At 36.2% G+C, this 72,089-nt stretch overlaps 1 protein-coding gene across 2 annotated transcripts; it reads right to left on the bottom strand.

Moving 5' to 3' along the window:
- Positions 1-23,016: 23,016 nt before the first annotated feature.
- On the bottom strand, positions 23,017-62,221 carry LOC149828616 (uncharacterized). Of its 2 annotated transcripts, XM_090016907.1 has the most exons (15): positions 61,975-62,221; positions 61,388-61,471; positions 61,221-61,292; positions 61,055-61,126; positions 60,636-60,938; positions 60,434-60,544; positions 60,234-60,347; positions 60,007-60,126; positions 50,157-50,225; positions 49,900-50,006; positions 47,382-47,465; positions 47,189-47,279; positions 24,368-24,487; positions 23,951-24,132; positions 23,017-23,718 (listed from the first exon to the last, which is right to left on the bottom strand). In XM_090016907.1, the coding sequence occupies exons 1-15, from the start codon at positions 62,098-62,100 to the stop codon at positions 23,409-23,411; spliced, it is 1,965 nt and encodes a 654-aa protein (XP_089873033.1). In that variant the 5' UTR covers positions 62,101-62,221; the 3' UTR covers positions 23,017-23,408. The 2 variants fall into 2 exon arrangements, with proteins under 2 accessions (XP_089873033.1, XP_089873034.1); XM_090016908.1 differs by lacking the exon at positions 61,975-62,221 and having other exon boundaries at positions 61,217-61,292; positions 61,388-61,434.
- Between the last annotated feature and the right edge of the window lie 9,868 nt (positions 62,222-72,089).

The following is a 72,089-nucleotide window of genomic DNA, read 5'->3' as shown; positions in this document are numbered from 1 at the left end:
AGCATGTACTCAAGGACTTCTTCGAGCGACTGCTCTAGGGGAGTAAATTGGCAGTCATAACCCCAGTCATTCTGCTTTAGCTTTTCTTTTTTATGGGATTTCTTGTGAGAACCTGACGGAAAAGGCTTGTTGTCTTGCTTGAAGGCATCTCCCTTTTAGCCTCCATTGCTGCTTCTGTCAGACTTAGAACTTTTTGTGTTGCTGCTCTTGCTAGTGATATTCTTGGAGAAGGAGACAAATGTCTTTTTCTTGATGGGAGCATTTCTAAGACTGTCTTCAGCTTGCTCAGACATCATCTTAATCATCATTTTCTTGAACAACTGATATGCAGTGGGATCGATGTCATCCATGTTAGTCTGACTCTGTCCTCTAGCAGATCTTGAAGAATTCATCTCTTCTTGCTTGCTTCTGAAACCACTGATGCACAAATATAGTGGTGTCTTCTTGCCTAATCTAAACTGGACCACTTGGGAATAACGATGCTCTCTACAGAATGAGATGGATGATTAGAATTTGATGATGACGATTCAAGATAAAAATGAATAGAGGAAAAATATTTGATGAGAATCAGATTAACAATTTGAAGAATATCTCATTACCAGAGATTGGGCCATCACTAGAATCACGACAATTGCGTTGATATTCTTATAAAAGAAATAAACAACTAGGATATGCCTTGTTACCTAAGCGATGTCCTTAAACCATAACAAAAGATTAATTGTTGAAGAAGAATGATTTTATTAATAATAGACTTGACAGAGAGGGGGCGGACTGACAATTTTCCACCACTCCTAAAAAACAGCAGACACTCGAGGACCCGAGAAAAGAGTAAGAGTAACAAAAAAATCCCTGTCATACTGGCAGAATGGTATGCTCTGAACCACTGTGCTGATGCGAGATCAAACTCTGTCATGATTCCTGATAGTAGTCGAGCTTCTACGCGCTTCTGTCTCTGAGAAAACTGTCTGATACATCGCTCTGGATGATAGTAGACACAGAAGAATAGGCCAAATAGCTTGAACCGCTTGCCATATGCATAAGTGTATCTGGGAGGAGATATCTAACGATCAAAATAGTTCCACATGACTTCTTCCTCTTGGTGGTTATCGATCAAGAATCGGTATCGTGCAACTGGAAGAAGCTCTTTGCCACTGTACTTGAATGAACTGGCTCTGGTTGGCACATGTTGGAGGAACCAGGACTGTAGCACATAGGTACACCCTTCTACTAGGATCAATTCTCCGAGTGCGAAACGAGTCAACCCTCGGTACAAGAAAGCGAGCGCGTCTATGGCTATCGAGAGGCGGCTTGTCTGTTGACTTCCCCACCTTCGCAGGAGTTGAACTATCCTGATATCTACAAAATTTTGTCTATCTGAAAAGAAGGCCAGTCCCACAGTGCATAAGACCATTGCATGATGAATTCTCTCTCGAGCTATTTAGGATAATGAGTTGAGTTCTGAGAATATCCCATACTAACGGTAGATCTCGAGCAAATCTACATATTCATTTTCATCTGCTTCGATCAGTGGCCAAGATTTACGTCTTGTCATGTGGGCTAAGGCAATTCGGGGTCCAGAGCCTTGATATTGATCAAGAATTGTTGCTCCAATGGATCTTGAGGCTGACCGGCTGGATCGGGTAATCCCATGATTTCTGAAAACTCATCCATTAGCAGGGTCATCTCCCCACGGGAACTAGAAAGTACAAGTGCGCAAATTTCACTGCTCTGCCAGTGCATGAATCAAATTGTCGTTGATTGTCTGTTTTCCCACTGTTGATGCCAGTTCTAATCTGCAATCGCTCAAATGGTCCGAAAACATACGAGAGAAGATCTTGAGCCAGGAATAATACCACTGGGGAATGAAAGATCCAGTGCTAAGAGTTCGATACTTGGGAAGACCTTGCCGCACCTCGTAGGAGATGTGGCCCTAAAAAAAAATAGAGTCGAGTTGACTGGATGCCATCAGACTGGAAAACAGAGAAGAATTGGAATGAGACTTAGGAAAATACAGGAATTTTGAAAAACTGTAGGCAAGATAAAATGAAGTTGGAAATTTGAGATCCAGAGGAACGAAAGGTTGGAAAATCACCTGGAGTTTTGAGAAAAAGTAGATAATTTGGAAAAATCGTTCAGGGTTTTGAAAGGTACGTGATAGGGGGCGTCAGCTCAAATAAGTGGCTCAGTTGTGAGGCTTTGTCACAAACTATGGTTCTGAAAGAAAGCCCAGCAATGTGAAGACCAAGTAGAAATAGGTGGGGTTGTTTTTGAAATATGAGTACATGCAAGCAAATCAGAAGGCTCTAAAACCTAAAGAAGTAGAATTTTGAAATATTTGAAGAAGCAAACAATGTTTACATACATATCCTAGATTGAGGAGAGTTGTATGAGACCTAAGTCTATGTGAACATGAATAAAGCCCCCTCAATTTGGTCCTACCAAACCATGCCTGGTCTATATGCAATCCATGTCAGCTGGGTTCGAATCTAGGCTCTTGGGTTCACATGATATCAGAAAGTAAAAGCTGACATTTTGTAGAACACGATTTTGATAATTGAGCTAAGTCAAGGCGCATAGTTGATCAGGTGAAGACAGGTCCCATCACGGTCGCCAAACCTGTTAATATCACAAAAATTTTCCCTCCCTGTGAGAGAGAGAAACGATTCTGCGAGTCAAACTCGACCAAAGTTTGAAAATTGTTTTGAAAATAACTCACCTCTATTTTTTTGAAATTTGTAGGAAAAAATCGTAGAATGGGACTCGTCTGTCATTACGAGGTTCAACCGTTTCTAGCGCCTTTACTAGGGATAATTGAACCAAGGATCAAAAGTGTACTTAGCTAGGCTTCAAATATATAAATGAAGCTCTATCTCCTAAACGCACAAAGAATCAGGCATGTGCTATGAAGTTTTTGAAGAATGCACATTTGAAAAGATGTTGTTTGCTTCTGATGTTTTGGAGAATACTTGAAAAAAGAATTCATTGGAAATCATAGATCGCATTGAATATTGCCTTTTGAATGGAAAATTGATTCTCAGGACAATTGAAACTTTGAGAAAATCGATTTCTAAAATAATTTGATCATTCTTTTGAGAAAATCGATTTCTTATTTAAATAAATCAATGAAAGAGGATTTGGCCCTTTGAAATACTTTCATTATGCGAATTAGCCAATATGAATGAATGAATGCAACTTCAAAGAATATTTTCTGAGGAATTTGAGAAAATCATTTGAGAAATGTAGTGGATTTTTGAAGTTAGCTTAAGAGTGTAGACTGAATGTGGCTTATACGAAGATGACAAATTTGGGTCTCGTTCGTATTCTGACTATGGCCATAAATACGAATTACACCAAGTTTGTCAACTCCCTAGAAGCTCGCACACGTGTCATTCATGTCAACCATAGTGAATTTCAAAAATGCATGAATTGTCATTCATCATATGCTAAAATTTACGAAAGCAAATTATATGTAATGCATCCTATTCTATGCAGAAATGTAACTCTTATTCCAATATTACATCTGATATTACATCAAATTGAATAAGAAAAAGAACTAAATAAATGAAGTCTTCCACTTGAATATCTCTGCAAAACTAAAAAATGGGTTAGCACAGATATGTAGGTTTTTCTGGATTTATCTGACAATACCGGGAAATTATCGGATTCTATCCAGATATAAACCCAATTCAGACCTCCTTGACATAAATATGAGAAATAAATGATGCAAATCTATGAAAATATGAAGAAAAAAAAGTTTGCAAATTCAAAATTAAGGTGAAAATGACCAAAATGCCCGTGATAACGAGACTATGGCCTTGAAATCAGGGTTTTCAGAAAGAATTTTTGTAAAAATGAGAGTTTTGAAATTCAAATAAAGATAAGAATAAACATAGGATGATATGATATGATTATATGCAAGCTAAAACTTTAAAATGCAAAAATATCACCAAACTATCGAATTTCGCTTGTATTTCGCGCAAATTACACCTTTCCTTTAACAGTTTAGCTAACACACATGGCAATTGAACTCAAAATCGCACCAAATTTGGCATGGATGATTATATTGATCCTAAAAATAAAATAAAATAATAAACTCAATTTTTTTGGCATTATTTTAATATAAAAATTAATTTAAAAAACCTTAAAATTGCATGCTTTTGTCTATAAACTTGTACCTGCCCTAATAATGACCAAATTTCTGGTACTAACTTACCATATAAATTCACCAAATTTTACAGGGTGACAGTAGACAGTTAGACAATGATTTTTTTATTTTACAAATTTAGGATTCGACCTACGGTCGAAGAATTACAACTCCGGTAATATTGATCAGATTCTGGCGAATCAAAAATTAGTGAGAAACAACAGGTTTTTATCTAAAATTATGGGCAAAATAGTAAACAATAACTAAAAACTCTGAAATTTTAGGAGGATATTGCCGACAAACATAAAATCATATTCTCATTTTATAGTTTTGTCATTGAACCTACGGTTATAGAGGACACATTAGATTATCAGACACCTAAATCTAATGAAATTGTAATAACTGGAAATCAGCAGATCTACTTTAAAAATCTAAAAAAATAAAAATATGAATCCTAAAATCCTAAAAATCTAGAAAATGGCAGAGGACATCATGAGAATCAATTTCTACTTTGACAGATAGAGCATCCGACTTACAGGTCGGAAAGCTGCAATCGATTTAAGTTGATTCAGAACTTCAGCGACATGTAACAGGCTTTACACAGTGGTCTGTAAAACCCAATTTTTGAAAAATAGCAATATTGATCAGAAAAATCCAGTAAAATACTATATCTTTCTGTGAATTCACTATATTTTACAGATTGTGAATCGGATCTCCCATGAGGGAGATCCCAGATTAACAAATTTGTCTCTAGTGTATCCAATGTTTTCACAGGGTTGAAAACCTGGTCCGGTATTGGATTTTTAAAAATGAGATACAGACATCAAATGACTTCGGGTTTTTTGCAGAAAATCAGGGACAGGTCATTTAGCATAAAATTTTCAATATTTGTTGGCTAACATTTTTACATGAAATAACAACTGGACTATACGTCTAGATTAAAACCTGTAAAATAACTATAAAACCTTAATAAAACTAACCTAAGTATATGAAATAAACAAAAAAAGAACAATGCTATAATGGTAAATGTGATGCTTGAAAACATGAAACCTATATAAAAACTATAACACAACGAAAAAAACTTAGGGAGGCTTGATCTACCTCTGATTTGGCTCTCTAAATGAGAGATTCAACCAATAGGATGGATGGATCTCATTGTTAATAGAGCTTCAATACATGAGATGTGAATCTTATTGTATTTATTGATTTAAAACCATGAAGCAGACCTTCACATGACCATAGGTCCAGTCCTTTGAATCGGTGTAATATCATCCTCATGAAAATGAAGCTTGAGAATGTCATACCAAGGGGCGACAAAGGAAAAAATCACATGAAATAAGAAGATATGAGATAATAACAAGCAAAAAAGAAAAAAAGTCTCACCTTGGGATTTTGCTGTAATGGCTTGAAGGAGGGTTGTAGCTGCTACATTGATGTGGGCTGAAGGAAGGGAGAGATATGGGGAGAGTTAACAAAGAGAGAGAAAGAGAGAGAGAGAGAGAGAGGAATGCGTCAATTGGGAGAGGGTTAGAAAGGAGAGGGGATCGGCTTCACGGTTGGAGATGCAGCTATGGTGGCTGCACCAGTTGAAGGAGGTGGTCGAAGTGAATCTTTGGAAGGGATGGCGCCGACTGGAGGAGGAAGGTCTTGCAGTTTGAGGCTGCTAGTCGGCTACTTGGAGGTGGCTGGAGCCACTAGGTGGTTGCTGCCTTGGAGGTCTGCTACACTTGCTGAAGGAAAGCTCAAGGAGGGCAAGAGGGAGAGAGTTAGAAAGAGGTGGAAGAGTTGGATAACAAAGAGAGGAGGAGAGAAAAGATGCTCCAATCGTGTGGTGCTTGGGGATTTGGAAAGAAGAAGGGGAATTTTTAAGGAGAGTGGGTAGCATCAAGGAGGAAGAGGGAAAGAAAAAGGGAAGGGAAAGAAGGAAGGGAAAGAAGAAGGAAAGAAGAGAGGGAAAGAAGAAAGGGAAGAAGGAAAGAAAGGAAAAAGAGAAAAAGAAAGAAAAAAGGGAGGGAAAAGAAGAAGAAAGGAATGAAAGAGGAGAGAGGGTCGACCCCCTTATGAGGTCCACACGGTTTTGCTAGGTGGAATAAAAGAAAAAAAAAGAAGAAAAAAGTAATAAATAAAAAATCAAGAAAAGGAGAGACTTTTTTATATTTTTTTTTTAACTCAAAGTGTGGCGCCACCTTGGAAGTGGGCCCACACATGATTTCAAAATTCATTTTGAAAACCAAAGGAGTAGAATGATTTCTCAGAAATTTTTTTGGATTAAATGAAAGATTTTGGCAATTTTGAAATAAAACTCGAAGTTTGAAATTCTATACCCCCTTGCACAGCAGATCCAGTTTGAAAATTTGAAAATCAAGTTTGGAAGGAATTCAGATTGTTTTCTCAGGAAAATATTTCAAGATTTAGAGTCATGGGGGTAAAAATGTCAATTTTGAAGACTCGGGGTTTTAAATTGAACTTTGACAAAGATTTTAAAATTTGAATCTGGATTGTAAATTTCAAAACTGGAGTTCTAGATCTCGAAAATGATATGAAATGATATGAAATGATGGAAAATGATAAGAAATGATATGGAATGTCATGTGAAATGCAAACCCTGGATAAAAGATTTTAGGTATTGGACCCCGATTGGCAGTTGTACCAGTTTAAAAGGTAATAAAATTGATAAAAATGAACGAAACGGTGTTGAAAAACTATGTTTTGATGATACATGATAAATGATACATGCTAAATACATGATATGCTTTCATGAGATATGATAAATATGATATGCTTTCATATATGAAACTGAATATGTTATATTATGATTGTATATGATGTGTTGTGTATTTAGCGAGTATTTGATGCAAGGTTATTTCACTTAAGAAGAGTGAAGACAACTTGATCAAGTACAACTAGTTGATGCAATCATACTACTCTGAAGAAAAAGCTTGATGGGCCATACATTCATAAAGATTATCTAAGAAGAACGGTTACTTCAAGATGAAGATTTTTTTTTTCTTTAGAGTCATATGTAACAGAATCTTCAAAAGCATGCATATTTCATATTAAACGATATGCCTTGAAATCATACAAGTCATTTATTTACAAAAAGTAACGCTTTCATAAAAGGATACGTTATGTATATTGTAGCATTTCAAAAACACCTTTTTGAAACAAATCATTGTACTTCCTAAAAGCATTTATGAAAAAGACAACTTGAAAAGATATAAAAGCTCATGATTTCAAAAGCATTTATGAAAGAAAAAGACAAAATGCATTGATTCATAATACACAATCATTCAGCTTGAATTGATGATTTGAGAAAACAAATATTATTTTATACACAACTAATTATTGTTTAACAGGACAATTAATTTAGGAAATGACCATTTATTTATTTAATACTAAAATCCACACTCAAAATGTCGACTTATATTTAAAGTCATCATTCTTTTTGTAAACATTAAATTGCGCTTCAAAAAGCATTTACTCAAGAAATGATCATTTATAAAATAAAGTACTTAATAAGCATTTATTGTACTTACATACATTTAAATAAAGAAGTGATGATTTGTAAGAAAACAATTAATGTACTACAAATCATTAAATTGAGTAAAGACAAATTACATTATAAATTATATTTTTAAATACTTCAACGTTTAATATACTACAAAACATTTATTTTGAGAAAAGACTCATTACAAATTAAAAACTCATATTTAATTACAACAACGTATAGTGTACCTCAAATAGTTAATTTAGAAATGACGACTTGAAGAAACTATCATTATTTAAATACACTAAACATTGATTACTTAACAAGTCTTTAAATTATAGAATGACGACTTTTTGAAAAAGCAATATAGTACACATATCATTTCACACATTTTTTCATAGAAAGTTGTTTTGAGATGACCTGACACCTCACATCACAAAAGGACAATTATTTCAAAAAGCAACGACTACTTTTGAAGACCTATATATATATATATATATACAAACAAAATAATATTAGAAGAACACATGTGAGCTTTCAAAGAGAAAAACTCCTACTCGACACACTGAAAAAGAGCTTAGAAAAAGAAAAAGAAAAGAAAGAGAAAAAGACAAGAAAAGCTTTCTAACAAAAGAATCAAGTGTGTGTGAAGAAAAAGAAAAAGAACATTCTGTTCTTCTGAGAGATTATTCTGCCCATTTTTGAAAGAGAACATTCTGAGAATCTTCATACGTGCATTCATACTCTACATATCATTCTGAAGGTTCTTTAGGAAAGTGTTGTAACTTTCTGTTATCTACTGTATCTCTTCTCTGTTGAGAGAAGTAGACCTCTGAGGAAGAGGGTGTTTCCCTTCTCTATTGAGAGAAGTAGACCTCTGAGAAAGAGGGTGTTTCTCTTCTCTGTTGAGAGAAGTAGACCTCTAAGGAAGAGGGTGTTGTACTATTTATCCTGTAACACGGATTTTATAGTGAAAGGCTCAAGTGTTTTACTTGGAAACTGGATGTAGGTCAGTAACTCGACTGAACCAGTATAAATTCTGCGTTTATTGTGTTGTGCCTTATTGTCTTTAATTTTTATATTATCGATCTGCATCGTATTTCACTATTCACCCCCTCCCCCCCACTCTAGTGGAATTTCAAATGGTTCAAGAAATGATTTTTTATCCCTGCAGGGTGAAGAGTGACACTGAAAATTGGGGATTTAACTGGTTTTTGAAAGTGCACTAGGATCGAGGCAACGAGCACTAGAGGGGGGGTGAATAGTGCTTTTAAAACTTTTCTGCGGAATATTGAATGATTTTGCAAATCTCAAAGCAAATACACAAAGAACACAAGATTTTATCCTGGTTCGGTCAAACCCGACCTACATCCAGTCCCCAAGCAAAACCCGCTTGAGATTTTCCACTATCAACCTTGTAAACTACAAGATCACACAGACCATAACCAGTCCCACTTTCAGTAACAACCCAACTAAAAGCAAACAACTCCTTTACACCAAGGAGTCCTTCTTTTTACAGAAAAGAAATAAGAACTTACAATACAACTTATGAGCCTTCCTTTTGAATGCAAATGAGATGCAATTGGCTTTTGAGGTTGTTGAAACACTCTACTCACGAATTCACTATCTCTCAAAGTGATTTGAGTGAAAAACTGAAGTGAAAATATCACGTGAGTGAGAAAACAAATACTTGAATGAATAGGAGTGAAAAGCAAGATTCAAATCGATTGAATTTGATATTTTTGAGTGTAAAATGCACTCATATTTATAGTTAAAAGATTCCATACGTTGAGAGTATGAAAGGGTGTCAAAACGGTCCATTTTGAACGATCAAAACGTTTGAAAAATGAAAAGACACACTTTTTTGAAGTTTCAGGAAAACGGCAAAATTAGTCGACTGAAACATCAGTTAGTCGACTAATAGTTAGTTATTAGTAGACTGACAGTTATCGTCGGTCGACTGATCTGTTAATCGAGCCGTTTGAAAATCTGAACTTTTGAAACTTAGTCGACTTAAGAAAAGTTAGTCGACTGATAATATCATCAGTAGACTGAAAAACCTTTTAGTCGACTGCAGCTAAAAACTTCTGAAAAACAAACATTCTGGTCGGTCGACTGATACAAAGCATTAGTCGACTGCTGCTAAATTTTCAGAAAACACATGTCCTGTTCAGTCGACTGAAAAACCATTAGTCGACTGCTACTAATTTTCCAGAAAACAGACATTATGTCCAGTCGACTGATAAAACCTTCGGTCGACTAATTTGACAAGAATGACTTTTTAGAAAATATGGCGCGAAAGGATTAGTCGACTGATAAGTCTATTGGTCGACTAATAAATATGAAAATTTAAGAAAAGAGTTTTCTAAAAAAAAAATCAAAAGAGTTTCTTTTAGAAAAGTTTTTCTAAAGACTTTTAAGGTGAAATGCAACCTAAATATGCACTCTAAGTAAGACTCTTACAAGAATCTAAGACTTTTAATGAATTAAACATTTGCACACTAGTCTTCAAGGATTCTTCACTGAATTCTTCAATTTCTTCATAGCCTTAGCTGAAATGCAGTTGATTCTACTTGCTCATCATCAAAACCTTGTACTTGAAGTATCATGTATGGCTTCATTGTCGTAACAATCTCCCCCTTTTTGATGATGACAAACTTAATCAAAGATGAAGCATTTAGATGCATAGATGGAGATTTTACTCCCCCTATCAATATGCTGCAAAACATTAAAAGTTAGCACATTTAAAGCACATATATCACATATTGATTGGTTTGCATTTCCATTCATCATGTATTCATGTATTTAGAAATACATTCATTCAAAGCTTTCTTTTTCTCTCAATTTTGCATTTCTCATGCAAGATCTCTTGTAATGTAATTGCTATCATCTTTTTCTCAATATCTCCTGTAATTTCAATGTAATGCTATCTTTATCTTTTTCTCCCCCTTTGTCAGAATCAAAAAGAGTAAGGGCAAAAATAGCATAAGCAGAAATAGAGATAAGTTTAAAATATTACAACCCATAAAGTATGTTTTTCAAAGATCAAAGATCAGAAAAGAGAGTTTAGCAAATCCTTAATGGCAGTTACATCCTTCTGAATTGAAGCAAGTTGTTGAGTCACATCTTCACGAAAGGTGTGTTGATGTAGCTCCAAAGCTTCCAGTCTCTGCATAACTTCATCATGGTCTTGATTTGTCGAAAATTTCTTTCTTTTTGCATGAGATGAAGGTGTCGCGGAAGGTGAAGGTTCAGAAATAGATGGTTTATTAGGATCAGATGGTTCAGTTTGATCAACATTTAAGGGAGACAGATATTTAATTTTCATTCTTTTAAAAATTGTTTGATCAAAGAACTCTTTTTGCTCAATGTACTTTTCATTTGTTAAAGGAACTTTAAAATGTCTAAAAAAATGGGTTAAAAGACAACCATAAGGAAGAAATGGTTTTTGTTTCCACAAGTTTGTAAAATACACATTGGCCCAATTGACAGAAATATTCCCAAATAAAACATAAAGAGCCGTAGATAGATCTGTGGAATAATAATCAAAAGAACCAGTTTTGGGTAGAACATTGTGGGCAAGGATTCGTCCAGCAATGCGTGCACGAGTTTGAAGATTAGTATTTTTGAAAGGAGGGCAGTGAGGTGCTTCTGGAAGAAGAATTTGTTCAAAAACTCTTTCATCATTCATTTCAATAGTGTTGAAAAGAGTGTCTGAAGATTGAATTTCAAGAATTTCTCCAAGTAATTTCGAATCAAACTCGATTTCAACATCACGAATAAGAGAAGATAAAATTCCAGTTTCATGGTTCATTTGTAAATTTGTGTAAAACAAGTGAATGAGAAAAGGATAGTGAAGTGTATCTGCACAAGCATCAAAAAGATGTGAAATACCAGGAAATAATTCTCTTATTTTGTAACAAGAAAATAAGTGAAATAGAACATTTCGGCCTGGTAAAATAGGTAGTGTAGAAATTGATCCAAAAGTGTCATAGAGAAGAGGGTTACAAAGTAATCTTAGTGAAAAACCATGTCTTGAAGTAGGTGTAGGAGGAGGAGAACCTAAACCTTTTGCATATGTAGACTTCGTGCGAGGCATGGTTACCAAAATGTCAGCTTCCAAATGACGTCCGGCAAAGGGAAAAAGCTTTCCGGTGATCAAAAACGAAGGACAATGTGGTGGCTGACGGTGAGGAGAGGTCGGCCAAAAGGGGATTCCGGTAATGCACTGTCACGGCAAGAGAGTTCCGGAGTGTTTTGAAGATGCGCCAGTCGCTGCAAGAGGATTTCGGCGTTTGAAGATCACGGCTAGAAGATTCCGGCGTCTCCCTGTTACGGTAAGAAACTCCCGACGATGATGGAGTCGAACGGTACTCCAAGGGTTTTTCGGAAGAGAGAGAGAGAGACAAAGGAGAAAGAGGGGTTTTCGGTTGAAGGGTTTCGTTAAAAAAAACGAAAAGGTGCGAGAATGAAACGATGCCTTCTTTAAAAAAAATGGGTTTTTTAAAAAACAAATCCAAGGGGTGTCGGGTCCCTTCATTTAAGTTTTTTAAAAAAAAAATTAGTCGACTAAAACTTTATCGGTCGACAAAAAAAAGTGCGACTTATTCTAAAAATATCATCAGTCGACTAGAACTATATCGGTCGACTAATATGATGCGATACATTCCAAAATATAAAAACACCAGTCGACTAGAATTTTATCGGTCGACTAATATAGTGCGATTTTGAGATTTTGTTCAAAAATCAGCATTTTTATAAATCCAAAAACGAGCAAATACCTAGCTCTCTCCTAATTCTCATAAAATCTTCATTTTAAGAGGTTTAGTGAAGATATCAGCATGTTGTTCTTTAGTGGAAATAAAATTTAACGAAATATCTCCTTTTAACACATGATCTCTTAAAAAATGATGTCTAACTTCAATATGCTTAGTTCTTGAGTGCTGAATAGGATTTTTCGAAAGATTTATAGCGCTAGTGTTATCATAATAAATAGTTGTTGTGGAGTAGTTCAAACCAAAATCTTTTAAGGTCTGTTTCATCCAAAGTACTTGTGAACATGCTAAACTAGCCGCTATATATTCAGCTTCAGTTGTTGAGAGTGATACTGAATTTTGCTTTTTACTAAACCAAGAGACTAAGGAATTTCCCAAGAAATGACAAGTTCCACTAGTACTCTTGCGATCAGATTTACTTCCTGCAAAATCTGCATCACTATATAAAATTAAATCAAAGGAAGATGATTTTGGGTAAAACAAACCGAAATCTGAAGTATCTTTCAAATAACGAAGAATTTATTTTACTGCAGTTAAGTGAGATTCCTTTGGATTAGCTTGAAATCTTGCACACATACAAACACTAAACATAATATCAGGTCGACTAGCAGTTAAGTATAATAGAGATCCGATCATACCTCTGTAGAGCTTAGTATCTATACTTTTACCATTTTCATCTTTATCAAGAGAAGTAGTTGTACTCATAGGATTCCTTCTTGATTTCGATGAGTCCATCCCAAATCTCTTGAGAAGTTCTTTTGTATACTTACCCTGATTGATGAAGATTCCTTCTTCAGTTTGCTTTATTTGAAGTCCAAGGAAGTAGTTTAATTCGCCAATCAAGCTCATTTCAAACTCTTCCTGCATAGCCTTAGCAAATTCTTTACAAAGAGAATCATTAGTAGAACCAAATATTATGTCATCAACGTAAATTTGCACAATAAGAATATCTGAATTAAAATGTTTAATAAATAAAGTGGAGTCTACCCGACCAATGGAAAAACCAGATTGTTCTAAAAAATTTCGTAGTCTTTCATACCACGCTCTTGGTGCTTGTTTGAGTCCATACAAAGCTCTTTTCAATTTGAAGACCTTTTCTGGATATTTCTCATTTTCAAAGCCTGGAGGTTGCTCTACATACACTTCTTCATTGATGTGTCCATTTAAAAATGCACTCTTAACATCAATTTGATATAACTTGAAGTTCATGTAACTAGCAAAAGCACGCATCATACGAATTGACTCTAATCGAGCCACTGGTGCATAGGTTTCATCAAAATCTATGCCTTCTTCTTGATTATAGCCTTGTGCCACAAGCCTTGCTTTGTTACGAATGACTTCACCATTTTCATCCAGCTTATTTCGGAAGACTCATCTTGTTCCAATTACTGGATGATCCTTTGGTCTATCAACTAGATCCCAAACATCATTCCTAGTAAATTGGTTAAGTTCTTCAGACATGGCTAAAAGCCAAAATTCATCATCACATGCCTCATTGATATTCTTTGGTTCTAATTTAGATATGAAAGCAACATTTGCAATATATTTTTCTAACTGCCTTCTAGTTTGGACACCACTCTTTATTTTACCAATAACTTGTTCATGTGGATGATTAGGAACTTCTTTCCAAACCGGTTGAAGAGGAATATTTTCTTGAGAAGTACTCTCTATCAAGGGTTCTTCTTGAAGTGTTGCTTCTTCTTCTTCGCTTAGAGGAATAACCTGCTCACAATTCTCATCAAATGCAACATGTAAAGATTCTTCAATACAAGATGTTCTTTTATTGAAAATACGATATGCTTTACTTCTAGAAGAATATCCAAGAAATATTGATTCATCTGATTTTGAATCAAACTTATCAAGATTATCTTTGGTATTTAACAAGAAACATTTACTACCAAAAATTTTGAAATATGAGATCTTGGGTATACGATCATAATACAATTCAAAACATGTTTTATGTAAAATTGGTCGAATAAGAACATGATTTAAGACATAACATGCTGTATTAATTGCTTCAGCCCAAAAATATTTTGGTAAATTTTTATCTTGAAGCATGGTTCTAGCACATTCTTGCAAAGTTCTATTCTTTCTTTCAACAACTCCATTTTGTGGAGCCGCTCTAGGAAAAGCAAAGTTGTGAGATATACCATGTAAATCACAAAACTTTAGAAAAGATTCATTTTCAAATTCACCACAATGATCACTACGAATTTTAATAATAGATGTAGATTTTTCATTTGTAATTCTTCTACAAAGTTTAGAAAATTCTGAAAAAGCATCATTTTTGCTTTTTAGAAAAATCACCCATGTAAATCGAGAATAATCATCTACTATAACAAAAGCATACTTGCTACCATTCAAGCTTTGAATTCTAGATGGTCCAAATAGATCTAAATGTAAAAGTTCAAGAGGAGATTTTGTTGAAACTATATCTTTTGCTTTAAAAGAACTCTTGATTTGTTTACCCCTTTGACAAGCATCACATAAGTGATCCTTTTTATATGGTATTCTAGGTAGGCCTCTTACAAGATCATTCTTGGATAATTTTGAAATAATTTTAAAATTAACATCTCCAAGTCTCTTGTGCCATAACCATTGAATTTCATTTGAAACAATACGACATTTTTCATTAAAAGAGGGTAATTCATCTAGATATTATAGTTTATACACATTGTTTCTTCTTTTACCTTTAAAAATGATCTTTTTAGATTGAAAATCAGAAATTAAGCATAAATCATTTTCAAAAGAAACATGAAAACCTTTATCACATAATTGACTAATAGATATTAAATTATGCTTTAAACCATCCACTAAAAGAATATTTTCTATCAAGAGAAATTTTGGATTACCAATATTACCAATACCTATCACTTTTCCCTTGTTATTGTCACCAAAGGTGACGGTTCCTCCATCCTTATTTTGGAGGGTGGAAAATAACTCCGGCCTTCCAGTCATATGTTTGGAATAGCCGCTGTCCAATATCCATTTGCTCCTTATGTTGTGTACCTATAACAAAATCAGAAAACAGAGCATTTGACCCCTTTCTATTTTCGGGTCCATGAGAGTTAGTCTTAGGAACCCATATCCATTTGGATTTTGGTTTCCTTTGATAATAAGTATTCTTTCTATAAAAGGATTTAGAATAAACATGTCTAGAACAATCATATCTAGATGCATTTCTATTAGAACTAGAAAGTTTAGTTCTATGAACAAAAGATTGAGAATAATGTCTTTGATTTTTCACCACAAGGTTTGGTCTATTTTGAGTATCAAAGAAGCTATATCCCAATCCGGTTTTATTTACCGAGCATCTTTGAGAACCAAGAAGTTTTTCTAGATTCTCTTGACCATTTGTAAATTTGGTCACTATAGAAAGAAGATCATTTGACTTTTCTTTAAGACTAAATATTTCTTTTTGTAAGAGATTGGTTCTAACTCCAATTTCTTTTATCTCAATTGCCTGACAAGAATTTTCCTTCTTGAGATCTTCTATTTCTTGAAGTAACACTTTATTTTGAGAGTCAAGAGTTAAATTTTCAGTTTTTAACTCTTTATTTTTAGAACTAAGACTCTTAAATTTAGTATACAAATCATTAAATGCTTCAAATAACTCATCATAGTCAAATTGACTTACCGATTCTTCTTGTGCTACAAAACACATGTTGGCGACTTCTACATTTGATTCTTCATCGGAAGAGGAGTCACTATCATCCCAATAGGCTTGAAATGCCTTTTTCTTCTTGAATTGATCCTTGGGCTTGAATTTGAGAAACGGACAATCTTTCTTGATATGTCCTGCCTTTTTGCAGTTAAAGCACTTTACTTCATTGGGATTGGAAGAATCTGCTTTCTTTGCCTTTCTTTGAAATTTTCTCTTTTTGATGAATCTTCTGAATTGCCTTGTGATGAGGGCAATATCTTCATCTTCATCTTCATCTTCTTCAGAATCTTCTGAGTCAGAAGTAGCCTTAAAAGCAAGAGACTTCTTTTTAGGCTCTTCTTCTTGTCTGTCTTGAAGTTGGACCTCATATGCCATTAGGTTACCAACTAAGTCTTCAAGAGTGAGAGTATTGAGATCATTTGCTTCTTCAATAGCAGTGGTTTTTCTCTCCCATTCAGGAGTTAAATACCTTAGAATCTTTCTGACTAAATCCACTTGTGAATATTCTTTTCCAAGGGATTTCAAAGTGTTAGTTATATTGGTCATTCTAGTTACCATGTCCGATATAGATTCATTTTGCTTCATTTTGAACAATTCAAATTTATGAACTAAAGAAGCAATTTTAGATTCATTTACCTTTGACGTACCTTCGTGTGTTACGAGAAGAGTATGCCAGATTTCATTAGCTGTAGAGCATTGAGAGATGCGATTGAACTCTACCTTATCAACGCCACAATATAATGCATTCATGGCTTTGGCATTCAGTGAAACAGTCTTCTTTTCTTCATCGATCCATCGGCTGAAATCAGTTGATGGAGTTTGGTACTTTTCTGAAACAACTCTCCAGATATCGAGATCCATGGATTGCAGGAATATTGTCATTCTTACTTTCCAGTATCCATAGTTTGTTCCATCGAAGAGAGGAGGACGAACAGAGGAGCTTCCTTCTTTGTGCTGAGATGTTGTAGTTGTCATGCTAGATGATGGTCAAATCAAAGTAATAGCAAACCTGGCTCTGATACCAAATGAAAGTGCACTAGGATCGAGGCAACGAGCACTAGAGGGGGGGTGAATAGTGTTTTTAAAACTTTTCTGCGGAATATTGAATGATTTTGCAAATCTCAAAGCAAATACACAAAGAACACAAGATTTTATCCTGGTTCGGTCAAACCCGACCTACATCCAGTCCCCACGCAAAACCCGCTTGAGATTTTCCACTATCAACCTTGTAAACTACAAGATCACACAGACCATAACCGGTCCCACTTTCAGTAACAACCCAACTGAAAGCAAACAACTCCTTTACACCAAGGAGTCCTTCTTTTTACATAAAAGAAATAAGAACTTACAATACAACCTATGAGCCTTCCTTTTGAATGCAAATGAGATGCAATTGGCTTTTGAGGTTGTTGAAACACTCTACTCACGAATTCACTATCTCTCAAAGTGATTTGAGTGAAAAACTGAAGTGAAAATATCACGTGAGTGAGAAAACAAATACTTGAATGAATAGGAGTGAAAAGCAAGATTCAAATCGATTGAATTTGATATTTTTGAGTGTAAAATGCACTCATATTTATAGTTAAAAGATTCCATACGTTGAGAGTATGAAAGGGTGTCAAAACGGTCCATTTTGAACGATCAAAACGTTTGAAAAATGAAAAGACACACTTTTTTGAAGTTTCAGGAAAACGGCAAAATTAGTCGACTGAAACATCAGTTAGTCGACTAATAGTTAGTTATTAGTAGACTGACAGTTATCGTCGGTCGACTGATCTGTTAATCGAGCCGTTTGAAAATCTGAACTTTTGAAACTTAGTCGACTTAAGAAAAGTTAGTCGACTGATAATATCATCAGTAGACTGAAAAACCTTTTAGTCGACTGCTGCTAAAAACTTCTGAAAAACAAACATTTTGTTCGGTCGACTGATACAAAGCATTAGTCGACTGCTGCTAAATTTTCAGAAAACACATGTCTTGTTCAGTCGACTGAAAAACCATTAGTCGACTGCTGCTAATTTTCCAGAAAACAGACATTCTGTCCAGTCGACTGATAAAACCTTCGGTCGACTAATTTGACAAGAATGACTTTTTAGAAAATATAGCGCGAAAGGATTAGTCGACTGATAAGTCTATTGGTCGACTAATAAATATGAAAATTTAAGAAAAGAGTTTTCTAAAAAAAAAATCAAAAGAGTTTCTTTTAGAAAAGTTTTTCTAAAGACTTTTAAGGTGAAATGCAACCTAAATATGCACTCTAAGTAAGGCTCTTACAAGAATCTAAGACTTTTAATGAATTAAACATTTGCACACTAGTCTTCAAGGATTCTTCACTGAATTCTTCAATTTCTTCATAGCCTTAGCTGAAATGCAGTTGATTCTACTTGCTCATCATCAAAACCTTGTACTTGAAGTATCATGTATGGCTTCATTGTCGTAACAGTTTTAACAAGAATAAACTAGAATGAGCTGAGTTCTAGGGTTTCAAAACTCAAATAAACTGACAAGACAATGGCTCAACTAAACTCTTAGACTGAATGGTTGATAAATGGTGTCATTTTTAAAGAAATGGTATGAAATGATCACTGGAGTGAAGTGAGTTACAAACAAGAACTAGGTTTGAGCTGGAATAAAGATCAATAATACTGAGATGAACTAAAACTGAAGCTCAAACACTAGCTCAACTTACTGGACTTAGCTCAATTTCAGCTAAAATGAGCTGAAATGGACTAAAATGAACTCCTAGACAATGGAAAATAGATTTGAACTGAAACTGGAGCACTTGAACTCCTGGTGAGCTCACGCTAGACTCAGAGAAATAGGATTGACTAAGAATGACTATCTCAGAGACAACTGGCTTAGATTCGAGTTAGAAATGAGCTCATTTCTAAAGAAATGAACCCATTTTGGCAAGAATGATAAAAAATGAACATGATCTGCTCATCGTGAGCTCAGGTGAGCTAGAAATGACTGACATTCTAATTGTTCTGAGCTTAGAAATGAGCTTGGTCAACTCTGACTGACAGGGGTCTGGGATAACCTAGGGGTAAAATGGTAATTTTTTGGTGAATGGCGTAAAATGGCACCTAAACTGAGACAAACTTGGGGTGAGACTCCTATACTGACCTACCAGGGTTGGCATCTGTAAGTGGGGCAGGGGTGTCTGAGAATGGATGAGGAAAATTTGGGGTGTTTACACCTTCTAAGAAATGACTTCAAGTTGTGAGAACTGGATGATCTTAGTGGTATCTCACCACTTTCGTGCATTATCCTTCAGCCTATATGTGTTGAAGTTAGTTTTTTTCTCTTCTGGTACTCCCAATACCAGGAATGCATGCTCTGTTTTCTCAATTCAACTTTCTGCAAGCTCTAGATCGGCTTTACCGGTGAAAACCTATGGATCAAGCTTGAGAAACTTCTCATAAGTTATTCCTTCAAGGTTCTTGTTTCAAGGAGTGATTGGTTTCGGCCTCGTTTCATGGATGGTTGTTACCAGGTTGTTGAGTGTCTCTAGTAGGAATCCTTGTGTATGAGACTTCTCGCTCGGCATGGTTCTCCTCGTCGTAGGAGTCATTTATCTATTCACACACAAGCATGTGTTTTAGTTTCTCGATGTATATAGAGAAGTAAAACTTTATTTACTTATATACATTTCATTACACAAGCATCGTCATTATATACAAGCGTCATGCCACTCTAGCAGACATAAGTGACAAGAAACTATATACATGATTCTATTGACTCCAAAACACAAGTTTCTAAGAACTGGATTTCTTTTTCTACGTAAACAACCCAAAATATCATCGACTGTCATATTGCCTTGGCTTAGGCACAACTAGAGTTGGCTTGAGTGGCACTTCTGCACTCTCAAGCGAATCTTGTGGATAGATCAGTGATGCTGGTCCACTTTCCCACTCAGTGGCATCATGACTCGAGGAGTCCGAGATCATAATGGGATAATAAAAGTTGTATCCTTCTCTCTGACCATTCAGGCTTGGGGTTTGTGATGTCGCTCTATTCTCCCATACAATAGCACTATGACTCGAAGAATCCAAAAATATAATAGGATTATAGAAGGAGTTTTGTATCCCTCATCCAGGTTGTGCAAGCTAGGTGTATGTGATGCATGTTGATAGCCTTGCAAGCGATTGAATTTCGTAAAGAAGTTCAAGTTAAACTCCACCAGATGTGGTAATTCATCTGAAGTTGATGGGGTACAGCTACTTCCAACACTTGTGTGATGTGAGACCAAGCGACCCTCGCCGACCCATATCGGTGGTATACCTCCTTTGGCATTCGTTGGCGGAATGCCCATCTTCGCCACAATACTGGCAGTCTTGGACTTCCAACGGGCATACCCACTCATCGTGCATGATCTCGCAACGATAGCAGCATTCGCGCAAGTCATGAGTTGCCATCTATATAAATATGCACCCAAATCAGGAAAAGTATAAAATTTATACTTACAGTGCGATACTGCAAACATGACGGATCTTGAACCAGGTTTCTCAGACACAGGTTTTGTTACCAATTTTGTAATGCCTCGGATTTCCAAAACAAAACTAAGTTAAAATTTTCATGAATTTTTTTTTCTTTGCAGCGGAACTTAGAAAAGCTTTTAGCAGCATAATCAGACGATAATGAGTCGTTAGTTTTAGAAAACTTCGGGCACATCACAGGTATGTGGCCAAGCACCCCTTGATCACCAAGGTGTTTCATTTATCAAAACCACTTATTTATTACAAACATCACTGCTTGGAAAAGCAGTATTGATTCAATAAAAGGAAACAGCATAACTCTGTCTAGAGAAACCCTAGAACTCGATGCCGCCTTGCTCCGTATATCGCAATGTAGGTCCAACACCCGAAATCCCTATAAAACGGGGTTAGAACCACTGATGGTCTGGTAAGCAAGCACTCATACATCCATTCAACTCAAGTAAATACATTAACTACTCAAGATCGCAGTTCGCAATAACGACGCTCAAGTCTCCACGACTTAGCGTATATCGCAAGAGCCTCCTTAGGGCTATGAGTTGAACTTTCGCTCAAGTCTTCATGACTTAACACAAGCCGCTTTGGGGCTGTGATTTGAATCTCTCGCTCAAGTCTCCATGACTTAGCATAGGCCTCTTTGGGGTTATGATATGAATCGCTCGCTCAAGTCTCTATGACTTAGCATAAGCCTCTTTCGGGTTGAATATCGTGCTCAAGTCTCCATGACTTAGCGTTGACCTCTTCAGGGTCTCGAAGGGATGTCTAGCTCAAGTCTTTATACTTGGCACATTTGTATCCCACGAGTCTAAGGACAGCTTCTCGAGCTTTGCTTAATCGTGCAAATACAACATGGGTCTTTGCTCAGTCGGTTCAGTAGTATACCGATCATGACACATTCACAAAGGTTATTGAGGACTTGACACAACAATGTTCATTCACTCATATATTCAAGCATCGCTGAACCTAAGTTAATGTTTTGTTTCAATATTTAACCCCTCCCCCTAGGCTTAAGGGAGGTATAGCTAAGCATCAACACGACGATCTGGAGGTTGATTATTCTATATATTTTAGATACCCTAGAGACCTGTTGACCCAATCCTCTTAGTAGGACGGTATATTTTATACCAGAAGAAGTTCCTACTAGGTATTCGGATGTATCATGCTACTGCAGTAGTTGGATTCAATCCTTAGATATTTAAAGATAACCACGACCTCCATACCTTTAAGTGACGGAGGTCATCATGAACTTTATCAGGTTCAAGGGTAATATATGTCACTCAAGTAACATTTAGCACCTACCCATTACTCTCTCTCTCTCTCTCTCTCTCTCTCTCTATATATATATATATATATATATATATATATATATATATATATATATATATTAGGCCCCATTTCTTGTTCTACCCATTTTGCCCTATAGTTTTGAAGTGTTTTACGATAGATCTGTTTAGCAAGCTCAATTTAGTGAGAATCGACTCTTGGATCATGTTTTTTCGACAAAAAAACATTTTGATGAGCCAGAAAAAACTGGTACCTTCATAGACATTGATTTTGAATCTCCTGAAAAACCTATATATATATATATATATATATATATTAGATTCTGGTGATCCAAAAGCCAGCTCCCACTAAACAAAACCTATAGATCACAAACTAAACAAAACCTATAGATCACAGTGTTAGATTTGAGAAAAAATACCAAAAAGATGCAATTTTGAGGGAGCAAAATGAAAAAGTCGGCAGAACCAATGCATTACTCATCTCTCTCTCTCTCTCTCTCTATATATATATATATATATATATATACATATATATATATATATATATAGTGGTATGAGGCAAAATATCCTTGTTAAACATGCTATTAGATTTTTTAGTTTTTTTCAAAACCTATATATATATATATATATATATATTAGATTCTGGTGATCCAAAAGCCAGCTCCCACTAAACAAAACCTATAGATCACAAACTAAACAAAACCTATAGATCACAGTGTTAGATTTGAGAAAAAATACCAAAAAGATGCAATTTTGAGGGAGCAAAATGAAAAAGTCGGCAGAACCAATGCATTACTCATCTCTCTCTCTCTCTCTCTCTCTCTCTCTCTCTCTCTCTCTATATATATATATATATATATATATATATATATATATATAGTGGTATGAGGCAAAATATCCTTGTTAAACATGCTATTAGATTTTTTAGTTTTTTTCAATGCTGACATATTTAAAGGTTTTTTTATTTGAAGCATTTGATTCGGATGCATGGAATGGCTTTTATAAGGTTTCTAAAATCAACCTACAATTTTCAAAGTTTTAAAGGTCCAAATGCCATTTTTCCATACAAAATATATGATTCAAGTGTCAATTTCTAATAAACCAATCATGTTGAACACATCTATGCTGTTGGAATTGTGAAAAAAAAAAACACAAAAAATGTAAATAACATGTTTCATTTAACACTGTGCCCATTTAACACAAAAATATTACCCTATACATATGGAACAAAATTTTGTTATCTTCTTAAACCGGTCATTGAATTTGTTAAATTACAAAACAGGCTCTCAAAAGAAAAACAAAAACTGATTTTTATGAATTTATTGCTACAGTGAAGGGATTTATGCATTTCCTTCACTCCACTCTGCATGGCAGGCGACGTGAAATCATGGTAGAAGATTCTTTCCAAATTGCCCTTTTGCGATAACCCTGCCCTTTCTGATATCATCAAACTCCCAAGAAGCCGATGCAGGTAAAGAATCCAACCATCATTTTCTTTTCTTTTTTTGGTTTAGACAACCAACAAAATTACCAAATTCTCCAACCAACTCATGCAGTATTTACCACTCGGGACTCATTGAAGGTTTGAGCTTGGCTGGCATCGCTACAAGTCTTCCAAATTCTGGTAAAATTGGCGATCCAAGAAATCTGGACAAAGAATCCTTAGGTGTAATCGACATCATGTTCATTGAGTAACCACATTCATCGATGTCAAAATCTGTCAAGCTTTGACCAAGCTTGCCATTTTCTGCATAACCATCTGAATCCACCATATCCAGATCAGCAATGGCACTATCATCATCACCATCTTCTTCCTCTTCATACTTGGCTTCTATCATTGACCAAAATGTGAAATTCGGTCGGATGAACCTGCATGAGATTGCGAAAGAAGGATCAGAGTTCCTGTTACTGAAAAATGGCTGATTTTATGAAGATCGTGTATACCAACAATAGGCAACACCTCTATTACCATGAACATCACCAACATTATGTCAAACATTTACTACAATGCATTGACTAGATACATTTTGCTTTTTGTATCTTTGATTTTTTTTTTGGGTTTCCCCATTATGGACACATGAGATCAAAAAGTTGATCAAACCTGTCAGATTTCTTCAGTAAGTAAGGATCAAATGGAAAAAACATGTCCAGTCTTTCAATGCCACCGAAAGCCTTTGAGATCACAGACTCCAGAAAGCCTTCGGGTAGAGTCTCTTTTAACCTGAGTAGACGGACTCCTGTAGCCTGTTTCAGAAATTCCTCCACTATAGAAGGCAAGCATACCTACCAAAAGTTGAACCAACCTCATCAGATCACCTCTAAATGGTGACAAGGATACACAACAGAAATATGTTCATGATAAATATGACTGGTCCAAATTTAAATTTGCATGTTTTTCTTTCTCTGAAAGGAAATATGTAATGGTTATGAAGGAGATCACCATCATGTCTCGTATCCAAATTATGTTAAAATTTGCAAACAGAAAAGAAAAAATACTTGATGCTTTTGAAGAACATACCGTTAATGGTTCTAAGCTATTCCTCAAAATATCATCTAGGGGCATCTGGAATAGTAGTGATTTCAGCTGAGGAACCTCCATGAACGACCTCATGCGGAAGCAAAGGACATACATGACCGCCTGGAAACAGGACTTTAACACTTTGACCACCACATCAAAAGCAACAAAAGAAAGTGCTTGATAATGGAGAATAATTTGAAAGCAAATAAAGTAAGCCTGAGTCCAACTACAGGCAAAAGGTCAACAGAACATAACAATTTCCTCAAATAACTAAAGGTAAATCAGCAAATCAACTTCCAAGAAAAGACCAATTTTACCATGCCAGATTTGACACAGTAACTGAAGTGCTTGGACCTCACCAGAAATTCTTAGGGTTAAAGTTAAACCAGAGTCGAAGGTTGTTAGATAGCTGGGAAGTGTGCTTCCCAAAGACTTGCTTAAGAAGAATGATACTCTTCACTTTCGAAACTTGATGGGAATCTTGATTCTCTAATGTTTTTATGCTTCCCAAATGCTTCGTCCATGTTTTCCTATGCGCTTCCTACGTGCTTCTCTTGTGTTTATTTTCATGTTTTCCATATGCACACGTTTTTCACTGACTTCCCCATGTATTTTCTGTAAATTGATAATCATCATATTTTAGACCTTGAAAAAATTAAATTTTTATACTAAAAAATCATGATATTTAACAATATTCATTTTTGTTTTAGCTTTTATTGGTTTCCATTCGATTCCCATTTCACTTCCCATTCGATTTCCATATCACTTCTACTTAGCTTCCTGTTTCATTTCCTTTTTGATCCCTTGCTTCTTGCTTTTATAAATTTTAAAAAATCTCGCTTCCACTTCCTGTATTATTTTCCACTTCTCCTAGGCATGTGAACGGGTCGGATTTAGCCATTACCAAGTTCAACCTAATCAGATCTGACATAAACGGGATTCGGATTCGGAGTCTGATGGAATCAGACAAAACAGAATCCAGACTAGCTTAAAATCCGATATTTACACATTCGGATTCGGATTTTGTCAGATTTGGATTTGAACCTGGATGCAAAACTCAATACTGAATCTGGATTCAATTATTAATTTGATCCGAATTTGGCTACCGCATCCAACTAATCGGATTTGGATTGGGATCGAATGTCGTATTACATCCGATCCGATCTGACAACCTTGACTTATAACAACAAAGTTTATTAAAACCAACATGATAATTTCCAACCAGACTAGACACCATAAATGGCTTTTGGGAAAAAGGTTGATTCTAGACTTGCTAAATCAGGTTAGGGCTAAACAGGTTGGAAGGCCTACACTTACCTGGAACAGATCTAGTTTAGAATCACAACACGTATTGGATGTATATATATATATATAATAAGCATTGCCCAATAGGGGCATTTTGGACATTTTACACATATAATAGAGACTGTCCACTAGGGACAGTTTAGTCTTTTTCTTGTATTTATTTTCTGTTTCTTTATTTTTGTTATTTTTTTATGTAAGGGCATTATGGTCAAAATGACTATAGAGTCATTGGAATAGCTCCCAACGACTATAATTATAGCAGTTGAGAGATTCCAACAAAGGTACTGTATCATTACCTGTATCAGTCAAGCCCAAAATAAGATATGTATTGTATCGTAAAAAATCATAACTTTTTAATAAAAAATCAAAAATTCTAAAAACATCATAAAAAACAAAAAACATTAACAAAAAATCTAAAAAAATCATGACACATGAAACAATGATGAATTGCACAAAATACGATCATAAAATCAAATATGAAGCATTTACGTCTCTCTGAGTTGCATAAGACATCATCAAATATTAACTATCTCACTAGAACAATGCAAAATATTAAATATCTTGCAATTAGAAACATGCAACAAGACTCATACTTTCATATTACGTAATTAATATATTATGGCAATAGTTGCATTCGATTTTCAATCGGTTTTCACTCATTATTTGAGTGCCTCATTGTCATGCCAGATCATTTGATGTCATCTTTATCGGCGTGTAGAGCCTGATTTCTACCTTGATATAAATCCCTAATTTTCGCAGATCCAACTTCGCAGTAAGTTGGCGGGGTTGCAGGAGGGCAATGCCCCATGCCCGTAAGGTGGGAGTTTGAAGGCATGAGCCCCAAGGCAAGAAATTTTTAGAAGGTAGTTTTGTAATTTTACTCATAATAGAGATTTTTTACCTTAACTCACTTCCTTTAGTGAAAAAATAGTGAAAATGCATTCTTACTTGAGTATCGTACGATACGGATACGATATACACTTGTATCGTGATATGAGTGTATATCGTATCGCTTTTGCCATAGTAATGTACCGTATCGTACGATATGGTACAATACTTACAACATTGCTCCCAACGACTCTTGGGAGCTCCTCAAGGCCACCTCTTGTATATATAGGGGGTTTCCCTACTCTATTTATATGCTTTTCCTAAGCAATTTATGCTCAATAACAACTATATTTTTTACTTCTTGAATTCCATTTAGGCTCTCTGTAGCCTTTGTATGCACTTGTGTGCTTTTGTATTGTCCCATAGAGGACTTGTATTGTGCATATGCACGTCGTATTTTGCTTTCCGCTTGTTTCATTACGTTAGAACTAAACAAGCAGGTGGGAACTTTGAGTTGTGTTAGACATAACGACCTTGACAATATTAAGTACTTGCATGGCAATGCATGTGTTTTCCCATGTTCAGAATTCTTTCTTTCCTTTCTCAAGATTGCCTAAACTAGATTAATGTGTAAGACTTCAACCAAGGTTGAGCCGCACGGGATTGTTTGTTGTCACATTTTACAAGAACATCAAGCATTCATGTAGGTCTGCAGTCAATTATACTGGTTAAGGAGATAGAAAGTACCTTTTGTTGATATAGTCTATTTTGTTCAACTAAAGATATCAAGACCCTTATCTGTTAGAATGTCATACAGTTAGGGCCTATTTAGTCAGAAGTGTTAGGCAATGCATAGGCACTGGTCTACCTAGTACCTCTGCCTAATCTAAGACCCAAGTGACACTAACTTCTACAATAAATATTAACATATAAAGAAAATTCTGAACATTCCACAGAAAAAAAAATGTAAAGGCAGGCTGGGGTTAGGCAGACCCCTACCAGTTATACAACGATACCATTGGGATTTGAATTTGCAATGTCCCAACACAAGATGTGCACTAGCTGCTCCTACCAGACAAGCCGAAATTTTACCAAATACTGATTATGAATCATTTTCACATTATAAGAGAAAAGATTACATCCTCTAACTACTACTCCCCCCCCCCAAAAGGCAATTGCCTAGCACCCACAGTGTGTAGGTGGCCAGCACCCAGGTCACCTTTCCCAAGGCTATGTAGTTGGAACAAAACCATGAGGCATGAGTTCACTGTCAAAGCACCCTCTCCATCAACTCTTTCCCCCAGAAAAAAAACAATAAATAGCTTGAGCTCAATCAGGTCAATCTTAAGCACAGTAAAAGGTGCTCAACCTCAGCAGATGTACCCTTCTAAGTGTGAGCAGCAGAGAACTGGGTTCCCTAATAGCTGTGCACCATCATCATCTAAATGTTGATCTTGAAAGTGCAGTAGGATCGAGGCAACGAGCACTAGAGGGGGGGTGAATAGTGTAAATCGTCTGCAGAATTTTGACGGATTTTGCAATTCGCAAAGTAATCACACAAAGAACACAATAATTTATCCTGGTTCGGTCTTTCTCGACCTACATCCAGTCCCCAAGCAAAACCCGCTTGAGATTTCCACTATCAACCTTGTGTAACTACAAGATCATACAGATCAAATCTGGTCCCACTTTCAGTAACACACCTACTGAAAGCAAACAACTCCTTTAAACCAAGGAGTCCTTCATTTTACAGAAAAATGAAATAAGTAACAACTTACAATATATGTCAAACGGACTCGGCTAGGGAGGTGCCGCACCCGAGTCGACACACCCCGACATGGGTGCGGACACGGGTGCGGCTTCGGACTCGGCCTGGACTCGATCAACGCCGAGTCGGACTCGGTCAACGAGTCGAGGCCGAGTCCATCCACATTTTGGACTCGGTCAACTTTGACCGAGTCCAAAAATGTTTATTGAAAAAACTAAAAAAAAAAAAAATTTATATAAAAAGAGACAGTGCACAGTGCATGTGCATGTGCCTGTTTACTATGCCTGTGCACAATGCACAGTGTTGTGTCAGTGTTGTGCACAGTGCGCACAGGTGTGCGCACTGTGCGCACAGTGTTGTGCATGTGCGCACAGTGCACAGTGTTGTGAATGTGCACTTTTTAAATAAAATAAAATAATATCTTTTTAAAAAAATAAAATAAAATAATATATATAACCGAGTCCCCGTGTCCAAAAATTTTAAAATTGCGCCGCACCCGCACCCGCACCCGCACCCATGTGACATAGCTTATAATACAACCTATGAGCCCTTCTTATGAATGCAAATGAGATGCAATTGGCTTTTGAGGTTGTTGAAATACTCTAATCACGAATTCTCTCAAAGGAATTTGAGTGAAAAAACTGAAGTGAAAAATATCACGTGAGTGAGAAAATGAATATGAGTGAAAAGCAAAGAGTAATTGATTCAAATTGATTGAATTGCAGTGCTTTTGAGTGTAAAATGCACTCATATTTATAGTTGAAACATTTCATACGTTGATGGTATGAAAGGGTGTCAAAACAGTCCATTTTGAACGATCAAAACGTTTGAAAAATGAAAAGACACGCTTTTTAAAAGTTTCAGGAAAAACAGCAAAATTAATCGACTAGAACAGTAGTTAGTCGACTAATAATTAGCTATTAGTAGACTGACAGTTAAAATCGGTCGACTGATCTGTTAATCGAGCCGTTTGAAAATCTGAAGTTTTGAAACTTAGTCGACTAGAGAAAAAGTTAGTCGACTGATAATATCATCAGTAGACTGAAAAATCTTTCAATCGACTGCTGCTAAATTTTTCTGAAAATACATGTTCTGTCCGGTCGACTGATAAAAGCATTAGTCGATTGCTGCTAAATTTCCAGAAAACACATGTTATGTCCAGTCGACTGATAAAGTCATTAGTCGACTGCTGCTAAAATTTCCAGAAAACAGACATTTTGTCTGGTCGACTAATAAAACCTTTGGTCGACTAATTTTGATAAAAATGACATTTTGCTTAGAAAATATGACGTGAAAGGGTTAGTCGACTGGTGAGTCTATTGGTCGACTAATAAACACAAAAATTTAAGAAAAGAGTTTTCTAAAAACATTTTCATGAAGGGTTCTTTTAGAAAAGTTTTTCTAAAGACTTTTTAGCTAAAATGCAACCGAAATATGCACTCTAAGTAAGGCTTTTACAAGAATCTAAGACTTTTAATGAATTTTACATTTGCACACTAGTCTTCAAAGATTCTTCATCGAATTCTTCAATGCTTGTCATATTTCTTCATTGCCTTAGCTGAAATGCAGTTGATTCACTTGCTCATCATCAAAACCTTGTACTTGAAGTATCATATACGGCTTCATTGTCGTAACAATCTCTCCTTTTTTTATGATGACAAACTTAATCAAAGATGAAGCATTTAGATGCATAGATGAAGATTTTACTCCCCCTATTAATATGTTGCACAACATTAAAAGTTAGTAAATTCAAAACACATATATCACATATTGAATGGTTTGCATTTTCATCATTACTTCATGCATTTTTAAAACTTTTTCATAAATGCAATTTTCAATGCTTTCTCATGATGTAATTTTCATGTCATAATGCAATATTCAATTTTTATCTTTTTCTCTCTTAATTTCTCATTTCTCATGCAAGGTCTATCTTTTTCTCCTGTAATTTTCATGAAATTTCCATACATGTGTCTACCAAATTCTATCTTTTTCTTCCTCTTTGTCATAATAAAAAAGAGTAAGGGCAGAAATAGCATAAGCAAAATGTAAATTCAAGTTCAAAATATTACAACCCATAAAGTATCAAAGTTCAGTAAAGACAGAAATCAAATATCAGAAAAGTGAGTTGAGCAAGTCCTTGATTGCAGTGATATCTTTCTGAATCGAAGAAAGTTGTTGAGTCACATCTTCACGAAAAGTGTGTTGATGCAGCTCCAAAGCTTTCAGTCGCTGCAAAACTTCATCATTGTCTTGACTGGTAGAAAATTTCTTTCGTTTTGCTTGAGACGAAGGTGTCACAGAAGATGATGAGGGTTCAAAAATTGATGGTTCAGATGGTTCAGTTTGATCAAAGTTTAAAGGAGGCAGATATTTGATTTTCATTCGTTTAAAAATAGTTTGATCAAAGAACTCATTTTGCTCAATATATTTTTCATTGGATAAGGGAACTTTGAAATGTCTAAAAATACGAGTAAGAAGACATCTATAAGGAAGAAATGTTTTTGTTTCCACAAATTAGTAAAATACACATTGGCCCAATTTACAGAAATATTTCCAAACAAGACATAAAGAGCCGTAGAGAGATATGTGGAATAGCAATCAAAAGAACCAGTTTTAGGTAGAACATTGTGGGCAAGGATTCGTCCAGCAATGCGTGCACGAGTTTGAAGATTAGTATTTTTGAAAGGAGGGCAATGAAGTGCACCGGGAAGAAGAATTTGTTCAAAAATTCTTTCATCATTAAGTTCAATAATATTGAAAAGAGTGTCAGGATTTGTCCAAGCATTTTAGAATCAAACTCAATTTCAACATCGCGAACAAGAGATGAAAGAACTCCAGTTTCATAATCAATTTATAAATTTGTGTAAAACAAGTGGATCAGAAAAGGATAATGAAGGGGGTCTGCACAGGCATCAAAAAGATGTGAAATACCTGAAAATAATTCTCTGATTTTGTAACAAGAAAACAGGTGAAAGAGGACATTTCGGTTGGTAAAATAAGAAGTTCAGAAATCGATCCAAAAGTATCATATAAAAGAGGATTTCGGAGTAATTTGAGAGAAAATCCATGTCTTGTTGGAGGTGTAGGAGGAGGAGAACCTTTTGCGGATGCAGTCTTCTGACGAGGCATGGTTGAAACAGATTCACCAAAAAAAATTCAGTTGAAGAGAATAATTGATCAACACAGTCGTTGAGAAGAACAGTTGAAGATGGTGTTGATGTCGGCTTCCAAATGACTTCCGGCGGGAGGAAGATATCCGTCGTCGTGCAACAGAAACGCGTTGTGCAAAGTGAACGATGTGCCTTCAGATTCGTTGGTAGTGGCCAAAATAATCAACAGTAACAACCCACTGAAGAGGGATGTTGATTCTCCACAAATTTTAGGCAAGAGGGAAGAGACGAGGAGGAGTCCGCGGTGGATGACGGCAGGTGAGAGGAGGCTGCCACAAATTCCGGCGAGGACTGAAGAGGCATCGCTCACGGCAAGAGGATTCCGGCGAAAAGTCAAGAGACTCCCTGTCACGGCCAGAAGATTCCGGCGAGGAGAGGTTCGAACGGCACTCCGAGGGTTTTTCGGAAGAGAGAGAGAGAGAGAGAGGGTTTCATTTTTCAAAGGGTTTCGTTTAAGAAAAACAAAAAGGTGCGTAAAAATGAAACAATGCGTTAAAAATCAAGGGGTATCGGGTCCTTTTTAAAAAAAAAAATTAAAAATATCAGTCGACTAGAATTTTATCGGTCGACTAATAAGGTGTGATTCCTTCTGTAAATATTTTAAAGCATCAGTCGACTAGAAATTTATCGATCAACTAATATGGTGCAATTTTGAGATTTTGTTCAAAAATCAACATTTTATAAATCCAAAAACGATCAAATGCCTAGTTCTCTCCTAATTCTCATAAAAAATTCATTTTTAAGTGGTTTAGTGAAGATATCGGCATGTTGTTCTTTAGTGGATATAAAATTTAACGAAATATCTCCTTTTAACACATGATCTCTTAAGAAATGATGTCTAACTTCAATATGCTTAGTTTTTTAGTGTTGAATAGGATTTTTCGAAAGATTTATAGCACTAGTGTTATCACAATAAATAGTTGTTGTGGAGTAATTAAAACCAAAATCTTTTGAGGTCTGTTTAATCCATAATACTTTGAACACGCTAAACTAGCCGTTATATATTCTGCTTCAGTTGTTGAGAGTGATACTGAATTTTGCTTTTTACTAAACCAAGAGACTAAAGCATTTCCTAAGAAATGACAAGTTCCGCTAGTACTCTTGCGATCAGATTTACTTCCTGCAAAATCTGCATCACTATATGAAACTAAATCAAAGGAAGATGATTTTGAGTAAAACAAACCAAAATCTGAAGTATCTTTCAAGTAACGAAGAATTTGTTTTACTGCAGTTAAATGAGATTCATTTGGATTAGCTTGAAATCTTACACACATAAAAACACTAAACATTATATCAGGTCGACTAGCAGTTAAGTATAATAGAGATCTGATCATACCTCTGTAGAGCTTAGTATCTACATTTTTACCATTTTCATCTTTATCAAGAAAAGTAGTTATACTCATAGGATTTCTTCTTGATTTCGATGAGTCCATCCCAAATCTCTTGAGAAGTTCTTTTGTATACTTAGCCTGATTGATGAAGATTCTTTCTCCAATTTGCTTTATTTGAAGTCCAAGGAAGTAGTTTAATTCGCCCATCAAGCTCATTTCAAACTCTTCCTGCATAGCTTTAGCAAATTCTTTGCAAAGAGAATCATTAGTAGAACCAAATATTATGTCATCAACATAAATTTGCACAATAAGAATATCTGAATTAAGATTTTTAATAAATAAAGTGGAGTCTACCCGACCAATAGAAAAATCAGATTGTTCTATACAATTTCGTAGTCTTTCATACCACGCTCTTGGTGCTTGTTTAAGTCCGTACAAAGCTCTTTTTATCTTGTAGACTTTTTCTGGATATTTCTCATTTTCAAAGCCTGGAGGTAACTCCGCCTGTGTATAACTGTTTAGTTATACACTGCCGGTCCCAAGCCCGGATAAAGGAGGAGGGTTGCGGTAGGCCTGTGACAGCCAGCATAAAAACTTTGTCATATCCTATGAAAATGAACCAATATGAGAATTTCGTTGGGGCGTTCCCTACTGAGCGACGCGCTGTACTCTCTAGGCCCGAAGGCAGTGATAAATGGGCAAGGGTTGCTAGGTCATCGCCCAGAAGCGACGCGTCACACCGGCGCCCGGGTGTGGTGTCAAATAGGCAAGGGTTCCCTCACTTTGTTGGACGGGTGGGGGTAAAGAAGTTAGTCCAAGACCATAAAATTAGGTTAGCCACTTGGAACATAGGGTCTTTAACTGGTAAGTTGGTAGAGTTAGTAGATGTTATGTGTAGGAGAAAGATTGATATTTTATGTCTTCAAGAGACCAAATGGGTAGGTGAGAAAGCTAAAGTGATAGAACCTTGGGGATATAAGATTTGGTATACAGGAATAAATAGGAATAGGAATGGCGTAGGGATTGTTATGAGTCGTCAGTTTATAGATAATGTAGTTGAGGTCCGTAGGAAGGGTGATAGAATTTTACTTATTAAATTAGTGTTAGGTACGGATATTATTAATATTATTAGTGTTTATGCACCTCAAGTAGGTTTAGATGATTCCATTAAGCATCAATTTTGGGAAGATTTAGATGGAGTAGTACAAGGGATATCTTATGGAGAAAAGTTTTTCATCGGCGGTGACCTTAATGGACATGTAGGTATTAGTAGGGATGGATTTGAGAGTATCCATGGAGGCTATGGTATAGGAGAAAGAAATAAAAGTGGAGAAAGGATTTTAGATTTTTGTTTGTCCTATGATATGATCTTAGCAAACACTTGGTTTAGGAAGAGGGAGTCTCACCTAGTAACATTTAAAAGTGGGGTTAATACGAGTCAGATAGATTTTTTCCTACTTAGAAAGAGAGATAGGGGTTGTTGCATCGATTGTAAGGTTATACCGGGAGAAAGTGTAGCTGCACAACATAGAGTCTTAATTTTAGATCTTAGAATTAGACAATGCCGCAAAAGGGATAGACATAGGATAGATCCTAGAATTAAGTGGTGGGCACTGAAAGGAGCTAAACAAGGAATGTTTGTAGAGCAGGTAGTTAAGGAAGTTGATTGGTGTCTCGAGGAGGATTCAGAATCAATGTGGAATAAGATAGCGGGTGGCATGAGAAAAGTGGCTAAGGAGGTATTGGGTGAGTCTAAAGGCGGTGCACCACTAGGTAAGGATACATCATGGTGGAACGAGGATGTCAAATTAGTTATTAAGGTTAAAAGAGAGTGTTATAAAAATCTAAGTAAGAGTCGGGATAATGAGAATTTGGAGAAGTATATGATAGCAAAGAAGGAAGCTAAAAAAGTAGTTCGAAACGCGAGGGCTAAGGTATATAAGGAAGTTTATGACAAGTTGGATACCAAAGAAGGCGAGAAGGATATTTATAGGCTTGCAAAGATGAGAGATAGGAAATCGAAGGATTTGGGTATGGTTAGATGTATCAAAGATGAAACGCAAAGGGTTTTAGTCAAAGATGAGGAGATTAAGGAGAGATGGAAAGATTATTTTGATAAGCTATTTAATGATAGTCATGCTCAAGATCTTGGAGACTTATCCATTCCTTTTCATGAGATTAATCGTGACTTCATGCGCAAGATTCAAAAAAAAGAAATTGCAGAGGCTTTGAAGAAAATGAAATCAAGAAGGGCAGTTGGCCCAGATGGTATACCTATCGAGGCTTGGAAATGCTTGGGAGAGAAAGGTTTAGAATGGTTGACAAATCTTTTTAACTTGATTTGGCGAACAAATAAGATGCCTAATGAGTGGAGGAAGAGTACTTTGGTGCCTTTATATAAGAATAAGGGTGATATACAAGATTGCGCAAACTATCGTGGTATAAAACTCATGAGTCATACTATGAAACTTTGGGAGAGGGTGATTGAGTCTAGGTTGAGGAAGGTTGTCATGATATCGGAGAATCAATTTTGTTTTATGCCTGGAAGATCAACTATGGAAGCTATACATCTTCTTAGACAACTTAGTGAAAGATATAGAGAGAGGAACAAAGATTTGCATATGGTTTTTATTGATTTAGAGAAGGCATACGATAGAGTACCTAGGGACGTTCTCTGGTGGACAATGATGAAGAAAGGTGTTTCTCTCAAGTACATTAGAATAATTAAAGATATGTATGAAGGAGTAGTAACCAATGTCCGCACTTGTGGAGGGGTGACAACCAATTTTCCAATAACGGTTGGGTTACATCAAGGATCTGCTTTAAGCCCTTTCCTATTTGCGATAGTGATGGATGAGCTTACGAGATCAATTCAAGAAAATGTACCGTGGTGTATGTTGTTTGTTGATGATATTGTTTTGATTGATGAGTCTAGAGCTGGGGTTAATGCTAAGTTAGAATTATGGAGACAGACATTGGAAGCTAGAGGTTTTAAGTTGAGTAAGAGTAAGACTGAATATATGGAATGTCGGTTTAGTAAGCAACGAAGTAGTGATGGGAGTGTAGTGAAGCTTGGTGAGCAAGAAATACCGGTGAATGATTATTTCAAATATTTGGGATCCATCATTCAAAAGTATGGAGAAATTGATGGAGATGTAAATCATAGGATAAAGGTTGGGTGGATGAAATGGAAAAGTGCAACTGGAGTGCTGTGCGATCGTAGAATGCCATTGCGATTGAAGGGAAAGTTTTATAGGACGACTATTAGACCCGCTTTACTATATGGTACGGAATGTTGGGCTGCCAAGAGACATCATATTCAAAAAATGAGTGTAGCTGAGATGCGGATGCTTAGATGGATGTGTGGAAATACTATAAAAGATAAGATTCGGAACGAGGAGATACGTAAGAAGGTAGGTGTTGCACCCATTGAAAATAAGATGCGAGAGAATCGTTTACGGTGGTTTGGACATATTCGGCGAAGGCCTAATGATGCTCCAGTTAGAAGGTTGGAGAAATGGGAAAATATATTAGTTAAAAGAGGTCGGGGTAGGCCTAGGAAGACTTGGATGGAGATGATAGGAAAGGATATGAATGCTTTGAACCTCACCGAGGACATGGAATTGGATAGAAATGATTGGAGGAAAAGGATTCATGTGGAAGACCCTAAATGAATTTCTTTTTTGGTTCATATCGCTGACCCCAATTGTTTTGGGATGAAGGCGTAGTTGTTGTTGTTGTTGTTGTTGTTGTTCAAAGCCTGGAGGTTGCTCTACATAAACTTCTTCATTGATGTGTCCATTTAAGAATGCACTCTTAACATCAATTTGATATAAGTTAAAGTTTATGTAACTAGCAAAAGCAAGCATCATTCGAATTGACTCCAGTCGAGCTACCGGTGTATAGGTTTCATCAAAATCTATGCCTTCTTCTTGATTATAGCCTTGTGTTACTAGTCTTGCTTAGTTTCGAATGACTTCGCCATTTTCGTCCAGCTTATTTCAGAAGACCCATCTTGTTCCAATTACTAGATGATCCTTTGGTCTATCAACTAGATCTCAAACATCATTCCTAGTAAATTGGTTAAGTTCTTCAGACATGGCCAAAAGCCAAAATTCATCATCACAAGCCTCATTGATATTCTTTGGTTCTATTTTAGATATGAAAGCAATATTTGCAATATATTTTTCTAATTGCCTTCTGATTTTGAACACCACTCTTTATTTCTCCAATAACTTGTTCATGTGGATGATTGGGAACTTCTTTCCAAACCGGTTAAGAGGAACATTTTCTTGAGAAGTACTCTCTATCAAAGGTTCTTCTAGAAGTATTACTTCTTCTCATTCGCTTAAAGGTATAACCTGCTCACAATTCTCATCAAATGCAATATGTAAAGATTCTTCAATGCAAGATGTTCTTTTATTAAAAACACGATAAACTTTACTTCTAAAAGAATATCCAAGAAATATTGATTCATCTGATTTTGAATCAAACTTATCAAGATTATCTTTTGTATTTAACAAGAAGCATTTACTACCAAAAAATTTGAAATATGAGATCTTTGGTATACGATCATAATACAATTCAAAACATGTTTTATGTAAAATTGGTCGAACAAGAACACGGTTTAAAACATAACATGCTGTATTTATTGTTTCAGCCCAAAAGTATTTTGGTAAATTTTTATCTTGAAGCATGGTTCTAGCACATTCTTACAAAGTTCTATTCTTTCTTTCAACAACTTCATTTTGTGGAGCCGCTATAGGAAAAGCAAAGTTGTGAGATATACCATGTAAATCACAATACTTTTGAAAATATTCATTTTCAAATTCACCACCATGATCACTACGAATTTTAATAATAGATGTAGATTTTTCATTTGTTATTCTACAAAGTTTTGAAAATTCAGAAAAAGCATCATTTTTGCTTTTTAGAAAAATCACCCATGTAAATCGAGAATAATCATCTACTATAACAAAAGCATACTTGCTACCATTCAAACTTTAAATTCTAGATGGTCCAAATAGATCTAAATGTAAAAGTTCAAGAGGACGTTTTGTTGAAACTATATCTTTTGCTTTAAAAAAACTCTTGATTTTTTTACCCCTTTGGCAAGCATCGCATAAGTGATCTTTCTTATATGGTATTCTAAGTAGGCCTCTTACAAGATCATTCTTGGATAACTTTGAAATAATTTTAAAGTTAACATGTCCAAGTCTCTTGTGTCATAACCATTGAATTTCATTTGAAACAATAAGACATTTTTTATTAAAAGTGGGTAACTCATCTAGATAAAGTTCATACACATTGTTCCTTCTTTTACCTTTAAAAATGATCTTTTTAGATTGAAAATCAGAAATTAAGCATAAATCATGTTCAAAAAAAACAAGAAAACCTTTATCACATAATTGACTAATGGATAATAAATTATGCATTAAACCATCTACTAAAAGAACATTTTCTATCAAGAAAAATTTTAGATTACCAATATTACCAATACCTATTATTTTTCCCTTGTTATTGTCACCAAAGGTGACGGTTCCTCCATCCTTATTTTTGAGGGTGGAAAATAACTCCGGCCTTCCAATCATATGTTTGGAACAACCGTTGTCCAATATCCATTTGCTCCTTATTTTGTGTACCTACAACAAAATTAGAAGACAAAGCATTTGACCCTTTTCTATTTTGGGGTCCATGAGAGTTAGTCTTAGAAACCCATATCCATTTGGATTTTGGTTTCCTTTGATAATAAATATTCTTTTTATAAAAAGATTTAGCATTTCTAGAATAATCATGTCTAGGCTTATAAGTATTATAAGTTTCATGATTAGATGCATTTCTATTAGAACTGGAAAATTTAATTCTATGAACAAATGGTTGAAAATATTGTTTTTGATTCTTCACCACATAGTTTGGTCTATTTTGAGTATCAAAGAAGCTATATCTCAATCCGGTTTTATTAAACGAGCATCTTTGAGAACCAATAAGTCTTTCTAGATTCTCTTGACCATTTGTGAATTTGGTCACTATAGAAAGAAGATCATTTGATTTTTCTTTTAGACTAGTTATTTCTTTTTGTAAGAGGTTGGTTCTAATTCCAATTTTTTTTATCTCAAATGCTTGACAAGAGTTTTCCTTCTTAAGATCTTCTATCTCTTGAAGTAACACTTTGTTTTGAGAGCAAGAGTTGAATTCTCAGTTTTTAACACTTTGTTTTTAGAACTTAGACTCTTAAATTTAGCATATAAATCATTGAATGTTTTTAATAAATCATCATAGTCAAATTAACTTACCGAATCTTCTTGTGCTACAAAGCACATGTTGGCGACTTCTTCATTTGATTCTTCATCGAAAGAAGAGTCACTATCATCTCAACATGCTTGAAATGCCTTTTTCTTCTTGAATTGGTCCTTGGACTTGATTTTAAGAAGAGGACAATCTTTCTTGATGTGTCCTGCATTTTTGCAGTTAAAGCACTTGACTTCATTTGGATTGGAAGAATCCGCTTTCTTTACCTTTCTTTGAAATCTTCTCTTTTTTATGAATCTTTTGAATTGCCTTATAATAAGGGCAATATCTTCATCTTCATCTTCTTCTGAATTTTCAGAGTCAGAAGTAGTCTTAAAAGCAAGAGATTTCTTCTTGGGTTCTTCTTCTTGTCTGTCTTGAAGTTGGACTTCATATGTCATTAAGTTACCAACCAAATCTTCAAGAGTGAGAGTGTTTAAATCATTTGCTTCCTCAATAACTGTAGTTTTTCTCTCCCATTCAGGAGTTAAACACCTTAGGATTTTTCTGACTAAATTCACTTGTGAATATTCTTTTCCAAGGGATTTCAGAGTGTTAGTGATATCGGTCATTTTTGTTATCATGTCCGATATAGATTCATTTTGCTTCATTTTAAACCATTCAAATTTATGAACTAAAGAAGCGATTTTAGATTCATTTACCTTTGACGTACCTTCGTGAGTCACGAGAAGAGTATGCCAGATTTCATTTGTTGTAGAGCATTGGGAGATGTGATTGAACTCTACCTTGTCAACGGCACAATACAATACATTCATTGCCTCGGCATTAAGTGAAGCAGTTTTCTTTTCTTCATCGGTCCATTGACTGAAATCAGTTTATGGCATTTGGTACTTTTCTGAAACAACTCTCCAAATTTCGAGATCCATGGATTGTAAAAATATTGTCATTCTCATTTTCCAGTATCCATAGTTTGTTCCGTCGAAAAGAGGAGGACGAACAGAAGAGCATCCTTCTTTGTGATGATGGTCAAATCAAAATAATAGCAAACCTGCTCTGATACCAAATGAAAGTGCAGTAGGATCGAGGCAACGAGCACTAGAGGGGGGTGAATAGTGCTTTTATAGATCGTCTGCGGAATTTTGACAGATTTTGCAATTCGCAAAGTAATCACACAAAGAACACAATAATTTATCCTGGTTCAGTCTTTCTCGGCCTATATCCAGTCCTCAAGCAAAACCCGCTTGAGATTTCCACTATCAACCTTGTGTAACTACAAGATCATACAGACCAAATCCGGTCCAACTTTCAGTAACACACCTACTGAAAGCAAACAACTCCTTTAAACCAAGGAGTTCTTCCTTTTACAGAAAAATGAAATAAGTAACAACTTACAATACAACCTATAAGCCCTTCTTATGAATGCAAATGAGATGCAATTGGCTTTTGAGGTTGTTGAAATACTCTACTCACGAATTCACTATCTCTCAAAGGAATTTGAGTGAAAAAACTGAAGTGAAAAATATCACGTGAGTGAGAAAATGAATATGAGTGAAAAGCAAAGAGTAATTGATTCAAATTGATTGAATTGCAGTGCTTTTGATTGTAAAATGCACTCATATTTATAGTTGAAACATTTCATACGTTGAGGGTATGAAAGGGTGTCAAAACAGTTCATTTTGAACGATCAAAACGTTTGAAAAATGAAAAGACACGCTTTTTCAAAGTTTCAGGAAAAATGGCAAAATTAGTCGACTGGAACAATAGTTAGTCGATTAATAATTAGCTATTAGTAGACTGACAGTTATCGTCGGTCGACTGATCTGTTAATCGAGCCGTTTGAAAATTTGAAAATTTTTCTGAAAATACATGTTCTGTCCGGTCGACTGATAAAAGCATTAGTCGACTGCTGCTAAATTTCCAGAAAACACATGTTTTGTCCAGTCGACTGATAAAGTCATTAGTCGACTGCTGCTAAAATTTCCAGAAAACAGACATTCTATCCGGTCAACTAATAAAACCTTTGGTCGACTAATTTTGATAAAAATGACATTTTGCTTAGAAAATATGGCGCGAAAGGGTTAGTCGACTGGTGAGTCTATTGGTCGACTAATAAACACGAAAATTTAAGAAAAGAGTTTTCTAAAAACATTTTCATGAAGGGTTCTTTTAGAAAAGTTTTTCTAAAGACTTTTTAGCTAAAACCAGTGTTGTGAAAAAGCGTTGAGGCGTAGCGAGGCGCTCCACCAAAATCTGAGGCGAGGCGTAAGCCTCGAGGCGCAAAGCGTAAGCCTCAAAAAAAAAATTTAACTTAAAAAAAACTATAAAAATGATCTAAAATTATAAATAAATAAGAAACGCTTTATTGATGAAGCGCCAACCAACACGAAATAAAAAAATCTCAAATAAATACGAAAAAAAATATGAGATTAACATGTAAAAGTAACATAAATGGCAAAGAACAATAAACATCCACTTGAGCCTTTTTCTATAGCTACAGTTGGAAAAACCAAAAGGAAATAACACACAAACATAAAAGCAAAAACTGTGGAAGGTGAAGTCCACTGAACATTACAAACAAGAGAACAGTAAAAGAGAAAGGTCCCATCAATATACTAGAGATAAATTGGGCCGTTGATCCTTTTCCCTTGGTACTAGAAATGTGGACAGCCTAAACACACAACGAATCAAATGAGTGAGTTTAAGGAGGGGAGAGAAATTCAGCAAATTCATGTCAACTATTGTAACAAACATAAATAGAAATTTCAAGCAATTGCACATAAAGATTCAAGCAGCCTAGCATGTAATATGGTGAAAATCGGTCTTCAAAAATATCAAACAATTTCTCGAGAAAGAAAAAATCTCAGCGACAACAATGAGCCAATGTATTTCCATCGATGAAGAGAAGAACATAAGACACAATCGTTATGTGGGTGAGTGAAAAAATCAGCCTTTGGATGTAATCGGAAAAAAGCTTTCTTTTGGAAGCACTAGACATAGTGGTGCTCTGATCTCGAGTGGCACCTTAAACTCGAGATGAGGGCTGCCAAGGGAGCGGAGCAACCGCTTCATCTTGCCCAAGGTGATAAACCCAGAAAATTGTTACCGGAAAACGCAGAGGTCGCCGGCGGCGAGTGGTGGCCGGCGACAGCAGTGGCGGCGGCGAGTGGTAGCACGGTGGTGGCTGGGAGTCGCTGGCACGGCTGTGAGTCGCTGGCGAGTGGTCGCACGGCGGCGGCGAGTGGTCGCACGGCGATGATCGACTACGGGTGGTGGCCGGCTGCGAGTGGTGGCCGGCGACAGCAGTGGCGAGGGACGAGAGGGGACAAAGTGGAGAGAGAAGGGGCGAGGGATTTCCCTCGCCCCGAAGCGCCTGTGTCTTTTTTAAAGACACAGGCGCTTCGATCTTTCGAGAATACGGGCCCGGATCTGGGTCGAACTCGGGTCCGGGCCATCCGATTTTTAATGCGCGCCTCACTTTGAGGCGCGCCTCGCCTCAAGGCGCATGAGGCGTACGCCTTAACGGTGTTGCGCTTTTTAAGTGTGCCTCAAGGCGAAAAGGGTCACGCCTCGAGGCGAGGCGCGCTTTTTGCGCCTTGAGGCGCGTTTTTAACAACACTGGCTAAAACGCAACCAAAATATGCACTCTAAGTAAGGCTCTTACAAGAATCTAAGACTTTTAATGAATTTTACATTTGCACACTAGTCTTCAAAGATTCTTCATCGAATTCTTCAATGTTTGCCATATTTCTTCATTGACTTAGCTGAAATGCAGTTGATTCACTTGCTCATCATCAAAACCTTGTACTTGAAGTATCATGTACGGCTTCATTGTCGTAACAAATCTTGTGTTACCATGCACAATCACCACCATCAGTAGTTGCATATGAAGCCAACCTCACAGTTCTGTAAACATGTACGACCAAGAACATGATTCTATATCAACAATAAAATCATCATACTCCGACACCATTAATCATGTTTTACTCTATGTCACACGGACTCGGCTAAGGAGGTGCCGCACCCGAATCGACACGCCCCGACACGGGTGCGAACTCGGGTGCAGCTTCGAACTCGGCCCGGACTCAGTCAACGGCGAGTCAAACTCGGTCAACGAGTCCAGGCCGAGTCCATCCACATTTTGGACTCGGTCAATTTTGACCGAGTCCCAAAATGTTCATTTTGACTTTTAAATCACATTTTGGATCTGGGTCGGGTCGGGTCCGACCCAGATCCAAATTTCTTTTGCAGCCGAACCCTAAAAGGGGTTTATCGACAGGGGGAGGTGCTTACCCTCTTGATTTTGCTTCTCCCCTCCGGCCCCCGCAGCTTTCTCTTACACCCACGCCAACGATCCAGACTCCGGCGACGGTACGCACAGGCAGCCATCGTCTCCCCCTCCGTCAACACTCAACAGGTATGTCGATCAACCCTCCCTCTGCTCGCAGCCTCCCTTGCACCCTCTGCTCGCAGAAGAGGGGCTCGGCCCCTCTCTGTGCCTCCTATTCACAGAGGAGGGGCTTGGCCCCTCCTCGTTTCGCTTATGTCAGGCAGGCCCCTCCCCCCGTACCCTCTGCTCGCAGAAGAGGGGCTCGCCCCCCCTCCCTGCACCCTCTGCTCGCAAAAGAGGGGCTCGGCCCCTCCCTGTGCGTCTGATTCATAGAGGAGTGGCTCAGCCCCTCCTCGTTTCCCTTTTATTGCAGGGGTAAGAAGTAGGAGTGGGGGAAGGAGGGGGCTCGGCTGACAGGCCGAGCCTTGCGACGCCGAACAACAAGGGAAACGAGGAGGGGTTGAGCCCATCCTCGTTTCCCCTGCTGCCTTTGGCTTTTTGGCAAGGGCAAAGCCCCTGGCACGGATAACGTTCAGCAGGGGCTTGCCCTGCCCCTCCTTTTTTGCGTTAGATAGGGGGTAGCTCCTATTATTATTATTTTGAACGGTTTATTAACTTTATTTTATTTACTTATTTTCTTTTCAATTTTCACTTTTCAGATATAATGGCGAGTTCTAGCGGTAGTGTCAATACATTTGGTTCAAGTTCTAACCCTGAATTAGAAGTTTCTCAACCACTTTGGAGGCTTGTGACAAAAGGGGTAAAAGCTAGTAGTGGTGGTGGTGGGAATGTGCAGTTTCATTGTAATCTATGTAAGATTGTTTTCACAGGTTCTTATACACGTGTGAAAGCACATCTTTTGCATATTCGTGGTCAAGGAATTAGGGCATGTTCTGGGGTTGACAAAGACATGTTAAAGCAATTAAAAAAAAACAAGAGGAAGCTGAAAAGAAGAAAATTGCATAGATGAGAAGCGATTCGATTAATTTGTCTTTTCCTATTGCTAGTGATATACAAGAAGAGCTTTTAAAGAAAAGAAAGATGGAAAGCAATAAAACAATACAAGCATCATTCAAAAACATGGCAAGAGCAGAAATTGATAAAAAGATTGGTCGATTCTTTTACTCAAGCTCAATTTATTTTAATGTAGCTAGAAGTCCATACTGAAAATATATGATTACATCTTTGGCTAATTGCAATTTGAGTGGTTATGTGCCTCCTAGTTCAGAAAAACTAAGAACAGTCATTTTTGCAGAGGAAAAAAATAGAATTGAAGACTTGTTAGAGACTCAAAAATTTGCATGGAAACGACATGGAGTGTCGATTGTTTCTGATGGGTGGACTGATATACAAAGGCGACCACTGATAAACTTCATTGCTTACTCACTTAATGGGCCATCTGGAGAGTATAAAGATGCTGAATATTTAAAGAGATTATTTGTCGAAGTGATAAAAGAAGTGGGTGAAGAAAGTGTGGTGCAAATCATTACTGACAATGCTCCAGTTTGCAGTTGTGCAAGAATGAATTTGGCAAGTGAAGATACATATTCACATATTTTTTGGACTCCTTGTGCAGCACACTGTTTAAATTTGGCACTTAAGAGTATATGCAATCCATCAAAAGATGATGCACATGCACATGAAATGTGCTTATAGATTGAGGAAATAGAACATGATGTTCAGAATATTAGAAATTTTGTTGTAAACCATCATCATGCCCTTTCTATATTTAATAGGCATTCTGATCTCAAGTTACTGAAAGTTGCTGAAACTCGTTTTGCTTCTTTCATTGTTATGATAAAAAAAATTAAACAACTCAAGAATGCATTGATGATGATGGTGGCTGATCAAGATTGGGATTTTTATCGTACTGAAGATGATGTCAAGGCTCAAGCTATCAAAAAAAGCATCTGTGATGATTTTTTGTGGGATAAAATTACATATTTTGTTGAATTTACAAAGCCTATTTGGGAAATGTTGAGAGAAGTTGATAAAGATGTACCCGTGCTTCATAGAATTTATGAAATGTGGGACAATATGATTGAAAAAGTTCAAAGTATCATTTTTAAACATGAGAAGAAAGATATTGCACTTGATGATTCAGAATTTTACAATCATGTACAATAAGTTTTAGTGAGAAGATGGGATAAAAACAATACACCTTTGCATTGCATGGCACACTCTCTCAATCCAAAATACTACGCAAAAAAATGGTTGACAGCAGGTGTTGGTCGTGTTTCTCCAAATGAAGATCCTGAGATATCAAGAAATAGAATGATATATTTGGGAAGACTTTTTAATGATCCTCACATGTTTAAGGTTACAAATAGTGAGTTTGGCAAATTTTCTACTGAGAGATTTGATTCTTTAGCAGCACTTGTGGCAAGGGATGAGGAAGATCCCCTTAATTGGTGGGCAACATATGGATCAGAGACACCAAATCTGCAACGTCTTGCAATGAAGTTGTTATCCCAACCTGCTACATCATCTTGTTGTGAAAGAAATTGGAGTACATATGCTCAAATTCAACATTAAAAGAAACAAACTCGCTAGTAAAAGAGCAGAGGATTTTGTTTATGTTCACTCAAATCTACGATTAATTTCTCGCCGCACCAAAGAAGAATATAGGTACTTTTTTTTTATATTCAAAGTTTGTATTTAAATATTTGCATTCAAAGTTTTAAGTTAGATACTAATATAGTCATTTTTTGATGCAGTTGTGGACCATCCAAGAATTGGGATGTAAATCCAGAAGATTTTGACTTGAGGGAGAACATAATTTACATACTCTCAACATAGACTACGTCAATCCTGTTCTTCCCTCTAATTCAGACGATGAGGCTGATTTATGATAAGTTTTGTTGTTTATCACACTCACAAGCTTCTTTATGTGTTATATTTTGGTAAGTTTGTGTTGTTAAGAATTGCTTTTTATTTTTGCTTTAAAATTTACAATCTTTATGTGTTAATTTATTGTTATATATATAATTATATATATTTAAAATATATATATTTATAATATATATTTTTTAATATATATATAGCCGAGTCCCCGTGTCCAAATTTTTTGGAATTGCTCCGCACCCGTGTCGCACCCGCACCCGCACCCGCACCCATGTGACATAGGTTTTACTTCACCAAAAATATAGTCCTGTTATAAGTTAATCCAACTATCATGACAATTACCAAAACCTGATCACCATCATTATACTCTGCCATCAAGAAAACTGTATTACATGCACAACCACTATCATTGACAGGGTCAAGAATTAGCACCATCATGACATGCAAAAGATATAACCCTACACATCATTGTGATTATGATCATTGTGTCATGATGTGGCTAACATCACGAACATCTTGAACATTATCCTTCATTAGTCGTATGGGTCGATCTGAATATATCCCTTTGATCCATCTAATTTTCTTCTATATAATAGTAATAACAACCTAAACAGATGAATTCAAGTTATTATAATAACATTCTAAGATAATAACAACAAGCAAACACTAAATTCTTTTTCCCTTGACTTGAAAAAATAGATCAAATAAGAAAAGAGAAGGGAACATAAGCAGTTAAGCACTAAATCACTAGTTCAGAATATTAAAGTCTATGAGTTAACAGCAACATCAGGTCAAATCTTAAGATAAATAAAACAAGAGACTATCCTAAGAAGCCACAGACGGCCAACAGCAATTTTGCTCAAATTATGTTCAAGTCTACAGCTTCTTCAAGTCAAAATGTTATTAAGAGAAAATTAACTCAATGTCTAAGCAAATTGTTTACTAGATGGTACAGGCAAGAAAAGCAATACACCAGATGAACAGGTAAATAAAGCATACCTGGAATCCAGAATAAAATACTTGATGAGCCTCAGGATTTACAGACATTTTTTGACAAGTTTGACAATAGTTGAGACACCATTTCCCCAACCTAATTCACCACAGACCAGACAGAACCACATCATCCATCTAATTCATATATCAATAAAGCTAATGCCTTAAAAAAGGAGAAATTGAAAGCATGTAAACTTACTGATCCAGTGCTCTTGCGACAAAATAAGATGAAAGGAACCTTGCCCGTGACAAATAACTAGCAAGATAAGCAACAGCACTCATCCTACAGAAACACAAATAACATTATATAACTACCAGATTACAGACAACCATTTTTATGAAAGACATGTAGCAAATCTCACTATACATGAACAGGGTGCAGAGAAGACAACTGGTCCAGAGCATAGTTGCCAGAACAGGAATCAAAAACAGGAAGTGGGAAGCGAATAGGAAGCGGTAGGGAAAATCATTCAGGAAGTGGTATAAAAATTTATGAGAAATAATGATAAAATGATTGATGTAGGAAAACAAATTTTAAAGAATGAAGTTCTTTGAAGAAAAAAGAAGTATGTGTGTCAAAATGAATAATTAAGAAATGACATCTACCATTGACAATTATACCATCTTATTAGAAAAAATACTTAAGACCATTTAATAGGATAGCTAAATAACACATACAATCAATAAAAATGCAAAACCTTTAAAAATTACATTCATAAGTTTATTTCGGTGTTTAGATACAAAACATTGATATAATAAAAAAAATTGTGCAACAATTGATGTGTTTATCATTATTATAATTCTAAGAAGCTTCAATTAAGCCTAACAATATAATCAACTGTTATATGATATGTTTAAACAACAAGAAATGTACAAAAGTGGACAATGTTATATTTATATATATATATATGAGAATTGTGCTGACACCTTTTTTGTTAGGTCACCGTTAGGACACTCCAAAACTATACTTCTAAATGTTTTATACTAGATCTGAACTGTTAGATGTGTTTATCATTGTTTATTCAATGGAAAACATGTTTTTGATTAAGCATCTTTGTGCTCAGGTGTGTATTTTAAAGAGGTAAAAAAATAATCGTTCATATTGCACTAAAATTTAATGATAAAATAATAATATTTTTACATCAAATCAATTCAAAACAAAGCTTGTTTCTTGATAAGTAAGCAATAATAAACACATCTAGCGGTTCAAATCTAGCTTAAAACGCCTAAAACTATGATTTTTGGAGGGTCCTAACAGTGACCTAACGAAAAAGGGGCAGCACAATCCCCATATATATGTGCGTGTGTGATTTTTGGAGGGTCCTAACGGTGAACTAACGAAAAAGGGGGCAGCACAATCCCTATATATATAAATATATATATATAGTGCGTGTGTGTGTTTCTTAACAAAACAAACATCTAACAACATATAGTTAATTATGTATTGCTAATGATTTCGTATTAATGTAGGTACAAATATGGTAATTGTAATATAATGAAACTGCATATAAGATACATAAAAGCTACTAAGTTGTGCAAAAAGTAATACAAATTAGGTTGATAAGCTATTTATCCCTCCAAAAATTCAGCAATTTGAAGTTTTGAACAGATGTAGCTATATTATGAAACAAAGAACAAACAACTGCAATTAAGAGAGAGAACAACAGTCTAACACGCATATAGAAAAGCACACCAAACTAGATATGGTAATTCAAAAAAATAAAAGGAACTTTTTTTTTGCAATCAAAACAACAAGACTGAAGTCAAAAGTCATGTGCATTTATATTCTATATACTATGGAAATCCATGCATCTATTTGAGATGAACAAGAGAAAAAGAGGGGCTTGTAGCTGCACTAGACAAAATCACACTACAACTAGTGAGGAACTAGAATTCCTATATATGAGGAATTGAATTCCTCAACTTGGGAATTATAATTCCAATGAAAATAAAAACTCAGCCATGGGAATCGGGATTCCCATGAGTGGGAACCAAAGTTGTCAATCGAGGAAGCGGAAGCGGGAAGCGATTCGGGAAGCAGGAAGCGAGGCACTTCAAAAATTTTAGGAAGAAGGAAGCGTGGAACAACTTGGAAGAGAGAAGAGAAGAAAACCGGAAGCAACATAGGAATCGAACCAGAAGCGACCTAATATTCGAGTGAAAAGTGAATACGAATCAAGCTTTCTCGATATTGGGTTTAAAAAATTTATTAAAAGCTAAAATTGTATAAGGCCCCGCAAAAAAAGGAAACTCACTTTCCGATATTGGAAAGCGAGTAGGAATCAAACGAGAAGCGAGTGGGAAGAGAGCTTCCCAATTAAAATGGTCGCTTACCCGCGCATTTTGAAAGCATTGTATTTTGCGTTTCCGAAATACGTTTTGGGGAAGCACACTTCCCCATGTTCTATAGCGTTTTCGGTAACCCTGGTGGGAACCAAGATTCCCATCACATGAGAATCGGGATTCCCATGTTGGGGAATCGTGATTCACATGTATATGAAGCACGATTCCACACCACTTCCAGTTCCTGCTTCCCGGGAATCGTGATTCCCACCTTATAGTAGTGCTTCCGGTAACTATGGTCCAGAGTCACCCTTCTGACAAAGTAATTCAGGGAAGTTGACAGTACGAATCACAATATTTCTCCATGTCTATCACTTGAAAATACCAGAATTGCATGGCTTAAAGGCCACGAGACTCAGAACTGATTGAAATACCTTGCACCACGAGGCTCAGAAGTGCTCAAAAATATGTCCATGAGTATATTGCCAAACCTTTCTCCACAATTCTCTGGATCCAGCGAACAGGCGTAGAACATGACAAACTGCAAGCAATGACAACAGCGACAACAGGCATTATCATCCTAAATGGAACTCCATCCATCACATAATTGACACCATGTTTCAACAGACATAAGACAGAAAAAAGAGAAAAATAAGTCCACATAAAAGTTAGAGATGCATAACAGAATCACCTGAGCAAATTTTGACTTGGATGTGTTCAGCACAGTCAACCTGAACGAGTCAATGAAAATCTCAAAAACCTGCCCACAGGAAACAATGTCAGGTAAACTCCAGCAACATTTTGTGTAGAGGAAATAAAAAAAATCATGATTAAATGCTTCAGGTGTGTTATTGAATAAGAAAAAAACAATACAGAATTACATAATGCAGTTCATCAACTAGAAAATAGTAAAAAATGTATGCAGCAGCATATGCACATGGAAAGCACATTTGTGAAGTGGTCACCATTGTGGCTAATGTTGGGTCAAAACACCTGAAAGGCTAGTATGCTGACATAAAATCATCTAAATTATGTAAGCCATGGTATTACTGTTAAATTATATACCTAATCATTCAAATGTAATATATATATTTTATATATAAGGTAATACATATACATATATTAATATATATGTATATGTATCTACTTATTATATATATAAAATATATATTTCTGTTTTGTTTAGCCGTAGGGGTAGAATAGTCTTTTCCTCTATTTTACGCACATTCATTTTGTGAATGTGATTGTAATTTGTTTTTTATTTTTATTTTTCTTTATTTTTATTTTTCTTTTTGTAAAGTACCAAAAGGTACCTTGGGGGGCCCACTAGCATAGACGTTGGGCCCTCTCCAACGGTCACATTTGTGACCGTTGGAGGGGCTCCAACGTCTATGAGTGGAGCCCCTCCAAGGCTCCGCTTGTGTTGTTATAAATAGGGGTTTCACCCCCTTGTATTTTTCATGGCTTTGAGTCAAAGCCCAAGTTCTCAATAAATCGATTCCATTGTTTTTATGCCTTTGTGCATTTGTGAGTTATTTGTGGGTTGTGCTTTTTGTGCACAAGTGTTCTAAAGTGTTCTTATTGTGCTTTCGTGGTGGGTTTAATATCAAGAATATTAAGGTCTTGATATTAGTATCTTATTGGAGATACTTTCACATGGTATCAGAGCCTCGTTGGAAGAAAGAGGATCGTGCATCTCGTCTCTTGTGAAGCACCTCGAAAAACGTGCCCTCAAACTAGTGAAGTTTTTAAGTGAAGCATTTACTTCGGGCAATATTTTAGAAGCAACTTTTGTCAAGAAAAGGTTGAAAATCCGTTAAGGTACGCATTATTTTCCATCTTCTCTTCTCTCTAATGGGTGAAAAAGACTCCCATTTCTCCCTTGGGTTTAAACTTAGTGGTTCGAACTACCATGTTTGGGCCGGCAATATAGAAACCCATATCAAAGGGAAAGGCCTTTGGGGTTACGTTCAAGGCTCCATATCGGAACCCGAACCCAAGCTTTCTATTATAGAGAAAGGGGAAATTAAGATTCTTGAAGAAGAAGATAGACAAAAGGCCTTAGAAGAATATTCCAAAAGGCATGATGAGTGAGAAATGAAGAACTTCAAAATATTGTCTTGGATTTTTTCGTCCGTAGAAACCAAGATCAATGCCAACATCATTAAGTTTAAAAGGGCCTCCGAAGCTTGGTTGTACCTTGAAAAAATGTATACTTCAAGGGACTTGTCTCACAAATACTATCTCCAAAAGAAAGCCTTGACTCTTCAACAAAATGATTTATCTATTCGGGAATATTTTGCCGAATTGTCATCTATTTGGGACGAGATTGCCATGCTCGAACCAAAATGGAGCGGAGAAGCTATTGAATTAAGGCACAAACAACTAGAGTATGTATATGTATCTACTTATTATATATATAAAATATATATTTCTGTTTTGTTTAGCCGTAGGGGTAGAATAGTCTTTTCCTCTATTTTACGCACATTCATTTTGTGAATGTGATTGTAATTTGTTTTTTATTTTTATTTTTCTTTATTTTTATTTTTCTTTTTGTAAAGTACCAAAAGGTACCTTGGGGGGCCCACTAGCATAGACGTTGGGCCCTCTCCAACGGTCACATTTGTGACCGTTGGAGGGGCTCCAACGTCTATGAGTGGAGCCCCTCCAAGGCTCCGCTTGTGTTGTTATAAATAGGGGTTTCACCCCCTTGTATTTTTCATGGCTTTGAGTCAAAGCCCAAGTTCTCAATAAATCGATTCCATTGTTTTTATGCCTTTGTGCATTTGTGAGTTATTTGTGGGTTGTGCTTTTTGTGCACAAGTGTTCTAAAGTGTTCTTATTGTGCTTTCGTGGTGGGTTTAATATCAAGAATATTAAGGTCTTGATATTAGTATCTTATTGGAGATACTTTCACATGGTATCAGAGCCTCGTTGGAAGAAAGAGGATCGTGCATCTCGTCTCTTGTGAAGCACCTCGAAAAACGTGCCCTCAAACTAGTGAAGTTTTTAAGTGAAGCATTTACTTCGGGCAATATTTTAGAAGCAACTTTTGTCAAGAAAAGGTTGAAAATCCGTTAAGGTACGCATTATTTTCCATCTTCTCTTCTCTCTAATGGGTGAAAAAGACTCCCATTTCTCCCTTGGGTTTAAACTTAGTGGTTCGAACTACCATGTTTGGGCCGGCAATATAGAAACCCATATCAAAGGGAAAGGCCTTTGGGGTTACGTTCAAGGCTCCATATCGGAACCCGAACCCAAGCTTTCTATTATAGAGAAAGGGGAAATTAAGATTCTTGAAGAAGAAGATAGACAAAAGGCCTTAGAAGAATATTCCAAAAGGCATGATGAGTGAGAAATGAAGAACTTCAAAATATTGTCTTGGATTTTTTCGTCCGTAGAAACCAAGATCAATGCCAACATCATTAAGTTTAAAAGGGCCTCCGAAGCTTGGTTGTACCTTGAAAAAATGTATACTTCAAGGGACTTGTCTCACAAATACTATCTCCAAAAGAAAGCCTTGACTCTTCAACAAAATGATTTATCTATTCGGGAATATTTTGCCGAATTGTCATCTATTTGGGACGAGATTGCCATGCTCGAACCAAAATGGAGCGGAGAAGCTATTGAATTAAGGCACAAACAACTAGAGTATGTATATGTATCTACTTATTATATATATAAAATATATATTTCTGTTTTGTTTAGCCGTAGGGGTAGAATAGTCTTTTCCTCTATTTTACGCACATTCATTTTGTGAATGTGATTGTAATTTGTTTTTTATTTTTATTTTTCTTTATTTTTATTTTTCTTTTTGTAAAGTACCAAAAGGTACCTTGGGGGGCCCACTAGCATAGACGTTGGGCCCTCTCCAACGGTCACATTTGTGACCGTTGGAGGGGCTCCAACGTCTATGAGTGGAGCCCCTCCAAGGCTCCGCTTGTGTTGTTATAAATAGGGGTTTCACCCCCTTGTATTTTTCATGGCTTTGAGTCAAAGCCCAAGTTCTCAATAAATCGATTCCATTGTTTTTATGCCTTTGTGCATTTGTGAGTTATTTGTGGGTTGTGCTTTTTGTGCACAAGTGTTCTAAAGTGTTCTTATTGTGCTTTCGTGGTGGGTTTAATATCAAGAATATTAAGGTCTTGATATTAGTATCTTATTGGAGATACTTTCACATGGTATCAGAGCCTCGTTGGAAGAAAGAGGATCGTGCATCTCGTCTCTTGTGAAGCACCTCGAAAAACGTACCCTCAAACTAGTGAAGTTTTTAAGTGAAGCATTTACTTCGGGCAATATTTTAGAAGCAACTTTTGTCAAGAAAAGGTTGAAAATCCGTTAAGGTACGCATTATTTTCCATCTTCTCTTCTCTCTAATGGGTGAAAAAGACTCTCATTTCTCCCTTGGGTTTAAACTTAGTGGTTCGAACTACCATGTTTGGGCCGGCAATATGGAAACCCATATCAAAGGGAAAGGCCTTTGGGGTTACGTTCAAGGCTCCATATCGGAACCCGAACCCAAGCTTTCTATTATAGAGAAAGGGGAAATTAAGATTCTTGAAGAAGAAGATAGACAAAAGGCCTTAGAAGAATATTCCAAAAGGCATGATGAGTAGAAATGAAGAACTTCAAAATATTGTCTTGGATTTTTTCGTCCGTAGAAACCAAGATCAATGCCAACATCATTAAGTTTAAAAGGGCCTCCGAAGCTTGGTTGTACCTTGAAAAAATGTATACTTCAAGGGACTTGTCTCACAAATACTATCTCCAAAAGAAAGCCTTGACTCTTCAACAAAATGATTTATCTATTCGGGAATATTTTGCCGAATTGTCATCTATTTGGGACGAGATTGCCATGCTCGAACCAAAATGGAGCGGAGAAGCTATTGAATTAAGGCACAAACAACTAGAGGAAGATCGATTTTTCAACTTCCTAAATGGTCTTAGACCCGAATTTGAGCAAATTCGATCCTCTCTTCTATCGGCTTTCACCTCCCCATCTATTGAAGATGTCATCACCAAGCTAAGTGGTGAGGAAACACGTACGAGGATTAGTAAAAATAACCCAAGCATCCTTGCTACACCTTCTCAAAGTGACTATGAAGTGGTTAATGTCGTGTCAAGACCCAGAAATAATTTGAAGACCTACAAACCGCCCCATTTCAAAAATCAAGCACAAAATGATCGATATGGCAAGAGAGATTATAGCAAATTAACTTGCCATTTTTGTAAAGAACCGGGACATATCAAACCCAATTGTCCCAAATGGAAGAAATTTCTTGCCGCAGCTTTAGCATCCCAATCGGAGGAACGGCCTTCAACTTCAAATGAACCTCTTTCGCTTCATCAAATTGTGGATGCTCTTCAACCTCTTCTCAAAAGAGGCATTTCTGGAGCCGCTATGTCATCCTCTTCCTCTCTTGGTAAGACATCTTGGTTACTTGATTCCGGTGCTTCGTTTCATATGACTCCAAGCCATTGTTTTCTTTCTGATTATTCTAAAAATTGTCTTTCATCTTTTATCTCAACGGCGGATGGAACCCCTCTTGAAATTAAAGGAATGGGCAATTTTGAAAAACAAGACTTCTTTATCCCAAAAATTCGTCTTATACCAAAACTAAACTTAAATTTACTTTTTGTTTCTCAACTCTCGGACTGTGGTTGCGATATAAAATTCTCTTCTAATAAATGTTGGATACAGGATCGTCAGTCCGGGAAATTGATTGGGGAAGGCTCTAGGAGAGGAGACCTCTACTATGTTGATTTTCTTAAAATTCCCAAGAATCAATTTTGTAATGTTGCTCAAAACAAAGATATTCATGTATGGCATAAGAGATTGGGTCATCCCAACATTGTTAAAATCTCTTATTTGCCTTTTATTAAGCATCTTTGTAATGAAAATTTTGTTTGTAATGAATGTATTCTTGGAAAAATAAGAAGTCTTCCTTTTCCTCAAAGATCCATGTTTACAACAAAACCTTTTGAAATTGTTCACTCCGATGTATGGGGTCCGGCTCCGGTGATATCCAAGGGAGGTTTCTCTTACTATGTTATCTTTGTGGACGATTTCACTAGGTTTAGTTGGATATATTTTCTTAAACATAAACATGAAGTTTTTTCAACATTTAAAACATTTCATATGATGGTTTTAAATCAATTCAATGGAAATTTAAAAATTTTTAGAACCGATTCGGGTGGTGAATACCTTTCCAATGAATTCAAAAGCTATCTTGAAAACTATGGAATTCTCCATCAAAAGTCTTGTCCCAAAACCCGCCAACAAAATGGGTTGGCTGAACGAAAACATAGGCATATTATTGAAACCACACGAACTTTGCTCATTTCCTAAAATATTCCGAAAAAACTTTGGGCGGAGGCCGCTCTTACTTCTGTCTATCTCATAAATAGACTTTCATCTAAAAACTTGAACAAGATTTCCCCATTTGAAAAATTATATGAAAAAGAACATGATTATAGCAGGTTAAGGGTTTTTGGATGTAAATGTTTTGTCCTTACTGATAAAAATGACAAACTCTCTCCTAAGGCCATTCCTTGTGCCTTTCTTGGTTATTCTGAAACTCATAAAGGTTTTCGCTGTTATGATGTTAAGAGTGATAAACTATATGTTTCCAGAAATGTAAGCTTCTTGGAAAATGTTAGTGGTTTCAAAAAACTTGAAACCAATGATGAGAATATTGACTATTCTTTTCTGTTTGATTTATTAACTGAAGATGATGATACTAGTGATGATGAAACAAATCAAAATGATGAAACTCATTCTGATCAACACATCAATCACATAGAGATCCTATAACTTACTCTCATAGAGATAGGAGTACTTTTAGAAGTGCCCTCGAAAGATATGATAGTGAGTCTACCCCTCCAAGTGAAGGAAATCTTCGTAGGACCGAAAGATCAAGAAGACCTCCTTCTAGGTTCATCTCATATGAGTCTTTTTCACCAAAATATAGAGCATGTCTAAGCGCCATTCACTCATACATAGAACCTAGGGATTCGAGGAAGCACGAAAATGCCCGGAATGGATAGTTGCTATGAATAACGAACTTGAAGCCCTAAAGAAAGCAAAGGCCTGGGAGTTTCAAGACCTTCCTAAAGACAAGAAAGCAATAGGGTGTAGATGGGTATTTAAAACTAAGAGTGATGGGTCTCTTGAGAGATATAAGGACCGCTTAGTTGCAAAATGATATGGTCAAAAATATGGGATTGATTATGAGGAGATTTTTGCCCCCGTTGCTCGAATGGTCACCGTCCGATGTCTTATAACTGTTGCTTCAATCAATAAATGGAACATCTATCAGATGGATGTTAAGAATGCGTTTTTAAACGGAGATTTAAATGAAGAAGTATATATGGATGCTCCTCCTGGAATGGAGTATCCTAAAGGAAAAGTGCTTCGTCTTCGGAAAGCACTTTATGGTTTAAAACAAGCTCTCAAGGCTTGGAATGATAGGTTTAACTCCATAATGTTAGAAAATGATTTCTCATCCTGCTTTACTGATACTGCTTTGTTTGTTAGAAAATCTAATGCAGGGATTGTCATTCTACTACTTTATGTGGATGACATGCTTATAACTGGGAGTGACTCTAAAGGGATTAAAAGCATAAAATCCATTTTAAAGGATAAGTTTGAAATGTCTGACTTAGGCTTATTAACTTATTTTTTGGGTATTGAGGTAGCTTACTCTCATAGAGGATATTTTCTATCTCAAACTAAGCTTGCATCTGAGATTATTGACAGGTCAGGTATTACAGATGATAAAGTTTGTGAAACTCCTGCTATAGTAGGAGCTAAAATGAAGATTGATGATGGTGTTCCCCTCTCCGATCCTACTCCCTACAGGCAACTAGTAAAATCGTTGATGTACCTAAGCATCACCAGACCAGATATCTCACATGCGGTGCATACGGCAAGTCAATTTCAGCATGCACCAACTTCTGTTCACATGGGTGCTATCTTACGTGTCGTAAGATACCTAAAGCACACTATTAATAAGGGAGTTTTTCTGTCTTCTTCTTCCGAGCTATGTCACATGGGTGCAGGTGCAGGTGCAGGTGCGGGTGCGGGTGCGGGGATTCGGCACTTCCAAAAAACCCGGGTGCGAGGTGCGGCAGGGGCAAAAATGTAAAAATAAATAAATATATATATATATATATAAAAGGGGGTCGGGGTTTCCCCGCAGGTTTTTCTGCTGTCAGCTGCTGACAGACAGCAGCTGCTGTCAGCCCTGACAGGCAGTTGCTGTCAGCCCTGACAGCAGATTTTTTTTAAAGACAGACAGCAGCTGTCTGTCAGCCCTGACAGACAGTTGCTGTCAGCCCTGACAGCAGATTTTTTTTAAAAAAAAATTCAAATTCGCAGCCCATTTCACAGGGCAATTTTTTTTTTTAAAAAAAATCCAAAAAACAAATGGACCTAAATGATCCTGGGTGCGGTCAACGCACCCAGGATCGGGTTGACCGCACCCGGTGCCGCACCCGAACCCGCACCCGCGTCGAGTCGACGCGGGTGCGGCACCCTGCTAGCCAAATCCCTGTGACACAGCTTCTGAGTTAAGATTGATTGCATATACTGACTCTGATTGGGGAGGTGACCCAAATAACCGTCACTCCACCACTGGTTTTTGTGTATTCTTAGGAGACTCATTAATCTCATGGAGATGTAAGAAGCAGCAAAAGGTGTCTCTATCATCAACTGAAGCAGAATATCGTGCTATGGCGACTACTACCATGGAAATTGTTTGGATTCATCAGTTGTTGGAATACATGGGGATCACTATTGAAGGGCCTACCAAGCTTTGCTGTGACAACAAAAGTGCAATTTATATTGCTAAAAATCATACTTTTCATGAGCGGACCAAACACATAGAGATGGATTGTCACTACGTTCGGGAGGCATACCTCAAAGGAATCATTGACCTACCATATGTCACATCCAAATATCAATTGGCGGACTTCTTCACTAAAGCCTTTTGTGCTCCGCGCTTCAACTTTCTTCTTAGCAAACTCCCGGTCATCCTGCCCTAAGTTTGAGGGGGGGGTGTTAAATTATATACCTAATCATTCAAATGTAATATATATATTTTATATATATAAGGTAATACATATACATATATTAATATATATGTATATGTATCTACTTATTATATATATAAAATATATATTTCTGTTTTGTTTAGCCGTAGGGGTAGAATAGTCTTTTCCTCTATTTTACGCACATTCATTTTGTGAATGTGATTGTAATTTGTTTTTTATTTTTATTTTTCTTTATTTTTATTTTTATTTTTGTAAAGTACCAAAAGGTACCTTGGGGGGCCCACTAGCATAGACGTTGGGCCCTCTCCAACGGTCACATTTGTGACCGTTGGAGGGGCTCCAACGTCTATGAGTGGAGCCCCTCCAAGGCTTCGCTTGTGTTGTTATAAATAGGGGTTTCACCCCCTTGTATTTTTCATGACTTTGAGTCAAAGCCCAAGTTCTCAATAAATCGATTCCATTGTTTTTATGCCTTTGTGCATTTGTGAGTTATTTGTGGGTTGTGCTTTTTGTGCACAAGTGTTCTAAAGTGTTCTTATTGTGCTTTCGTGGTGGGTTTAATATCAAGAATATTAAGGTCTTGATATTAGTATCTTATTGGAGATACTTTCACAATTACACGGTTCACTTCGTCATAGGTTGCGGCCAACAACCTAAGGTAGAAAACCCATCACTGTGACATGGACACAAAATCAAGTTTGACATCGGCATCTAATAATAATTTTACAAATAACAAATCTAACTAGCAATGTATACCTGAAAACAATTAACCACAAAAGAAAGAATGACTGAATATAAAGAACCAGTAAACTCAATACACTTTTCATAGGGAGCAAACACTGTGATAATTTATTCACATAATTCATTTCAGTGTCAAGTTAATGGTTCAGTTTCACAAAATTTTACTTGTTCTTTCAGGTCAATCAAAAAAACTATGAGCATTACAAGAGATATATACACAAAGGCATCTCATTGAATTCATAATGAAAAAAAAGGAGTATTCAGAGCATGTTAGCATATTTATGGTCATAACGCTGTATTATAGAGGTACATAAGATAAAAGAAAACCTCCTATAATGAAGCTACATGCATGTTTGCTTCCATTATAACTTTGATCTAACAATTCGGGCATGTTTGCAATGCCCTGTGATTCTTGGATCCTGTGATTGTAAATCACAATCATCATACTTTTTCAAGGTTAGTGGAACATGGAAAAGTAAAAGTTGTGATTGTGATTGCCAGCTGTGATTGATTTTGCATCTTTTAGACTTGAATCTTGTGAAAGTAGATCAAAAGGTTGACCTTATGATTCACAATCACAGCTTCTACTTTCTCACCTATGACAAAAGTAAACATGCCGTTCATGTTTAGATTTTTTTCCCACAAAAAAAGATTTTAGCATTATGATTTTTGTCTCAAATACCAAGCACTCATCAACCATAAGGTAGAGATTCATTGTTATAAATTGTGGAAGTAAAGCTTCAAACCTGCAAGAGTCGACCTTCTTCAAAACATAACTTGAGATGCTCAAAAGTTGCATCCATCAGATTGTCTAATTTATCAGCAACTTCTCCAAGTCTTTCTCGACCTAAATTTGTTTTCCATATCTGAGAGAGATTTAACCACATCAATTTGATGCCAAGTGAAGATCAGGAATGCATAATAGCTGAAAAAGCACCAAACTTGCGAAGTCTTTGATATACCACTAACACACCTCAATGCCACCTTTTTGTAGTTCCCCTTCGTTTTCTTCATCATCTTCCAGTTCCATCTCAAAGATACCTTTATTGCTATCTTCTTTTAGTATATCTTCCCATTTTATTTCCACCTGAAAGTGTTCATATGTTGAAGGGACACATAAGAATGAGATGGAGTAACATTTTACCAAACTATTTTGAAATTTTTAAAACTCACATCTAAGTCAACAAGTCGAAAAATCACTGCCCTCAAAATGTCATTCCTGAGGTACTCTCCAATCATGCTTCCTTCCAACCTTAGCATGTTCTCCAGATAAAGAATGTTAAACTGAAAAAACAAACAAATTTAGAGTCAATTAGTCGGATACAAACATTACATAATGACCATGTCTATCAGATAGAGTGGCCTTAATACTTACAGTCTTAGGCTCATGCTTTTTGGGCATCCCATGGATAACTATTGACCCCAATTTCAATGGTGCCTGAGGTACCAACCGAACGATACTTTCAAGTGCCATATGCACCCTAGGAAGAATTTCTTCCTTTCTAGAGAGGTACTCTGCAGTTTTCTCCGCCAACTGACTTTTATCTAGACCATTTATAACCAAGCGTGTAGTCAAACTATCTAGAGACATCGATGTAAGCGACAAACAAGTTGGAGGGAGGAAATTGCCAACAAGTTTGATCAAACACTCATCAACAAATCCGCCATTTGAAGCCGCCTGGATGGAAAAAGAAAAACAAGAAAACAAAGGGAAATAAAAGAAGCATCAGTCAAATAGAGCAAGGCAATTACACAGTTTGCGAACCTGAAACTAATGTTATCAATTTTTGTTACCAAATCAACAATGAACTGCACCCAAGCATCTGCCACATCAGGTCCACAGTTCCACATGCTCATGTCGAAAATCTGCAATGTTTTCAGCAATTAGATATGGCTAAGTTCGTTTCCTTCAAATGGCTACATTGGCAGCTAAAGAGCATCGGCACAGATACAGACTTACAAAAGACAACAGAGACTTGTGGTGATTGTAATTGATAGACGAAATTGCTCCTGACAGGGCCCTTAATGTCATCTACACAAGGCGTGAATATGTTCAATTTATGAAAGGCACAACCTTATAACGGAAATGCCTTGCGAAGCCATATTGGCAGTTAGAACTCGACCTACCGCAAGCATGCTCTCCTGAACAGGGTCGCTTGGATCATAATTGGTGATTTCCTCAATTACTTGATCATATGGTGCTTTATCACCCTGACATATCAAAACTTCACTAACGTTGACGTGCCACAAACATGTGAATTCAATATCAAACAAACGAAAACATAATAATCCAAACTGCTAAAATGGCTAAACAAAAGCCTCTGGCTGGAATATCCAATTCGTTTAGATAACTACAATTAAGTTAGAAAAAAAAAAACTAATATTGAAGAGGTTTTCCCGCGCCGATCAAAACTAGCCAAAACCGCGGCTAATAATAATGACAATGATAAGATAATATAATTACAGTAGCAGTAATAACAATAACAAAAACCATGCAAACCCAAAAAAAAATTAAATCCAAAAAACAAGAATAATACCCTAACCCACCAGCAATTAAGCCAAAATTTCCATAGCAACCAATACCACACCAATCCAAACTCTCAAAAAAATCTAGAAAACAACACGCAACCTCAAACAAAAATCAATAACCCCTCAATCCACCGGAATCAGGCTCAATTTCGAGCAAAAAAAAACAACAATCGAGCGCGAATTACCTGAGTAGCGAGAATCAAGGCCTCCCGAATCATAAACGTGGCGTTGTAAATCGCCTCGGAGTCGCTAATCGTGACGTCGGGCGCCGGAGAAGCGGTCCGAACCTCTCTAATTACCTCCATCCCCATCTGTATCAATCTCCGAGATGGATAACAGCCCCTGGAATCACGTCAGAGAAACCCTAACTGATCCCCTCTGCAAAATCCTAGCTTTAGGGGCGGGGGGAGGAGAAGAGGGGAACGAGCGAGAGAGGAGGTGCGCTCGTCCAAACCAGGTAGGAGGGGGTTCGCCCTTAAATAGTAGGGTTTTGTAGGGCTTTGCTGAGCAGGGGTCGTAGCGGTCGGATCCGATCAGAATCATGAACATTCCGAATGTGATCCGATTTATAAGCAATCGATTCGGACCCGGATCCAGTATCTTATGAAATAAAGTTGAATTCAGATCCGAATTGTACGTGAGAATAATGGATCCACTATGGGACCCACATACTATGTTTTGGTTGAGTTGAGTTCATCAGGGCATGTTTGATACACCGCCCCTCCCCCAGGTCGAATTGGGACAACGCAGACATTAGGGATGGTGAAATCAACAAACGATGGATGTTGTGGACGTGTTGAACGGCATCCACCACATTTGTTTTTTATGTAATTTTGGTTCTACCCCCATTACTAAAGCAACAGGGATGGGGGTGTATCAAACATGCCCTTATTTTGGTTCTACCTTCAATCTAAGGTCCCTGCACATGCCCGGCTCTGATGAAGCAGATCCAATGTCCTCCTTCAATTACTTTTCTGCTATGATGGATATCGAGCAAACTCAAGATCTAATCATTCGTAATCAAGCCCTGTTGCAGCAGACTCGCAAGCGGAATCGTGCCAACCGGACACCTTCACCTTCTCCACCTTCGAGATAGACTCATTTTTTATTATATTTGGTCTGTAATAACTTTTAAATACTTTCGGTCTGTAATATTTTTTTCTTACTCTGATCCCTCCTTTTTGTCCATGACAAAGGGGGAGAAAACCTGTCTCTTTAAACATTATTTCACCTTTTTTATCATATTATTATTTCTATGCATAATGTCTTTTTGACAGGGGGAGCATATTTTGTCATCATCAAAAAGGGGGAGAATGTTGAGAAACTCGGTTTTGATGTCACATAATATGATACACTGTCTTATTTGATTTTGTATGATATGATAATATGTTCTCTTGAAATAATGTTATATTATGACTGAATATGTTTTGCCTTAAATCTAACGAGTATTTGATGCAAGGATATCTCACCCAATAAGGATGGAGACTTCATGTTCAAGTACAACTATGGTGCAATCATACTCCTTGAAGAAAAAGCTTGATGAGCCATGCTTTCCTAAAGTTCAAATGAAGAAATCGGCTACCTCAAGATGAAGATTTTTTATTCTTTAGAGTCATATGTAACAGAACCTTCAGGAACTTGCATATTGCATATTACATACTCATTCATACATACTATATCATAAAAGTATACGATAGTTTCAAAAAGGTTCTTTTTTGAAAACCAACAAGTGTACCTTCTTACAACCTTTTATGAAAAAGATATTTTGTCATATAATAATTGTACCTTCTTACAACCTTTTATGAAAAAGACATTTTGTCATTGTACCTTACACTATATACAAGACAACATAAAATCGGCTACATAAGAAAAACAAATAAAATATGTTTTTGAAAAGACTTTAGTTATCTTCTTTAATGAAATGTTTTTTTTATATAGGAAGAAGACAAAAACATAAAATCGACTACATAAGAAAAACAAATAAAATATGTTTTTGAAAAGACTTTAGTTATCTTCTTTAATGAAATGTTTCTTAATACAAGAAGAAGACAAAAACATAAATCGGCTACACAAAAGAAAAACAAATAAAATATGTTTTTTTAAGGACTCTAGTTACTTTTTCTCATAACCATAGAATGTCGACTTACTTGAAGTCATCATTCTCTTTACAAAGCATTAAATGTCTTCTGTAACAAATCCTTGTTAAATATCCTTCTCAAAGAATATCGACCTTCCTTTTGGTCCTCATTCTCTCTGGAGACTTTGAAATACACAACATAAAGAAAACACTTGACATGACTATGTACAAATAAATATCTCAAAACACTCATAGTACTTACACTCATTTAAAGCAAAGAAGTACTAATGTACCTCAAATCATTAATTAGAATAAAGACAAAACTACAACCCAACGTTCAATGTACTATTGTAAGAAATAGACTTTTTACATAAAATATGTATTACTTAAAAATAATACAACGACTAGTGTACCCTCTATTTTACTCTTCTGGAAAAAGGCATTCTCGAACTTCTCTAAAAGATGGTTTTGAAATGACCTAACATTTCACATTTCAAAAAGTTACAATTCCAAAAATGTAACGACTACTTTTTATAAGCTATATAAACACACACACATAAGCTATTCAAACAAGAGGAATGGAATAGACGTGTGAGCTTACAAAGAGAAAAAGTTCTATTCATGATTTGAAAAGAGAGCCTTGAAAAAGAAAGAGAAAAAAAAACAAAAAGGAAGAAAAAAGAAAAAGTCAAGTCCAGCTCTTTGACAAAGAGTATCCTCTGAGTGACAAACAGAACATTCTTAGAATCCTTCATTCGTGCATTCATATCATTCTGAAGGTTCTATAGGAAGTATTGTAACTCTGTTATTCACTGTATTCCTTCTTTGTTTAAAGAAGTAGACCTCTGTGAAAGAGGGTGTTGCCCTTCTCTGTTGAGAGAAGAAGACCTCTTGGGAAGAGGGTGTGCCCCTTCTCTGTTGAGAGAAGAAGACCTCTTGGGAAGAGGGTGTTGTACTATTTATCCGGTAACTCGGATGTTATAGTGGAATCTCAAGTGGTTTGCTTGGGGACTGGATGTAGGTCTGGATATTGACCGAACCAGTATAACTTCTGTGTTTTATGTGTTTTGCCTTATTGCTTAATTATTTTATTTTATCGATCATTATCATATTTCACTATTCACCCCCCCTCTAGTGGAATTTCATTTGGTATCAGAGCAGGTTTGCTGGTTTCGACGTAATAAGTCTTCCAGTACAAATGGCATCTACCTCTTATGCTCGTGATATTGAAGGTCAACACGCATCTCGTCCTCCCTTCTTCAATGGCTCCAACTATGGATATTGGAAATGCAGAATGGCTATCTTTCTCAAATATATAGACTTTGTTGTATGAAAAATTGTTGAGCATCCATACACATCTCCATCCGCAGACTATAACTTATGGTCTGATGAAGAAAAGAAAATGGCAAACCTAAATGCAAAGGCTATGAATGCCTTATATTGTGCCATTGATCAGAATGAATTCAACAGAATATCTATATGTGAATCTGCATATGACATTTGGCATTCTTTGGAGGTTATTCATGAAGGAGCCAACAAAGTAAAAGAAGCCAAAATATCATCTCTTGTTAGAAAATATGAGTTGTTCAAAATGAACAAAGATGAACTCATCACAGAGATGTTTACCAGATTCACCAACATCACCAATGATCTGAAATCTCTGGGTGTAACATACTCCCAAACTGAAAAGGTGAAGAAAATCTTGAGATCTCTCACAACTGATTGGGAGAAAAAGACTACTGCTATTGAAGAAGCTCAAGATTTATCTAAACTTACATTGGACGACTTAATAGGCAATCTTATGGCCTATAAAGTCCATATGAAAGAAAGAAGGGAAGAAGAGCAACCAGTAAAGAAAACTCTAGCTTTCCCAGCTCTATCTGAGAATGAAGACTCAGATAAAGAATCAGAAATTGCGCTACTTACAAGAAAATTCCAGTGCTTCATGAGAAGGAACCGGCTTCCAAACAGGCACAAGGAAAGAAAAGATCTTAAAGAAGATCCCATGTGCTTTCAGTGTAATAAGCCAGGCCACTTAAAACGTGACTGTCCACTTCTCAAAAGAAAGTCCAAGACTGAGGAACCAAAGAAGAGGTTCTTCAAGAAAAAGGCTCTGCATGCTCAATGGGATGATTCAGAACCATCCACTAGTGAAGAGTCAAGTGATGATGAAGCCGAAACTGCAAATATGTGCTTCATGGCAAACGAAAGTTCGGTAAGTGAAATCTCTGATTTTTCCTTTGAAGAACTTCTAGATGCTTTTCAAGATCTATTTGAAGAATCTAGAAAATTGAGTTTCAAAAATAAAGTTTTAAAATCTGAAAATTTAAAGCTTTCTCAAGAGAATGAAAAACTCAGCAGTGAAAATTCTGAGTTAAAAAAGAAAAATCTTTTACTTATATCTGAAATTTCTTCTACTAGCTCCAAAACTAAAAATATGCAAGTAGAAATTTCAGAGCTAAAAAGTAAAACTGAGAACCTCATGAAAACGGTTTTCAAGTTTACTAAAGGTAAAGAGAACTTGGATAAACTCTTATCCTCTCAGAAGGTCTCCTTTTACAAGAATGGGATTGGCTATTCTCATTTCAAAAAACCTTCTTGTATAAATCAAAAGACCACGTTTGTGAAAAGTTCATCTGAACCAAATAAGGAGTATTATATTGATAATCTTTTTAACTCCTCTAAAGAGATAGACAAACCCAAATCCAAATGGATATGGGTTCCAAAGTCTAACAAAAAAGGACCCGATTGGGTACCAAAAAGAAGATTTACTTAATGTTTTGCAGGCTCTAAAGAAGAAGAACAGATGGATACTAGATAGTGGATGTTCAAAGCACATGACAGGACATCCAGACCTTTTTGCTGTTCTTCATCATAAAGAAGGAGGAACCGTCACCTTTGGAGATAACAACAAAGGTTTGATAACTGGTATTGGAAATATTGGTAACATAGACAAACCTCTTATCAAAGACGTTCTCCTTGTTAAAGGCTTAAAACATAACCTACTAAGTATCAGTCAAATGTGTGACACAGGTTATAATGTTAGCTTTAATCATGATGCATGCCTCATAGCTGACACAAATGAAAACATCATCCTAAAAGGTATAAGAAAGAATAATATATACGAACTATACCTAGAAAACATCACAGAACATTGCCTCATAGCTAATAATGACACTCAACATCTATGGCACATGAGAATGGGCCATGTCAACTCTAAATACATGTATAAACTAGCTAAAGATAAGTTAGTACGTGGGTTACCCAACATATCTTTTAAAAAGGATTATTTTTGTGATGCATGTCAATTAGGAAAATTGTCAAAATCTTCTTTCAAATCAAAAAATGTCATTTCAAGTAAAAGACCTTTAGAGCTTCTCCACCTGGACCTCTTTGGTCCTTCTAGGGTAGCTAGCCTTAATCAAAATAGATATGCTTTTGTCATTGTAGATGATTACACAAGATTTACTTGGGTAATATTTTTGAAAAACAAAAGTGACACGTTTTGTCAGTTTGAAATCTTATGTAAAAAATTACAAAACGAAAAATCGTGTTCTATTGTTAAAATCCATAGTGACCATGGAGGAGAATTTGAAAATGAATTCTTTGAAAATTTTTGTAACTTGCATGGTATTTCTCATAACTTTGCCTTTCCTAGAGCTGCACCTCAAAATGGTGTAGTAGAAAGAAAGAATAGAACCCTTCAGGAATCTGCCAGGACTATGCTCCAACACAATAATCTTGCAAAATCTTTTTGGGCAGAAGCTGTTAATACTGCATGCTACATAACAAATAGAGTTCTCATTAGACCCTTATTAAATAAAACTCCCTATGAACTATTCTATGACAGAACTCCAAGAATAGACTACTTCAAAGTCTTTGGATGTAAATGCTTTATCCTAAACACAAAAGATAGCCTGGATAAGTTTGATGCTAAATCTGTTGAAGGCATATTCTTAGGATATTCAAGTCATAGTAAAGCATACAGAGTTTTCAATAAGTGTCATAATACTATTGAAGAATCTATGCATGTTAGTTTTTGTGAATCTATTGATCAATCTGTTCATATACAAACTAATGATGATGATATTGAAAGTACAGATTTATTTTTAGATAACACAGCTAAGTCTAATGAAGATGATCACCAAAGAACCTTTGTCGATATCAAAGATCATCCTCAAAAGCAGATTTGGGAGAACTAACAAAGGGGGTTCAAACTAGAGCTCAGCTAGAACGGATTACAAACATGGCATTCATTTCTCAACTTGAACCAAAGAAGATTGATGAAGCCATCATTGATGAGTTCTGGATGCTAGCCATGACTGAAGAACTGAATCAATTCCAAAGAAATGATGTTTGGGATCTTGTGTCGAGACCAAAGGATCATCCAATCATTGGGACAAGATAGATCTTCAAAAACAAGCTAGACGAAACAGGTAATGTTATAAGAAACAAGGCAAGACTAGTAGCTCAATGATACAACCAGGAGGAAGGTATTGACTTTGATGAAACATTTGCTCCTGTTGCTAGACTTGAATCTATTAGAATGCTCTTAGCATATGCAAGCTATATGGATTTCAAATTATTTCAAATGGATGTTAAAAGTGCTTTCTTAAATGGTTTTATAAATGAAGAAGTCTATGTAAAACAACCTCCAGGATTTGAAAATGAACAATACCCAGATCATGTTTTTAAACTCAAACGTGCTTTGTATGGTTTAAAACAAGCACCTCGTGCTTGGTAGGAAAGACTTAAAACCTTTTTATTAAAAACTGGTTTTTCTGTTGGCAAAGCAGATTCTACACTATTTGTCAAAGTAGTGAATAATCATACCCTAATTGTTCAAATCTATGTCGACGACATCATCTTTGGATCTTCTAACAGCACTCTCTGTGAAGATTTTTCTAAGTCCATGTAGAAGGAATTTGAAATGAGTATGATGGGAGAACTCACCTACTTTCTTGGACTGCATATTAAGCAAACCAAGGATGGAGTTTTCATCAACCAATCTAAGTATGCTCATGAACTTCTGAAGAGGTTCAACATGAACTCAACTGCTTCAAAATCCACTCCTATGAGCACTACTACTGTGTTGGACAAAGATGAAGATGGTAAGACTGTTGATACAAAGGTATACCGAGGTATGATAGGATCACTTCTTTATTTAACTGCTAGCCGTCCAAATATAATGTTTAGTGTTTGCTTGTGTGCTAGATTCCAGTCAAATCCAAAAGAATCACATCTTAAAGCTGTAAAAAGAATAATGAGATATTTAAAAGACACAGTTGATTTTAGATTATTCTATTCAAAATCCTCTACATTTGATCTAATCTCATACAGTGATGCTGACTTTGCTGGAAGTAAATCTGACAGAAAAAGCACAAGTGGAACATGTCACATGCTAGGGCACTCACTGGTATCATGGTTCAGTAAGAAACAAAATTGTGTATCATTATCAACTACTGAAGCCGAATACATTGCTGCTAGCCTAGCTTGTACTCAAGTTATCTGGATGAAACAAACATTAAAAGATTTTGGTTTAAATTTTGAAAATACAACTATTTTCTGTGATAATACGAGTGCTGTAAACCTATCTAAGAATCCTATTTTACACTCACGAACTAAGCACATTCAAATAAAACACCACTTCTTAAGAGAACAAGTCTTAAACAACATAATTAAACTAGAATTCATACCCACTAATCTACAGTTAGCAGACATATTCACTAAACCATTAAAACATGAAGACTTCACACGAATTAGAAGGGAACTAGGAATATGCAAACTAAGTGACTTATAAATTAATTACACTTAATATAATACTTCTTATAAGTCTTGTTTAAATCGTATTTTAAATTGCTTTCCTTCTTATCGTTTTTAGTTAGTCAAACTAAGTTTCCTTATTCACGTATTCTTATAAGACACATACTTTATGTCATTCAAACTTGTCATCTTTCAAGTACACATCCATTATAACTCCTTGTCCTATCTCCTTTCTCTCATATCCATAAGAACTAATTATGTTAAAAGCCATCATAACAATGTTCACATCACTCAACTCCTTTATTATTTTTGTCCTTTTATAAAAACTTTTCTTACGATAAATGGTCCTACTTAGTTTATGAGAACTTATTACTCTTCATTAGTTAAAATCGAATGACTATTTAGTTCCTTTAAAAGATCTAGTTGCTATATTCTCACGTAAATTATTTTTTACTATATCATATGTTATATCATAGCCCTACAAACTATCTATTATCATCTCTTTCATATACATATTAAGCCTCCATTCTTGTCAACTCTTGTTTTAACCTAACCTTGTCGAGTTTCTTTAAGAATATAAATAATAATTCATATCAATCATAACCTCATGTCTTTCATCAACCTTTTTTTTATTACTTCTTTATCCTTCACAAAAATCCATATATGTCATCTCACCTCTCTCTATGACAACTCACATTTATTACTCTTCATTCATAAATATTTCTTTGTCTCCTCATTTCATCTCTCGAATACGTTTTTTTTATTATACATTTTTGAATCCGACTCCTACATGTCTATTCTTATTTCAATTCTTATATATTTTTTAACTCTTTCTCCTTTTTGTCTCATCATCTCTCTCACCACTAGTCTAAGTCCAAATATGTCCTTCTCATATCCACATATACTCTTAAAAAAAAATTACAAATATTAATCATAAAACATTTTTTTTTAAAATGTCATATCTTTCAAAGTACAACATCACATGATCACCCTATGACCTTTCTTTCCATCCGTGACCTTGTCTCTCTCTTATTGTATATCTCTCTAAAATTGAGAACCTTTATTTATTCTATCTTTACTTTATATCATATCTAAATCAAGCAAATGTTGTCCTTTATTTTCTTTCTCTCCTCTCTAGATATCCACATCATCTTTTTTATGTCTTTAACTCTCCATTCACGAATTTAGAATCCCTTCACATAGAATAACAAGTTGTTTGTCTTGTTAGGCCATTATTCTCAAAGATCAATCATTTTGTTATTCAACATGACACCCCATACTCTATTAACGGGTTCTCTCACTAGTCGATAAACTCACCCATAGTAAAATCTATATATTTCAATAACTATGTCCTCCTCAATCTAATATAATACACTATCCTCAAACATTGATTTGATTTGTCATTCATAAGTCTATTAACTTACTCCTCACGGATTTCCTTATTTGACTAAAATCTAAAAATTACTCACTTCCAATGTCATTCATTTCATATCAACAATTATTTTCTTCCTTCTATTTAATCAATTGGTTCATCTCTTACCATTTCATTCGATCTTTTCTATCCTTATACAAACTTTCTCTCGGTTCTAGCTCCTTTCTCTCCTAGTGCTTTATTTTCAAGACACTCGAAAATGGCTTCCTCTTCTACCAATGTGATCACCTCCGCCGATCTAAGGTATCCAGATTTGTTTCACACCTACAACTCACTCTGCTCTCGCCCCATTCATGAAGGAAAATTGATCAACTTTGACGACTTCATGTTCTTCGACTTAGACACCTATCTCCCCGAACTCAAACCTCTCATAGGATCTTCATCCCCAGCCGCCTATTATCCTGAACTAGTCCGACTGTTTTATACCAACTTCTCTTCTGATCATGAACAAACCTCAATCACCAGCAAAGTCCAAGGACAGCTGATGATTTTCAATGCTTCCGACCTAGGTAGAATTCTAAATCTACCTTCCACCGGTACCGACCTTAACGCCATAGTACCAATCGACCGATCGGTACTTCAAAAAATACTTCTCTGCACCAACTGCTACCAACTTCCGTGGCACATGAGGAATCTCCAACCTCAAGCTCAGCTACTTGCCCAGATTCTTCTCCACAACCTTTATCCCAAGCATACCCGCCAGGGATTAGTTCCTCGAAAAATCTCTCTTCTTATCTACGCAATCCTTTCTTCTCTTCCGATAAATTGGTCATCCATTATTTTCGACCTTTTTATTCATAATCAGAAATTTGCGCCTCTTCTTTTTGGGTGTTTTATAACTCCCATTCTCAAATACTTCCAAGTACCACTTCACAACGAAGTCATCCTCCGTCCCTCTCACGTCCTTGATGGTACCACCTTCAATCTAAGGTCCCTGCACATGCCCGGCTCTGATAAAGCAGATCCAATGTCCTCCTTCAATTACTTTTCTGCTATGATGGATATCGAGCAAACTCAAGATCGAATCC

The sequence above is a fragment of the Nuphar pumila genome, chromosome 9 (genome assembly GCF_984573655.1).
Source record: "Nuphar pumila chromosome 9, dmNupPumi1.hap1.1, whole genome shotgun sequence".
Taxonomy (NCBI): Eukaryota; Viridiplantae; Streptophyta; class Magnoliopsida; order Nymphaeales; family Nymphaeaceae; genus Nuphar; species Nuphar pumila.
The sequence above is the reverse complement of the archived record's forward strand: the minus strand, read 5'-3'. Positions and strand labels throughout refer to the sequence as shown.

Bases quoted from the DNA above. Each gene is read 5' to 3' on its own strand.
- LOC149828616 (XM_090016907.1), bottom strand. From the start codon at position 62,100: ATGGGGATGGAGGTAATTAGAGAGGTTCGGACCGCTTCTCCGGCGCCC. The intron at 60,939-61,054 runs GTAACAAAAATT...TTTTCCATCCAG, and splicing joins TGCAGTTCATTGTTGATTTG to GCGGCTTCAAATGGCGGATT. The intron at 60,127-60,233 runs GTGTGTTAGTGG...AATCTCTCTCAG, and splicing joins TACAAAAAGGTGGCATTGAG to ATATGGAAAACAAATTTAGG.